General features: G+C 38.9%; 1 pseudogene; it reads left to right on the forward strand.

Moving 5' to 3' along the window:
- Nucleotides 1-1267: 1267 nt before the first annotated feature.
- On the forward strand, nt 1268-41450 carry LOC118658482 (annotated as a pseudogene).
- Nucleotides 41451-72089: the final 30639 nt, after the last annotated feature.

Genomic DNA, 72089 nt, shown 5'->3' on the forward strand with positions numbered 1-72089 from the left:
CATCCGGCCCCCACACGTGCACCAGGCCTCTATCCTATATAGTAAAAGGGTAATATGCCTCTCAGCACCAGGATCTGCGGAGCCGCGAGGCCTCCCGGCACCGGGATCAGTATGACAGGGGGCAGCGCCCAAACCCTCTGATCGCCCTGCGGCTCTGTGTGTGACAGGGGCCGGGGCCACAACCTCCCTATCCGCCCTGCTCTGTTCGTGACAGGGGAAGGCGCCCCAACCCCCTGATCGGCCCTGTTCTGTGTGTGACAGGGTCAGTGCCCCAACCCCCTGATCGGCCCTGCTCTGTGGGTGATAGAGGGCGGTGCCCCAACTCCCACCCCACGGGCCCTGCTCTGTGTGTGATGGGGTAGAGCCATAACCTCCCCATCGGCCCTGCCCTGAGTGTGACAGTGGCGGCGCCCCAACCCCCTGATCGGCCCTGCTCTGTGGGTGATAGAGGGCGGCGCCCCAACCCCCTGATCCGCCCTGCTCTGTGTATGACAGGGGCGGTGCCCCAACTCCCCTATCGGCCCTACTTTGTGAGTGACAGGGGGGAGCTCCCCAACCTTCTGATGGGCCCTGTTCTGTGCGTGACAGGGTACAGAGCCCCAACCCCCTGATTGGCCCTGCTCTGTGCGTGACAGGGGGTGGCGCCACAACCTCCCCATCGACCCTGCCTTGAGTGTGACAGGGGGCGGTGCCCCAACCCCCCAATCGGCCCTACCCTGAGCATGACTGAGGGTGGCATTGCAACCTCCCAATCCGCCCTGCTCTGTGCATGACAGGGGGCAGCGCCCCAACTCCCCAATCGGCCCTGCTCTGAGCCCGACCAGGGGCTGCACCTAGGGATTGGGCCTGCCCTCTGCCACCAGGGAGCAGGCCTAAGCCAGCAGGTTGTTATCTCTCAAGGGGTCCCAGACTTCGAGAGGGCACAGGCTGGGCTGAGGGACTCCCCCTTCCCCCCGAGTGCACAAATTTTTGTGCACCGGGCCTCTAGTAAAAATATATTTTTAAAAATTATACAATAAATCTATGTAACAAAAATCAAATATCTAAAATATTATACTATACAACTACTTAATAGGATAATACTGATTCTAACCCAAGTAGAAGGATACCTCACTTTAAATAGTCTCTTTTCCACTCAACCATTATCTTTGATGTGATAGAGAACAAAACCTGAATTTCAATATTCACAACTTGTCCCTGCTTATCTCCAAGCAAGGAAAAGAGCATTTGGTTTCAGTAATGGACTCTTGTCATTCCAATCCGGGTGATGGGTGAAGGTGCAGAATTGAAGATGAGAGAGTATTGGATCACTAAGTATAAGACAGGAAATACAGTTACTGGGGTTGTGAAGATAATTAGAGAAGAGGATATCCAAGAGGAAGGAGAGGTAAGCTAGCACAGGAACTTCCTACATATATAGTTCTGTGCCATGTGCTGCAAATACGCTTTCTAAGCAAAATCCTGGGGTCAATACAGATTGAGTCTAGTTTTCTATATATTCAAATTATTTACACGTGTTTTCTAATTCATGGGTTATTGGTGTGCACTGAGAAATGTATATAAAGCAGATGGTACTAGCTCATAGGAGGAGGTTTATAAACACCAAACATGGATTTCTCAAACTTCCCTGGGTTGGGGAGGGCCTCACTCTGAGGTTGTAGAAACTGTTTTTGTTTGGATTTACCAATTCTGTGACCTGGGGCTGGTCAATATTTCTTTATCATGCAATCATTAAAATGAGAAGTATCTATCTTGTCCAAAGACCAATGTGCTAGATCAGGAGAACTGTCCAGGTCCCTTTTAATTATAAGTTATTATAGCTTTAGAAATATTAGAACCAAGTCATGTTTTACTAGCATAGGCCTTTCAAAGACACAGACTTGGATTGAAATCTTTTTTGCAACACTTACTAGGGGGTGATGCCAGGTATGCTACTTAATATTTTTCTTTTCTGTTTCCTATTTTGTAAAGTGAGAATATCTCTCAGGGTTGTTATAGGTATAAAACCAGATAACACTTGTAAGGCATTTAGCACAGTTCATGGTCTGTGGAAAGTAATCAATAAAAGGTAGATATCAAAGCAACCACACCCAAAAAAGAACAAAAACAAAACAAAACAAAAAAACACGAAAAAAAACCACAACCCAACCACACCCATAACCACAATCAGAGGGCTTGAAATCAAAATTATATACATGCTTACAGTTTTATTCAGACAAAAATTAAATCTAACTAGAATACCCAACTCTAGGCATTTCACTTTAACAAGTTTGTCCTAATGTGTGAAATTATGCTTGTGAAACTGTTTAGTTCACAAATTGCCGGGAGCCGGTCCATGCTTGCTGTTTCAAGGGACCTGGCATATATGGCATACTGTCCAGTTCGGGCGCCAGATGCCGGGGTCCAACCCCAGCAGGTCCAGGGGTTCCCAAAGGCGTAGACGGAGTCGGCGAAGAAGGAAGGACACGGAGACAGTGTTCAGTTGATCAGCAGCCTAGCCAGGATCTCCAGCCAGGATCTCCAGCCAAGTTCTGGTCTGGATCTCCAGCGAGGTTCTGTGTCCATGTTCTCTTGCTAGGTTCTCCAGGTTCTCCAGCCAGGTTCTGTAGCCATGTTCCCTCACTAGGTTCTCCAGCCAGGTTCTGTGTCCATGTTCTCTTGCTAGGTTCTCCAGGTTCTCCAGCTAGGTTCTGTAGCCATGTTCCCTCACTAGGTTCTCCAGCCAGGTTCTGTCCAGGTTCTCCAGCAGGTTCAGTCACCAGGTTCTAGTCAGGTTCTAGTCAGGTTCTCTTGCCAATTTCTGTAGTCAGGTTCAGTCCAGGATATTTTGCCATGTTCTCTCCAGCGAAGTTCTTCTGTCTCTAGGTTCTGTGTAGGTTCTGTCTTCTTGGTTCTGTCTTCTAAGTTCTGTCTCTTGCTGTCTTGTTACATCTGTATTTATACCAGTTGATTCAATCCTATCAATCTCTATTACAAAGGTTAGGGCTTTTCTTATCTCCATTCCAGGGAGTAAAGATTATGTAGCTTAAGCATGATTGTTTGTAGTTAAAGTGATTAACTACCCACCTGGCACTTAGTTAAGGAGTTTTATCCCCTCCCTGACTTCAGGGAAAAATCCCTACCTGGGGAAACAACCTTTCTCAGAGACCTTGGTTAAAACACATAGTGCCAAGAAGGTGAGCAAACATATTAAGAACAGTATGCCATATATGCCAGGTCCCTTGAAACAGCAAGCATGGACCGGCTCCCGGCAACAAATGTGATAACTTGTTTTCCTTTATATGAATGATGATGACGAGGCACAGACTTGTTGATTTTCTATTTGAAACTTAAAAATTTGACACTATATTCATAGTAAGAATAATACAAAATTGTTAGCAACCTTTACAAATATGAGGTGAAATAGTAGATACTTCTGAAAAGTTTATTCTTCTGTGTTTTGGAGGTGGGCAAATACATCAGTATTCTACTTTTTCATGTATGAATGTTCTGTGTTCCAGTACTAGTGGACTGTTCTGGAAAGACTCTTCCCTCCCCTTTTTCATGGTTAAAGAAGAGAATTACTAGGAGACATGCCAGTGCCAGGACCCAAGGCAAAGACCAGATGGTCTTATAAGTATCCACTTGGAAATGAAAAACGAGGACCTTACCCAGTCCTTGGCCCAATATTAAAGTAGGTTCAGTTAATGTTTGAGCCCCTTTTATGTCCTGTTTCCTCACTTGTTCCTTTCCTATCCAAAGTATTCAGTAAAATGATTGCTTTTGCTGAATGATGCTGTTTAATAATGAGTAAAGTAATTGCTGATAAGGACTTGTGATATCACTTTCTGGGATTGCTTTTGAACTTTGAACTTTGCAGTATTATAGGCTCCTAAAAAGTTGCAAAAATAGTTCAGAGAGGTTCCTTAACCCTTCACCCAGCTTCTCCTAATGGTAAAATCTTACGCAACCTTGGTATATTTTCAAATCTGGAAATTAACATTGGCACAATACAGCTAACTAGGCTATAGAGGAATTTTTTAAGAATGAAAAATCCTCAAGGTTTAAAGGAAACCTTTTCTGAATCTTAATGTTGCTACTCTTGGTGTACGCTTGTCTCACTGTTTGGGAATCCTAGATTAATATTCTGTCTTCTCCACTCTCCCCCTTCAGTGATCACCCCTTGGTCCTACTGCTTATTAGAGTAACTGGCATCCAATAAGTAGTTTTGGTTAAAAGGGCTACGAATAATTGCTCAAGTCTATAAAGGGCTTTCTGTTTTTAAAGCCCTATTATACACATTATTTCTACTGAGAATGTTCATGGTCTCGGGGGAAAAACATGGACTTTGAAAGCATTCAAATCTTGACATTTATTGGCTTGAGCCAAATGTCCTTGGGCTTGTCTCCCTCCTGTGCTTAATTGTATCTATATAATCGAGTCATTTTGAAGATTCAGGGAGGTAATTTATGTAATAAAAAACTAAAGATAGGAGATCTAGGAGGTAGATAGGGTAAAAGATTTTACTGCCATTTTACAAAATAAGGCTCAGAGCGGGTAAGTCGTTGTCAAAGATCAGCACCTTAGGTCAGCTGTCTTCCATGACAACTGTTCCTAGGCAACAGGAAAGTGGATTAAAAAACAAATAAATAAACATAATTACAACAACAATCATGGGATTACAGGGATTTAAGACTTTCCTTTTGTCACTGTTGATTTCTTTTGCTATATGTGTAAGGAATCTTCTGTTAGGTAGTGTTGGGTGATGAGATAAATTAAATGGTGAATCATGGGTGTGGGTTGCTATTTTGTGGTTAAATGCCCCTCCACTCCACCTACCCAGTTGACACTAATATAGCCAGGAATCTTGCTTGCCAGACTGGGCATCAGATGTTTATGCCCTCATTCTCCATGGAAGGCAGAGAAGGATGAGAACATGGAGCTCTCAAGTACTCACATTGCATTACAAAAACATCATAAATCAAAAGTACTTAAATTTTAAAAGGGTTTTAACATTATCATCATCATTATTATTTTCTCTCCCCCCCCCCCCCCCTTATAGCAAAAGAACAAAAACCCTTTTATTTTTTTCCTGGTCCAGGATCGAATCAGATACATTTAATTCTTTAATTATGTTTGTTCCTTAGTATCCTTTTTTCTTTTTTAAAAAAAGTTAATTAAATTTATTGGGATGACATTGGTTTGCAAAACCATACAGGTTTCAAGTGTACAACTCAACAAAACATCATGTGCACACTGCATCATGCGTCCATTACCCCAAGCAAAATCTCTTCCGGTCCCCTTTCCCCCACCCCCCTTTGCCCACCTCTACTTAGCCCCCAACCTCCTAACAACCATTTTCTATTTCTGGTCATCAAAATAATTTTTTATTAACAAAAGACAACATGTAAGCATAGAACCTTTTTTACAACCTGAAATGATGGTAGCACATTAGCCAAAGTTGCTTCTCAACTTGCCCTGAGCATCTTTTGCATACATACCCTTGAATTCCTCATGCGTATTTTGGAAGTACTCCTTTGGCTTCTGTGATCTATTCATTTTATTGAAATGGAATAGGAGGTGGCAGAATACGTTATTGATTAATGAGGAAGTTGGTGGCAAATCTCAAAAACTCTGATAGCTTAAGCACTTGCATTATAATTAGAAACATTCAATTTCTGGTGGGGGTTTGCAATTTCACCCCTCCCCTCCACCCAGTTAAAAAAATGGGAATGTCAGTAATCAAGATAACATATGGAGACAGCGAGGAACTGGAACGCTTCTCCAGGATTCTGAGTAATTTTTTATTTTTACTTTGATGCTCTCACCTTTGACCATTACAGTGAGATATACCAGAGTTCAGAAGGCGAGAAGGAAAGACAGGAAAAACATCACTGTGGTGTGGCACATGGGAGAGTTTGGATTGAAATCTACTCTGAGCTATTCCTCAATAGAATATCTTTGTGTAAACAAACTTTTAAGAGATAGAGGAACAGAAACATGCTTGGGAATTCTCAATTTGTTAAAGCTTAATCATTTCCAGCATCATAAGGTATTAAAGGTACCCAGAAAGTTTTCTTTCTGATTCACTTTGACTTTGTCATAATTTATTACGCACGAAACAAAAACACTTGATTTCTACTTACATAATGTAATTTAACTAGGCTTTAATGCAGAACAACTCTTTCCCTTGATGAAAGAAAATTATTCTGAAAAATAAACTACAGTACACAGAGAGACAGCAAAAAACTGTCACTAAACCAAAAGTCAAATGTCCACTGGGAACCCTCGTGTGTCTGTGCCTTTCATGGCTTTGCTTTCCCTTATTTTTCTTTTAAAGGAACAGCGAGGAATCTTGCGAATTAAAAAAGGAGTTTTCTGAACGCATTTCCCTTTGAGGAGGCACATCTATGATATCAAATCACAAAGGACTAGGACAGGAAACGTTACAGCGACACAGAAACTGGAACACATGTAAAGACTTCCCAGGATGTTTCAATGGGCATATTCCTTGAACTCAAGCTCTTTAAGGACTACTCCTCTTGAAATATTACAAAATTACTTATACAATATTGTTAATACCAGTTAGACAAATTGGTTGCTATGAAGCATAGGTTTCTATGCTTGCTAGTCTTGCCTAACTACTGACTGACAATATGTTCCAGTTTTTAATAGAAATACCAGACATGTATTAAGAAGAATAATTCTGAGGTGAGATTACAATTTCGTCAGAAAAAGCATTGTCATCTTAAAAGCAGAAACATAAGCAACACACACTTGTACTTGTGATAATTTCATAAAACACTAAGGAATAGAAATTCAATCCTGAGCATACTTACAATATTTTCCAAAAATCAAGATGTAGAAGAAGACAGGACCAGATGTCATCTCTTCCTTTCTGAGCAACTGATTATGAAAAGTGAATACAATTTAATCTTGGTTTCTGAGTCGCATACAGCTCACGGTGGTGGTGTGCTATTTCTGTCTGCAATCTTAGCAGCTATAAAGCAGTCCTCTTTCCTTTCTCATTTCCTCTCCCTCTCTCTTTCCATTCCCTCTTCTTTTCTTCCCTCCTCCTCCCCCCGCAAGAATCTCTTCTTCTTACCGTCCTCTCTAAAAGTCTTAATATCCTTTTTACCCATACGCCCCACACACCCACACGAACACTGACAAAGCTGAGCAGCGAGGAAAAGTTTCAGACAGAACATACAGGCTCTTCTTGACACTAAACATCTTGTTTCCATGTCTGTGACATCTACAAATGAGGGTGTGCACAAACCCTGACAAATGTCCGAACTGATCAAAGTCACACCACAAGAAAGAAATTGAGCTGGTGATATATTACAAACAAACAAACAAAATCTACCGCGCCCCCCTCTGCCCCCTCATGAGTTGAAACTAGGAAAAAAACAGAACAACAAAAATCAGGGCAAAATGCCTTTGTGGAAGTAACAAACGGTAAGGTAAGAATTAAAGTGTAACTACGTCATTCTTCTATGATCTGCCTGAGTTTAGACATTTGAGTGGTAAGATATTGTTTGAATAAAGTACAAAGGAATAAAAAAGAAATCTTAAATTGCCTTGGGCTCGTGAGTTTTACTGCAAGTGGAGACCACGACCTGTCATGGGTTGTGGGGAAAGCGTTCCTGGGTTTGAATCACAGCCTGTTACACAGGCAGCTGAGCGCTGGCATTCTGGAGGGAAACGACAGGTAGCTGTGTGTATCAGCCCAGTGCATACTGAATGCCTGGCAAAGGTCCTCATATATAACAGGTGATTAGTAAAGGGCAGCCATGCAGAGGATGATAGTTTTTATTATTTTTAATCAGCAGGTAAAGGAGCATGGAATGCAAATAGGATTTCCATGGAATGCATTTTCTTTTAACTAAGGCACATCATTCTTATTTTGAGAGATTTGTTTGTGAGGTTAATGTCTCCTAACCACTCTTCAAGTAGAATCTATTCAAATGACATATCCTTATATCACTGACTTCAACCTCAGAAGCTTATTGGTGGCTTAACGGTTATATTGACTTTCCCACCCTGTAGAAGTAATTAATAGTAATGATACAGAAATGATATATAGGAATCTCCATAAGTTCTTATTCATCAATCAGTAGATTTATTTCATGATGACACTGTTGTTGTTTTTTGGCAGAAATGTTTATGGTTAGCTGAGTTTAAATGTTCATTTGATGTTTATAATAAGCGTTCATTAAGTGTTTCTTATTTATAATAATACTTGAAACATTTTAAGTGGTTCGTTACTTTTTATTTTAGAAACAGGGTTTCCTGGAAAGATACTTGGGACGTGTCAAGGGCAATATCTGGAGGGAGACACTTAAGAAGCTTCTCAACAGTAAAGCTGAGGAACTTGCTTTGGGAATTGTCTGGCATAAAGTAGGCTATTGAGAGAGAGTTTTCAAAGAAATACTTGCTAGTTTTGAACATGTTGCCTGAGCTGATATCACAGATATATACAATTAATGGTCCAGTAGCCAGGTAGGGCTCTTTAACAATATATACATGCAATGTATTTTTAAGATCAAATTATCAGTGTGAAACTTCAAAATAATTTCTCATTTCACTCAGATTGCATTAGATTTTGCTAAAATCTAAATATTTATTTAAAGGAACAACTTTAGATTTTAATTTTTTAAGGATACCACTTATTTTTGGCAAGTACAGTAAGCCTGGAATATAAGTTTCATTTAGTTATATTGGCGGAAGACACCCAGGAGTGAATGTACAGCACCACTGCTATAAATCACAGCAGGTACACTGGTTGGACAGGAGGATTTTTTTAAAATAATTTTTATTTTTCAATTACAGTTGACATATAATATTAGTTTCAGATGTACAACATAGTGATTAAACAGTTATATAACTTCTGAAGTGATAATCCTGATATACCCAGTACCCATCTGACATAAAAAATAGTTATAAGAGGATTTTTTTATTGTGAGGTGCTGTCCTTTGCATTAAAAGATATTTACCAGCACCTCTGGCCTCTATCCACTAGATGTCGACAGCACTCCCTACTTGTGGCAATTAAAAAAATGTCTACAGATTTTGATAAATGTCTCCTGGGGGCCAAACTTGCTCCCAATTGAGAATAACTGCTAATGAAAGACTTCTCTGAACAATGTTTAAGTATTGATTTTTAGCAGATAATTAAAATAGAATTCTTCTCACCTAAATTTGAGTTAAAGTGTTTTCTCATTTTTTTTTTGTTTTGTTCTGGAGTTTGAAGTGATACATACATTAGTTTTTAAAACAATCAGATGGTGCATGTTCCTAGCCTTCTCTTCCTGCCCACACTGTTCAATTGCAAACTTGCTCTCTGGGCCTGATAGAATCTGTGATGTCATTGCCTCTGTTTGGCTGAGCCCCTTGTGGCTCCCCTTTCTTATCTTGGAATCCCTTCTAAAACCTTGTTGAAGCTCTAAATAATAACAAAACCTTCTATTCGAAAATTATTTCTCAGAAAAATCTAGTGAGTCAAACCAGACAAATATTAACCTGTCTGTATTACCTAGATTCAAATTTCTAATCTTGTGTTTTTTTCCATCCAATTACCACTGAAAAATATTACTATGCTCTTCAGTATCATATTTTAAAATATGGGTGTTTGTTCATGCTTCTGAACCTACTTGCAACCATTATTTTCAATAGTAGAAACAGCCATTTTATTAAATGGTTGTTTGATTGGAGACCTGGGAAAACCTCAGTGAAAGAGGTTTTCATAATGTAGAGTCTCATAATGTAGAGATATTAATAAATTAAACCAATTCATAAATTAAGAATCAGAGCAATTTAAGAGCTAAAATGCATGCTGTCAAACTAGTCATCCTATAGACCCATTTCTAATTGACAGCTGTCAGTCAGGCAACACTCTAGAGATACCTATCATCTCTAAGTCACACCAAAAGATGATGCTTTGTTGTCTCAACTTAGCATTAATTAAACAATTCTGAAATGAATAAGTACAGGTATTTCAAAAGATATTTCATATAAAAATCTAAATAATTTTGCCCTAGGTAGAAGTGAACAAAGTTATTATATCATTTTAGCAGAAAATGTTGAACCAAGTCCCATGGGGATACATGTGTTGCCTTTGAGGGATATAATAGACATAACAGAATTGTGATCTTCTGCAAAATTCACTGTGTTAAATTAAGGACAGAGTTAATAAGTTCAATTCTCTCTCATCTATCTCCATCTAACTATTTATCATCTATCTAATCTATCTATCATCTATCTATCTATCTATCTATCTATCTATCTATCTATCTATCGATCGATCGATCTATCTATGTATCTATCTATCTATCTATGTATCTATCTATCTATCTATCTATCTATCTATCTATCTATCTATCTATCATGTTATGCAGTAAAGCCAGATGACTGCATTTGTTAGTGCAAACTGTGCAGAGCTTAGTACTATTAACATTGCTTTACTTGGTTTCCTCAAACCCTCTAATTAAAGACATTCAAGTTTCAGGCTCATTCTATCTAGATAGAATCTCACTAGTTCAAGGCCGACACTGTAAAAGGAGTAATATAGTCAGTGATTGAGCCATGGATGGGACCTGGAAACTAAACTTGCTGTTTCATATCACCAACCATGTGCTCTCTGAGGAGCCATCTTCCTTCTTTTCCCACAATCCACCGTGCATGCTCAGTCATTATAGTTAGGCTTCAGTTCCCTCAGACGTCTGGAGGACACTTTCGCTCCCCTGTTGTGCTAGGAGCCTTGCCTCGAACCCCAGGCCACTCGCCTATGATTTAGCTTGCTTTTCACTCCACGGGTTCAATCCTGCAGGAAATTTAGTGCTCGTAGCCCTAGCCCAATACTCCCAGTATTCTCCCCTTTAGGCACTATCAGACTGCTGCCTGTGCCTCTTCATGGCTCACTTGAGACTTCCTGACTTATGCAAGGGACATCTCCTACAGACTGGAAGGAAGAATAAATTAGAATGGTAAAGGTGGCTTTTGCCAGTCAAAGCAGTAGACAATGGAGAATTCCACTCCTAGTTTTGCCACTGATTATACATATTACCGCTGATAAGTCACTTACATGCTTTGGTTCTCAGATGCCTCACTTGTAAAACAGTTGATCTTCCAGGTGCAGTATAATGCTGTCATTTTATACAATATAATACTCTGTTTCAAAGTAATTTATAAATTAGTTTGGAGACAAAATGCATGCATATGAATTAATTAAAGTGTGTTTTAATGAAATCTCTCAATGAATGCAAATTCATTCCATGAACAAAATGTAATAAAGGAGATAGGAGAGCCATCAAGGAGACTGGTACAGAATACTGGGTGGGGTCAAACTATGGAAGATTTTTTCAGAGGAGAAAATCTATGTAGAGAGTGTGAAAGACAGAGAAGGTCATGGGTTGATAGAAAGTAATAGAAACAACACTGCACTTTAAAAACAAGCGAGTGCCAAAGATAAGCATGTCAAAATAGGAGGTCTGCATGAGTCCAGGTCAGAGAGTAAAAATAAATGTTAATGGAGATCTACGAGTAATCAGTTGTTGAAGAGTATCAAACATTAGGTTGGTTAACTTATAATAAAAGTAGATATTAATTTCTGAGAAAGGAGTTGATATAATCAGAAGGAGACTAATAGAAAAGACTAGTCTTGCTTGGCCAGTGGTTGAGCATCAACCTCTGAACCAGGAGGTCACAATTCAATTCCCAGTCAGGACACATGCCTGGGTTGCAGGCTCGATCGAGGCAGCCAATCAATGATTCTCTCTCATCATTGGTGTTTCTATCTTTCTCTCTCCCTTCTCTGAAATCAAGAAAAATATATTTTAAAAAAGATCAGTCTCATGATCATGTGGTGCAAAAGAGAAAGCAGAGGCTTAGGGAGATGAGGCTTTTGTGTAACAGAGGCAAGTCAGCTATTATGGTCTAGTATGACTAGAAAGGCATGCAAACACAAGCCATTCTCAGGAGAAACACTGTCTTAATCATGAACACACTTAGACTTAAGAACAGGGATGTCCAAAAGAAATACAATGTAAGCCACACATGCAATTTAAAATTTTCTAGCAGCCACATTATAAAAGTAAAACAAAAAAGAACAGGTAAAATTAATTTTAATAATATATCTTATTTAACTTAACATATTCCTAAATCTAAAAATTATTAATGCAGACATTTAATCCTTTTTTTTACTGTCTTTGAAATCTGGCATGTATTTTACACAGGCAGCACATCTCAGTTTGGGTGAGCCACTTTCAAGTGCACAGTAGACACGATTTTGAACAGTGCAGCTAGAGAATGGTGCAAAAGGTGTCTTTAAGATTCCACCAGGGTGCATTTTGTTATATTAAAATCAATAATAGGATATTAAACATATAAAGTTAGTTCTTCAGTAGTTTTTAGATCTGATGATCAAAAAAAAAAGAACTGTTTCATAATTAAGTAGAATTTTAATTAACAGCAGTGGGGCTAACATAGGGTTACCAAACTTAATTTTATCAAGTAAAGAAACCATACGGCAGGAAAAAGGTAATCTAGCAAATTGCACACTGGCTCTTAAAGATTCTACCAGAAGGGTTGCAGGTCATGTCTGCTCATATTTCATTGGCCTAACTTCAAAGTGGTAAGGGAAGGGCAATCTAACCCCATGGCTGGAAGGAGAAGAGCAGAAATATTTTGATGAACAGCTCAAATAACAACTTCAATCTCTCTTTCTGATCACATGTAGACATAATATATGAATCTCTTTTCTAAGGGAGATACTCCAGAAGTTACATCTCTTACTTAAGACAACCCACTTCCCATTTCTGTATTAGGACTCACTGGGATGTAAGTGGCAGAACTCCAGCTCAGCTGAGGTCAAGCCTCCTCATCTCATCTCTCTCACTCTCGCTCTCTCTGTCCTTGTTTCTCCTTCTTTGCTTTATTAGTTTAGACAGACTTTCTCTATCAGAAACTGGAGCATATGTAGGATTGGTGGACAGGTCCACAGTATCACAATCCAGAAGTTTACTATGCCAGTAAGTATAAAAGGAAATAATATCAAGGCTGAAAATGCTTAGGAATGATTAGAATTAGTGGGTATAGGTAAGAGAAGAATAGGGCAGGGAATAGAGGTGAGGACTGAGCAAAAGAAAGATTGGCAAAGGAAAAGACAGATGGTGAATAAATTGGTCATTAACTAATATAAGCTGAATGAGAATATTGTCAGGCTTTATAAATTGGTGTATGGGAATTTGTGAAGAATCTGAAAAGTAACTGCTATTATCACAATAGTCATAAATCAGTGCAAATATTAAAAAGCAACATACAATCATGCGGTTATCATTTTGCTATGTGAAGACAGATCAATTTTGTCATATTACTTTCCTTCTGGTGAGATAACACGCTTCAGGCTGTGTTACTGAAATGAGAAGGTGTTGAAATAAGAAATCCTAGTTGTGAAAACAAAAATGTGTTTCCTGTTTCTCATTTAATCTTTTGTTAGAATTACTAGAGTCCAAATCTGAGTTCCTGGGGTTTCTAAATTGTGTCTCAGGTTACTGCTTATTGCTCATGTTAGCATTTCATGAAAGAGCTACAGGAAATTCCTCAGCTATTATATCTTCCAGAGACTAATCAAACATAATTGAGTCAGAGGGTAAAAACTTAATGAAGACAGATTTAGACACATTCTCATTCCAATCATGTTTCTTGGTTGCTATTTCCCTTTTGAAAAGTGAAGTTGGGTTTTCTCCACAACTTGTCAATCTGTAAGCACATTAAATAGTTGTTATATTTTAAAGGGTCAAATATCTTACCAGAGCTGCTATAGGGGGATGAGATGTTTTCTGTGTGGAATACTGCAGGACGTGTGAAAGTGTTGGAACCAAGGGGAGGTAGAGAGGAAGTACTAGAGAAACTGCAGCTCAATCATGGCGCAATGGCAAATTAGGGAATAAAACTAAATTAGGGAATCACGAAAATTTAAGTTGGAAGCACCAATAATCAAACAGGCACTTAACAAAAGCTTAGCAGACTATTGGACACTAACAATAAAGAGAAAGAAAGAGTGGGTGGAGGAGGGTGAGACTTTGGAAATGGATCCTAGTGGAGCTAACCTAGTGGGCTGGACCTCTTGTCTCTGAGACCATCATTACCCAGGTGGTGGAACACCTTAGACTCAGGTTGCTCACACCTGGTGATTTCCTGGGAAAGGGAAGCCAGGAAAAATTAAAGGATTATGAGGAGTCATGTTGGAGAGAGAATGAATCTGGGTACATATGCCAAACTAGTCAATTAATAGCAAACTTTACTTGTGCATTCTTGATGGTCATTATTGGATTCAACTTCTTTTCCCTCTAGGTCCGGATAAGTAGAGATTAACTCCAGTGATATACTCATTTTTGTTAATTTTGTCCAAATTGACTTTATTAGTTAATTCAGAATTTGTAAGTCTCCACATCATGATAATAATTTGTATCGATTTGACAGGCTGGGAAAATTGGTGTTCTTAGTGTCATTGAAATGGGTTTCTGAGAGGATTGATAAGACCAAGCTCGATTATTTGAGAAGAATTCAAAGTCCTGAAAAGCAATCTTGTCTGATGTTATCCCTGTCATCACAAAATTATCTGTATCTGCACTAGTCAGTGTGCAGCAGAGAAATGAACAGTAAACAAATATATGCTGTTAATTTTTTAAAGTGCTTCAAATAAACATTAAAATATACAGGATTTTCAAATCCTGTATATTTAAAGTTTTAGGCTCACATATTTAATACTTGGAAGTTTCAAATCTCTTTTAAAAATATATTTTTATTGATTTCAGAGAGGAAGGGAGAGGGAGAGAGAGATAGAAACATCAATGATGAGAGAATCATTGATTGGCTGCCTCCTGGGGACGGAGCCCACAACCCGGACATGTGCCCTTTGACTGGAATCGAACCCTGGACTCTTCAGTCCACAGGCCAATGCTCTATCCACTGAGAAAAACTGGCTAGGGTTCAAATCTTTGATGAATGAAAATATTTTGCATGATAAGATTTAGAAAACTAATATGAGCACTGGTTTATTAAAAGAGCTAACCTTATATATTCTCTAAGATAGTATGTATATTTAGAACTCTAAAGTAAATTGATTTTTGATTAAATGATATTTCTTACATTATCACATAAATGATGATATAATAATATATAGTGTGAATTAGAAGCAAAAAAAATATGGCTTAGTTTTAATGAGAGGTCCAACTAATTGGTAGCAAACAACATATATATAATAATGTATGATTTTGAAAATATTAACTTTATATGTAATAAGAGTATGCTTTGCAACTTTCAGAAAATCTATAAACATATGTGAAGACAATTTTATCTTACTTGTTTTTTAAAGGTAATACAGTATCTTCAGTTTTGTGTTATTCTGAAATGAAAGACATGATCTTTGGAAAATCATCTATAAGCTAAAATAAAATAAACAGCTGTGCTTTAACTTCCAAATATGAAGGCAAGCATAGATATGGTGTAATAATGCTAAACATTATTACACCATATCTAAACATCATATTTTTGATGATTTGAAAAATGGATATTTATAATATTATTCTTACTAACTTTTAAGAAATACTGTGAGGTCATAAGATCATTTTAGAATCAGAAGCATGAGTGCTTTAATTTTCTTTAGTAGTAATTTAAAAGTTAATTTTTGTGGCAACTTTTGTTTCAGATAGGACAATCTGTAACAGTGGCTCTCATGGTGTGGGCCTGAGAACTGATTAGAAACACGGATTCTCAGGCCCCAGCCCCATCTACTGAAGCAGAAACCTGGGCGTGGAGCCCAGAAATCTATTGTTTAGCAAGCCTCCCAGGTTGTGATACCCACTCAAGTTTAGAGCCACAGGTCTAGAATAAGTAAGATTTTTCTTGTGTCATTTGACACCCCCTCTCCCCAAAATAATGAAGTATTTTTTGCCCTCAGTTTCAGGTCCTGGTTCTTTGTTTTGAGTGGGTAAAGCCAAGTGATAGAGAATACCCAGCAGGACTGATCATTAGACAAAAACCATGAGACTTCCTCTTAAGGTGGCTTTTCAAGTTGGCAGTTTGGAAAACAAACCATAGGAATAATACAAGAGGACTGCAGGAAAAAAGGATGTTTATTTAATTTCTAGAAAATTAATTTTTGGAAGTACTTAAAAAATTGTCACTGGACCATGTACCAGGTGCTTAAAAGAAATCAATGTGGTCTAAAAGAGGACCATCAGTGATCTAAAATAAAAGCTATTTCACTTTTTTAATAGTTTATTTTGGGGAAACATGTCTTAGGAATCTGTAAAGACATTTAAGAATGTTAAAGGTTCTCTTCAATTTGTCACATAGGGAACAATGGATGAAATATGCATGAATACAAGAGACTGGTTTTACATTATTTGTGTGTGTGAGTGTGTGTGTGGGAATAAGAAAATCTTGTGTTTTAAATGGAATATTTGAAGCCCAGTGATTTTAGAAAGTTTTGCCAGGAAGACTTAAAGCCAAGCTGTATTGTTGAAACCAAACCTGGGCCTGTTGTATTTTTAGTTCTAAGTTAAACACCTGTTCTTAGATCACAATGCCATTTTAGTACAGTGAAGCAAATGTAATTGGGAAGGTCTCTTATAGGATTTTCATAGTTAGGAACATTGAACATTAAGGAGTAAGAGATATGGACAAATATCATCTTGCATCCTGATGAAATATTTACTGAACTAATTTACATAAACTAATTTATTAAAAAAATACACACTGTTCTTTAAAGAACCTCTGAGTTAATGTATGGCTTCTCCCACTGAACTGCAGAGATTGAGTTTGATTGCCGAAATAGGCTGCATTTACCAGATGAGCAGATCTTAGCTTAGAAGCAAATGATATATGTAATACTTTAAATTATAAAGAATTTAAATTTAAAAAAAGAAGCAAATGACATAAGCATTAGTTACTGAGTGTCTTGTGAATAACGTTTATCCTTGTTGAGTTCTGAACTTTAAATACCTACCTATGCATTTAAGAGAGGTTTCAGAATTTTGAAGTTACCAGAAATTGCATGACTTCGGATTCACGTTGAAACTGCCTAACTTGAAAAGGCAAGAATAAATAGACAAAGACAAAGGAAGCGTGCCACATCTGTGACTGAGGATGTGCGGCAATGACAGTCTGAGAGGCTCCCTAACCTTTCGGACCAGAACTTGGCTCTAAAGTGGCAATGGCTTCAAAGAAACACCAAGGACCTCGGAGCCCTAGCATATCCTTTCTTACTCCCACTACTGCCATATACTTGCTCACCAGTGACCCTGAAAATCACGACATAGCAGGAAAGTGAAAAATAGGGCGACTCATATTCCTTTTCTTTTCAACCCTTCCTAATTTTCAGTAAGACCAGGTAGAAAATATTGATAGAATGTGCTGTATCAAGAAATCAAATTTAAAAAAACCCCACAGTTAACTTAGTTTTGAGCAATATTTTCACTGTTTTGCTAAGTATTAATGTATGAACTACAAAATACAAATCATGTAATTTGGTGATTTTGCATACAAGTTAAACGTTCGTATACCTGTATTTGCATTTAAAACCAGCATTGTGCAATAGAAAGATGGATGCCAAAATTCATGTTAATAATTTAAAATTATTATTATTTTTTTAGCTAGAACAATATTAAATAACAAATGAAAAACACTTTGACAGGGGAGAGGGAGAAAGAGAGAGAGAGAGATAGAGAGAGAGAGAGAGAGAGAGAGAGAGAGAGAGAGAGAGAGACTCTGAAAAAAGGAAAAGCCTTTATATTTTCACTAGAGGCTCAGTGCACAAAATTCGTGCACGGGTGAGGGGAGGGTCCCCCAGCCCAGCCTGCACCCTCTCTAATCTGGGACCCCTCGGGGGATGTCTGACTGCCGGTTTAGACCCGATCTCGGGGATCGGGCCTAAACCGACAGTCGGACATCCCTCTCACAATCTTGGACCTCTGGCTCCTAACTGCTCACCTGCCTGACTCCCTGATCACCCATAACTGCCCCCCTGCCAGCCTGATCACCCCTAACTGCCTCTGCCTCCTGGCCTGGTTGCCCCTTACTAACCCCCCTGCTGACCCGGTTGCACCATGCAGCCTGCTGTTCAGTCATTTGGTCACCCCTCACTGCTCCCCCTGCTGACCCGGTTGCACCACGCAGCCTGCTGCTCAGTCGTTTGGTCATCCCTTGCTAACGCCCCTGCCAGCCTGGTTGCCCCACAGCCTATTCGGTTGTCCATTCGGTTGCGACGGTAGCTTAGGCTTTTATATAGATAGCTACCTTTAATAGCTCCTTTCCCCTGCTTTCTAAAAAAGGAGTCTTGCATTTTCATTTTGTACCAAGCCTTCTAAATTATGTAACTGGCCCCATGCCTGTACCAACATTAAACTATGCACAGATGTCAAATTTTCTTTTTCTTTTCCTCTCTCTTACGTGTCTGTACATGAATGAAGACATGGAAGCCACTTTGAAAATACTGCTGTCCCCCACAGTGTACATCTAAGATGAATCTTTTAAAAATGCATCAGTTTACAAGCTGTTTGATTGGAGAAACCATCTTCTATCTGCACTGTCTAATATATACAAATATCTCTTCCTTATTGTCAGAGTGATGTAGTATTTGCTACATCTGCATCTCAAATGTCATTTTGCATGTCTGAGAGAGGAAGTGAAATATTTGGCCTAAGGTTGGATTCTTCTTGTCGTATAGTTTATCTACAGCAAGTATTAAGATGACTTAGATATTAAAACTAAGGAAACATGTCTGTAATTGAATAATGTAATTTTCTACAATTTTGAGAAATAATATATTTTTTTGGAGATGAGTGTCTAGCATCATATTAAAGTTGTTGAAATGATTGTTCATGTTATTTAATGATCTTAATGTTGTAACTCAAATTGGTTAGAAAGCAGACTTTATTTTTCCTCTGTAAACATTTATAGCCTAAGTGCCTTAGGACATTATGTACCACAACATTTGGCTTATAATAAACACCTTTAGAATTGTCCAATTTGGTTGGCTCTTAGCAGATTTTGACAATGGCTGTATTTATTCTTATCCTGTTTTGTAATGATAGAAAATGTATATATCACATAAATAAGAATTACTTTTATTAGTGAAAAAGAAAACTGATTAATGAGCATAAATTATAGTGACTAATCCTTTTAGTTACTTTCTTATTTACTTAACTGCTTTGTTTTTCTACTCTTCCTTTTTATCTGTATTCTACCATGGCACTCTACTTGTATTGTTATTTTTATTGTTAGAAAATAAAGGAAAAGATATTTTCTCATGTGTTTCATTATTGAGTCAATCAAAAATGTTTATGAACCACCTGAATGTAATCTAGTTTTAGAACAAGGGACGGTAAAAATGAAATTCAAAAAATTGCAGATGGTCTTCAGTACCACTCAGTCACAGAATCACTCAATAATTGCATTATGTTTCTTATTCCAGGCACTAGAGATTCAGAGGTCCTATTCACAGGGAACTTTCTTTTTTTTTGTAAATATTTTTATTGATTTCAGAGAGTAAGAGGGAGGGGGAGAGAGACAGAAACATCAATGATGAGAGAGAATCATTGATTGACTGACTCCTGCATGCCCCACACTGAGGATCCAGCCTACAACCTGGGCATGTGCCCTGACTGGGAATCAAGCCATGACCTCTTGGTTCATAGGTCAATGCTCAACTACTGAACCATGCTGGCCGGGTGGAACTTTCTTTTTAGTGGTGAAGACAAACAATACACGTGTTGAGTAAGTGGTCAGAGAAGACCTTGCTGAGAGTTGACATTAGAGCTGTACCTTGAAATGACGGGATGTGTCATTCTCATACTTAAAACCCTTCCTTCTCATGGAACCAGCCTGCATCTCTCTGCTTCTCCAACCCTCTTGCTGCCAGCTCCTTCTCAGGCTCCACCCTGGCTCCTGATTCTCTTTATGTGTATGCACATTATATTTTCCAGGGCATGCACCCTAGATACCATCATTACTCAGTCTAGACCTCTGGTTCAATACCATTTGGGGTAATACATTTTTGAGAATCTAAAGAAAGATATAGACCTTGCTCCCAGATAAAATGAACATGCTCACAAAATCTTACATTTTTAGGGGCTTAAAAGAACCTGCTGAAGACTACTCATGGGATTTATAGGGGTGCATGGACCCCAAGCTGAGGAATCCTCCTTTACCTGCTCTTCTTGGCCAATTTCAACCACACCTATGCACCTATGGCATTAGCCACACCAAGGACTCTGAAATCTGTGTCCTCGGCTTGTGTCCTCTGTATGTCTGCCTGCCTTCCAGACATTGCCATTGCATGTCCCAGAGTCACCTTGATTCAGTATGTTCAACAGGGAAGTAACACACATCCCCCATTCGCCACCATTTCTTCTTTACTTTTCCACCTTTTGCCTCCTCCTACATGCTCTGTCCTTGTGAACAGCACCACCATTCACTAGCCACCCTTCCCGTTTCTAAAGAGCTGCCACACTGCTCATTTTTTCCTCTTTCCCAATGCCACATCTGCTCTATAATACTACTCCCATTGCCTTTATTTATGCTTTTTCATTTGTTTCTTGCATATGTTCGGAGCGGAGTGGCATAGAAATCTTGACGCATGTGGCAAATGCTTAGAAAAGCCATTCAGAAAAATAGGTGAGTTTGCTGATTTGGGACTGCTGAGTAGCACTAGAGGTCCAGTCAGATCTCATTAAGAAGAAATTTCCTCCCTTTCCTGACTTAAATCCCTCATGAAAATGCAAGGGTTAAAACATTACTAATGAATATCATTTTTTGCCTAACCTGAAGACGGTTATTAATTTTCTCATTGCTTTTTCATTGACCAGGTAAGCAGGTTCACATCCTTCAATTTCCACATATTTTCATCTGTATTTCTATGTTTGAATCCCTTCAATATTTTCCTCATACATAGTAATGTTTAATTTGGAACTGGATGTTGGACCCTGGTCAACTCAACAATTATATATTCTTTGTCCACAAATAATTGGATAGCTTATGGTAGAAGGTGGTGAAGGAATGCTAATTAGGTTTACACATAATAGAATTAGGCAAAGCAATTTAAGGCCATACAATACAGAATGTAATAAAAAATGCTAAAAAATATGCCGAGACCGGTTTGGCTCAGTGGATAGAGCGTCGGCCTGCGGACTGGGGGTCCCGGGTTCGATTCCGGTCAAGGGCGTGTGCCTGGGTTGCGGGCACATCCCCAGTGGGAGGTGTGCAGGAGGCAGCTGATCGATGTTTCTCTCCCATCGATGTTTCTGACTGTCTCTCTCCCTTCCTCTCTGTGGAAAATCAATAAAATATATTTTTTAAAAAATGCTAAAAAAATAAATATGATGAAGCATCAACATTTCTGGCATTGGGATGGGTAGAGACCAACCATGAACTATTAAGTAAGGGTTCAGTATATGCAGATCAGTGGTTTTTGGCATCAGGGAAGTCTTAATGGGAAATGATTGTGGCAGTTGGAAGAATGGCTGTGTGAGGTGACTCCTTTCCTGTGAGCCTCTACCTGTGGTCTCATCCTCAGCTGTGTGCTGAGAAGGAGCTGAGCTCTGATTTTCCCCCACATGGAATGAAATCTGGGCTTCTCCTCTCACTTCCACATGAAGCAGTTCTGGTCTCATTTGTTTTACATATTTGTTTTCTCTGTATGATTACATTTGAATACAGAGCTCCAGGAAAGAAAAAGGAGGAAAATAATTGTTATGGATAATGAATAAAATTACTCGACATAAATTATTCCTTTTGATTGTTTGGATTTCCCATCAAAAGTCAGAATGTTAAAATTTTATTCTAAACAGCATTATTTATGTTTACTCTATGAATATATGATGAGTCTGTGTTGAGAGTTCTAAGGTTTACAAGATTTTACTGTTTGGGTCTCTAGTGAAAAACTTCTTTCATTTTTCCTAGTTGTAATTATGTAGAATTATAGACCTTAGCCATGAAAGAAACCCCAAGGCAATGTCTGGGCCACCTTTCTGACTTTGGTGGGTAAGTTGTAATTACTTACATTTTATAGGTATCATATTCAAAGCTCAAAAAAGTGACTTGTTAAGATGTGTTATGACAATGAGTGCCAATAAAAATTAGATTTTCATGTAAATTTGTATTGATTTTGCATTAAGTATACATGAGTGTCCACATCTTGAACACTTTGCTTTTTAATATCCAGCAAAATATAAATAAATCAGTGGATTAAATTTCCACACTTTCAACATGGTGGTAATATATTACTAATTGCTAGCTGTCATCAATTTTTTCTTTATTTATTTTTAAAAAGTCTTTATTGTTGAAAGTATTACATAAGTCTCCCATCCCCCCATTGACTTCTTCTGGCTCACCCCTTACCCCAGGGAATTTTTTATTTCTTTAATGAATATTTTTCTTTTCTCTTTTTGGTAATAGAAACTGGCTCCCTTGCAGCCACCCAGAAGAAAGCCTATATACTCTCTTACTTCAGGGAGATTTTGGAAGGCAATATTGCATTTTCTTACTTTTTATTTCATTTTTTTTAGTATCACTTGCTGCTCATAATACCTTCCGATTAAATCTTATATTTGCCCTTCTGAGACTTTTCCTATCAGCTACCCCTCTCTCTGCCTGTCTATGTTGCTATCATTTACCACTCTCCCAGTTACTTCCTCTCCTTCATAAAATACTAATCAACTAGCTAATTGTCTTCCTCTCTACCCTAAACTGCATTCTCCAGATACACATGAACAGCCCATACAATTTTCTAGAAGTTTCTTGACTTTTTCACCTCATTTACCTTCTTTTCTACTTCATTTTAGCAGGCCTTCTGTGGATATATTAGGAACATCACCAAGAACTGTTCCACCTCTGACTAAAAACAAATGTCCCTCTTTGTACCAATCCACTAATCCTTCTAAATATCTATAGACATGGTCCCAATCTATACTTGTCAACCTTACAGGAAATTTGTGTCTGAGACAGCTATGTACCAAAGATTCATGTTCTTCTTCATTAATGCAGAGCTTTTTCTAGGAAGTGGCTACTCAGCCAAGTTACCGTATTATATTTCTTAGCTTGTCTTGCATTTAGGTGGGGTCACTAATTCTTGCCAAGAATATGAGTGTAAGTAGTGTGTGGTAATCCCAAGTCTAGGAGGTTAAGAAGAAAATGTATTTTCTCTAGTCTGCTGGCTGAATATCATGCCCAGTAGTGACCTTGGAAAGCATATATTGAAGATACTAGGCTATCTGTTTACCAATGTCCCTGAATGTTGGAGCAGAACCTCTCATCTCTCCTAAACAGGAATACGCAAGTGAGTAAGTTATTGTAGTAAGCCACTGGGATATTCGTATTTGTTACAGCAGCTAGTATTGCTCTGATTATTCTGAATAACTAAATATCTATATCCTTGATATTCCCCTGCTAACTTTCTTGACTTTTTTCTCTACTCAATTTAGATCCCTTGGTTAACACTTGCTTGATAATGGTTAACCAGGTGAACCTTTGTCCTAATCTCCCTCCTGCTGGGAAAAACCACAAACTTGGATGAATCTTACTATGAGCCGTTTTGTTTATGTCTCTGTTATTCTGTGCCTCTAGAGGATATTGTATAATCTTGTAGAGTTGGACCATTACGAATTCATGGTTTCCAACCACACATGGATACTCAGAGCATCTCAGTTATTATTATTATTTCTTTACTTTTCCAAGTTAACTTGATCTCAAATTCTCCTTAGTGGTTATTTTAAACATCCATCCTCAACCCATTCCTCAGCCCACTGCAGTTTTTATTCGCCTACATAACCCCCTAAACTCTTGAGCAGCATTAGCTGTGCTGACCCCCTCCCTCTTTCTTGTTGCACCTTGCCCTTATATTCTGTGACAGCCTTGACCGTGGTCTCTCTGTTTTTCTAGATTCTTATTTAAAGTCCCTTTGAAAATTTCTCTTTTTCCACTTACTCCTTGAAGGTTGGTGTTCCCTAAGGTTCTACACAAGGCTCTTCTTTTTTTAAAAAAGAGACAAATCTTTTTTTAAAATATATTTTTAAATTGATTTTTTTCCAGAGAGGAAGGGGGAGGGATAGAGAGTTAGAAACATCAATGAGAGAGAAACATCATCAGCTGCCTCCTGCACACCCTCTACTGGGGATGTGCCTGCAACCAAGGTACATGCCCTTGACCAGAATCGAACCTGGGATCCTTCAGTCCGCAGGCCGACACTCTATCCACTGAGCCAGACCAAGCAGAGCAAGGCTCTTCTTTATTTGATATAATCCTCATCTCTTCCATGGCTAAAAGCTTGTTCCACATGCAGATGACTCCCAAAATTATATCTTCAAGTCCTGTCTTTCTCCTAAGCTTCAGAGACTTATTTCCAACAGCCAGCTAAATATTTGCATTTCTATACCCACAGCACTTAAAAGTCTTCATGTCCTGAAATAAGAACATCATTCCTGTGCCATCCTTACTCTTCTGTAAAACACTAGAAATGGCACCACTGCCCACCTACTACCTATGCTGGAAATTGGTTATTTGATTCCTCTTTCCTTTTTCCAAGTTGTCAGTTTTATGTCCTAACAATACATTGAGCCTATCGACTTCTCTTTACCTCATTGCCCCTTCTTTATTAAATGTACCTTCATCCATTGTGTGGATTATTGTGACAGCCTCCAAGTTGGTCCCTGCCTTCAGTATTGATTCCTACAATTTATTCTTTACATTGCAGCCTAAGCTGCTGTTCTTAAATATTAATTTTTTCATATCAATTTCTTGCTTAAAAGTCTTTGAAGAGTTATGATTCTAAATAGTCAAAGAAATCTTGAAAAAGAACAAAGCTAGAGTCATCATGCTTCCTGATTTTAAATTATGTTACAAAGCGACAGTAATTAAAACAGTATGATATTGGCACTGAAGATTAATGGAACAGAATAGAGAGCCCAGAAATAAGCCAATGCATATGTGATCAATTAATTTATGACAAAGGAACCTAGAATGTGCAATGGAGAAAGGACAGTCTCTTCAATAAGTAATATTGAGAAAACTGAACAGCCACATGCAAAAGAATGAAACTGGACCACTATCTTACACCACACACAAAATGAGTTTTCAAATTAAATAAAGACTTGAACTTAAGACCTGAAACTATAAAACTTCTAGAAGAAAAAATAAACAGTAAACTCCTTGACATTGGTCTTGGTAATAATTTTATTTTATTTGACAACAAAAGTAAAAGCAACAGAAGTAAAAGTAAATAAGCGGGACTATCTAAAACTAAAAACTTTTGCACAACAATGGAAACCATCAACCACATAAAAAGGCAACCTACCGAATGGTAGAAAATATTTGCAAATTATATATCTAATAAGGTGTTAAGATCCAAACAATCCAACTCAAAAATGGGCAAAATATCTGAATAGACATTTTTTTTCCAAAGGAGACATATCCATGGCCAACAGCTACCTAAAAAGGTGCTCAACCTCACAAATTATCAAGGAAAAGCAAATCAAAGCCACTATGAGATATTTTACACCTGTTAGAATGGCCATCAAGAAGACAAAAGGTAAATGTTGGCAAGGATGTGGAGAAAAGGAAGCCCCTGTGTACTGTGGTGGGAACGTAAATTGGTGCATCCACCATGGAAAAGAATATGGAGGTTCTTAAAAAAAATTAGAAATATGCTACCACATGATCCATAATTCTGGGTGTTTATCTGAAGAAAATGAAAATACTAACTTGAAAAGACATATGCATCCCCATGCTCATTGCAGCATTCTTTATAATAACCAAGATATGGAAGCAATGTAAGTGTCCATTAATGAGTGAATGGATAAATAAAATATGGTATATTTCTACAATGGAATATTATTCAGCCATTATGTTACAAAGGAAATCTTGTCATTAGCACAGCATGTATAAAATTTTCGTGCATATGCAAAATTAAATAAATCAGACAGAGAAAGACAGATACTGTATGATCTCACTTATATGTGGAATCTAAAACAACACACACACACACACACACACACACACACACACACACACAGTCCAAGCTCATGGATAAAGAGAACAGACTGGTGGTTGCCAAAGTTGGGGGTGGGGATTGGGGGGGGTGAAATTGGTCAAGGGGGCAAAAAGTTATAAAATTCCAATGATAAAATAAACAAGTCATGGGGAAGATTTAAGTGACCTTCTTTCACTTGCCCTATGCCCCACCCTGAAGGAATACACTCTGTAGTTGACTGTGGCTGGATTAGACTTCCTGGAACGTGCTGCTCTCAAAAGAACTGATGATGCTCTGTGTAGGGCTGTGATTTATAATTTAAACTTTGAGTTGTATTCTGAGGTAACCACAGACTCAACAAAACTTGGGTCCACCAAGTGGGAAGGGCGTGTGGGAGGGAATGATCTTATTTATTATGGTATTTTTTTATTTGGGTAGTGCTTTGCCTATGTTCCACAGGAAGGCCTTTTTGTTGTTGTTGTTTCTTTGACTTGGAAGAAGTTCTTTGACAGAGCATATTGCTTGGTTGAGTAAATGACCTCAAAATGCATTAGAATTGTGAAATGTCTCCTGAAATTGCCCGTTCCTAGAGAGGAACCAAATAGACTTTGATGTAAGGACAGTAGATGCAGGGGGCTCTAGTACAGGTGCTGCTAAAGCCTCCTCCAATCAGGTCTAGAATTCCTGTAAAGTTAACTGCAGTGAAAACAATACGGTTTCTGCTCAGGCCAAGGGATTCACTGACCCATTCTTATAAGTTCAAAGCAATGTGAATAGAACCTCAATCTAAAATCCACTTAGGTTTCATGGATCTTGCATGATCTTTGAGAATTCCAGATGTGCTTGTGCCAAAATTTTTAAGTTATTGGACATTCTATAGATGCAGTGATTGTCCCAGGGTAGTTCTGTTATCAACCTTCTGGCGTGCCTTTATGTTATTCACTGGGAAAGTCAGGGGTGAAAGAGAGGTGATGTAGCATTTCTGTTTTTGATAACTACAACTTAAACTACCCAGTAATTTTTAGTCCTTAAAAGGGACTTCAGGAAGATACCCAGGATTACTGAAAAGTTTCTTCCCATTTAATGAGGTAGTCTTGGAATTTCCTAGTTGTGTATCTTTGGTTCAATGGAAATATTTCAGTGTTCCGTGACCACTTGATGCAGAGCCTGCATTTCTCTATAATAAACCCCTCTGCCAAATGGGACTTGCAGACTTGCTACTGGAAAGAGTGAAGAAAATGGGTGAGTAAGACTATCCTCATGTGGGAGCATATTTCTATGGGAGTTTAGTCTTGATAAAAGTGTCAATGCAGGAATCAGACTCCTGGGGGTGACAGGATCTCCTGACCATTTCTAGGCAATAGCATTGGTGTTATTTGAGGTGGCAGGCAGGATGCCTGTCTTCTGATGTGTTTGGGTGAGTTGCTAAGCAAGCCAAGGAGAGGTTGGGTGATTAAGCAAGAAGCAAGGGATTCCTGGTTAAACTGAAGACTTCATTTGGGAACCAAAAATCTAAACAAATCTCTTGGACCCCGAGTCACATATATTCCCTGAAAAGCATGCCTTCTTTTTCTCTAATGAAATTTTTGTTGAGGGTTATGTTATTAAGGAATGAACTGGGAGGGGTGTGTGGAACTTCTTTAAGGGCATACTGTACTAGAAATCTGAAGACCTGCAGGAGATTTAAAACCAACTATTGTTATAACTTTTAAAAATTATCAAAATGCACATAAATCAAGTTTTAATATACTGTATGATGGGTGGGTAGGCTGCCCATTATACCATTTCTTTCTTTGAATTCTCAGGCATGGTTTAGCAGTACAAGAACTCTGTAACATTAACAAATTCAATAAGAATATATGGGAAAAAAGTGACATGGTGGTTTATATCTGAAGTTAGCAGAATCTGCGGATTGGGGTTGCACTTATGAGCAAGAAGACCAGACAAATTCTACTGGCATCATAAATGGTAGTCCAGCTGGATTTGATTGTCTCCAGCACGACACAGTGCGTCTCCATAGTACACCTAAGGGAACAGAGTCTGAGGAGTTTCTGTTGGGGAGTGAATTTTGATTGCAGCTAAGGTTTTGAAGGAGAGAGAGAGAGAGAAGGGGGGGTGGGGGGTGGAGAGGGAGAGGGAGAGAGAGAGAGAGAGGAGAAAGATGAGAAATAAAGTTTAAAAAAACAGTAGGTTGGAAGTAGAATTTTACAAATCTCAATACATTTAAAAATACTTCTATCAAAAGTAAAACATGTACCCCAGTAATTTTCAACCGGAGTGCTGCAAGAATTTCTAAAAACATGCAACACCTGACTATTTAGTCAGGCACACTGACCTCTTTTCCCTTAGGCTGTCAAATAATAAAAAAAAAAATGACAACAGCCAACACAACAGTAGTCATCCAGTGGGAATGAATCAAAATCATACTTTTTTTTTTGTCATATCGGCAAAAAATATAGTGTAATTTTGGTGTGCCGCAGAATTTTCATAGTTTCTGTGTGCCATGAGATGAAAAAGGCTGAAAATCGCTTATGTATGTGGTTGAGTTGATAATCAGAGCAGTTAAGGATTTATAATGAAAAGCTCTTAGTCACACCTCTTTGCGTTCTCTATTTCTTCCGCCCCAGAAAAAGCTGCTTTGAAACTGTTTCTGCTTGCAATTTCAGCTTATTGCATATAGTATACACATTATTATTACCTGACTTATTACTTTTAGACATTACTTATTGACTTTCTGCTATAATAGGCAAAATTTAGTTACTTCTATAATTTACTCATTTTTTTTAGCTTGTGCCAATATAGTTATTATTCTACATTTGTTCCTCATGGTACACTTAAATAATATACTTATTTTTAATTCTTGTCCATACTATAAGCAATAAATTTTGATCTCCCACATTGTAATGTAACTTTCCTTCACCTTTTCTTTCTTCCTTTCACCAAATTTCTGGTATTTCACTTTCACTTAAAATTTTTAAGTTTCACAAGATATAAATTCTATTTAGTAATCATAATTTATTATTCCAGGTTTTATTTAGTGATTGATTAGAAATCTGAAAATTAGCAAATACTGTTTACTTTGTTATAGATATGTAACTGCTTGTGCTCTGGCTAACAGTATGCTAAGATTATATTCCTTCCTTTGGCATCTTTTTGTTGTTTTTCCTAAAGGTATTACTAAAGTTTCTAATTTATTACATTGACTGCTTTTTTTGCATTCCCAAATTCCTAGTCACTTCTCAAGAATATTATCAAGTCTACAAATATTGTGCACAGATAGTTTTTTCCTGGAGCCTTGTATCTTCCTGCTAAAAGGTTTATAGTGAGTTTACACCTATTTTATTTTTTATAACAATTTAAAGGTGTCCGGTAAAGAGCAAAGATACATACTTATGGTTACTTCTCCATTTTAACCTTTGTTACTCCTTGACATGTGCTGAAGCAGGAAGATGCTTGTTAGAACCTAATTCTAAGCTACTTTCTTTTTTGGATTGTTCAGTCTCCTCCAACTTTATATGTATGAAACAGAACTCATTTTCTACCCCATCCCTATCCCAGCCTGCACCTCTTTAAAATGAAAATGTTCTGAATAGGTTAAATTGCCCTCACTCTCCAGGTGCTCTTCAAGACTTTATTCATTTATTTTTAGAGTTTTGGGGAAATGTCATCATATTTTGGTTTCAATTACCATTCATTTGTGGGTAAGTCCTAAATCAGTATCTACTGCTGAGATATCTCTTTTGAGAACCTCTCTTGCCTAGTAGATATGTTCTATGGCAGACTCATGGTCATCTCAACGTTAGCATGGACAAAACCACATCACCATCTTTCCTCCTGAATCTGTTCATCCTCATGTGGTCCCAGCCTCATTGAGTGAAAAAACATCATCAATTTTGCTCAAGCCAGGGATTTAGGAGTCACTCTTGACTCCTTTCATTTCTTCACGCTCTCACATCTCAACAATCATTAATTGCCGTCAAACTGACCTCATAAATTTTTCTCAAATTCATTCTATTTCTTTTCTTTTAACTTCTTCATTGTTTAAATTATTACATATATCTCCTTTCCCCCCAATTGACCTCTCCCTGGCTGTTCCCACCCCCCAGCATATACCCTTACCTCCCTAATGTCTGTGTCCATGGGTTATGCTTATATGCATGAACACAAGTCCTTTGGTTGATCTCTTACCCACTTCTACCCCTCCCCGAGCCCCTCCCCGTGCCCCTCCCCTCCCCTGCCTTCCCTCTGAGGTTTGACGGTCTGTTTGATGCTTCTATGACTCTGGTTCTATTTTTGTTCATCAGTTTATGTTGTTCATTATTCATTCTATTTCTTAATCCCTACTGCCACTATTTTAGCTGAGGCCATCATTCTGAATTATTCTAACGGTTTCCCAACTAGTCTCTTCGACCCTCTTTACTTCGTCCTGGAACACATTTCCCTCTCCATTTGCTCTGACTAGACCCCACTTATCTTTTAGGCAGTTTTCCTTTAGGAAGGTAGGGAAGAATGCTGTACATGAGGTTAGATGCTCTTGCTAACAGTATTTCCACATGACCTCAAGCTTCTCCTACCTATAACAATATCTCACTTTGTAGTATAACTTCCCTTTGTTAGCCTGTTCTGTTGAATAATTAAAATTGTGTCTATCTTACACAATATCATGTTTTTGGTACTTAGCGCAATATCTGGAGCACAGCAGAGGCTTAATACTTATTTTTTAAATGTTGAACAAATGAATGAATATTGTGTTTATTCCTTTGGAAGCTCTTTTCCAATTTTGATCTTCTTAGTATTGATCATCAAATTAGGTTAATCATGTCCTAAGAGACAGCTCTTGACTGAAAATACATGTCTTACTCAGTTATTAAACACCCATTTTCTTGAATTTCACTCATGAATTGAATTTTTTCTTTCATTGCCTGCAAAAGCAGTTTATTTTATTTTCTGCTTATCAGGGTAATGATTGTGTATCATTTGCTATTTTCTGGGGCTTCCAAGTTTTTCAGTACTCTTTTGTAATAATTAAGTCCTTTTTTAAAATTCATGAAAATAAGCTTTCAATTAGAAGTATAGTAAAGGGTTTTATCTACAAAGGCAAAAAGAAAATTGAATAGAGATAAAAACCTCAGAAATACACCTGATAATTAGGATATGTACTATAGTAAAACTTTAAATCTTTGAGTTATTATCTTATACATATTCTAAATACCCACTATTTAAATTCTAAAATTAGAAAATGCCTCAGCCATGAATTTACTTTAGCATGTCATATATGTGATGGCATGATGACCACATCACTTAATGACACTTTACATAGGTGAGGAAAGTTATATCCTGGTACACACTGAAAAGTACTTCATTCAGAGAGAGAAATATGGGAAAACCATATTTATATAGAGTCTCTTTTTACAAAATGAAATAGGTGGAAACGGAAGAGGATCAGGATATGCCACCTCAAAATATGCTGCTTTTGGCATAAGGGCTGTTTGAACTGAAGGCAAATAAGAATCAACAGATGCCTGGCTGGTGTGTCTCAGTGGCTGACGACCTATGAACCAAGTCACGGTTGGATTTCAGGTCAGGGCACATGCTCAGATTGCAGGCTGGATCCCCAGTGTGGGGGTGTGCAGCAGAATGATGATTCTCTCTCATCATTGATATTTCTCTCTCTCTCCCTCCCTAAAAAACTAGGGAAAAGATGGTCATCCATAAGCAAAAGACAGGTGCCTAGAACAGATCCTTCTTCCAGAGCCCTTATAAGGAGTCAACGCTGCTGACACCTGGATTTTGGACTTCTAGCCTTCACAACCAAGAGATAATAAATTTCTGTTTTATAAACTACTCAGTCTGTGGTACATTATCATGGTACTCTACCAAGCAAATATACTTGTCATGATAGTAGGAAGTCAATAGATGGTAAACGGAATAGATAACTGAATAAATAAATGCATAAGAGGAGAGATGACTCTTATGTTGAGGAGAGCAAGAGAAATTTCCATTGGATGTTAGGTTATCCTGAGGATCAAAATAGTTCTCAGAGTTCAGTTGATGACTTGGAGAAAATAGTAAATATGAAATTCAAATGAAGACAACTGGAAGGAAAGTGATAAATTAATGGTTTATAAATAATGAGTTGGAGCAAGGTAAGGATACCCCTTTTTTCCTATGCCACTGAATTGAAGGGCATAGGAAACTTTACTACAGCGAGGGGCTGGGAATGTGGTATAAAAACATTCATTATCTTTGCTGTACTAGATCTCATGTTCATTGATATGTCACTGAAGTACTCTAGAGATCTCACATATTCTTTGTCCTTCTATCCTTATCTAAAGGATATGCCCTCCTATGTCCTAGATCTAGATGATGGGTATCAAGATATATGTGCATGCTAATATTTCCTACTTTGATAATTGATAATTTTGGTATTCTTTTTGAATAAGTCCTTTGGATATTTTCTTATTATCTACTTGATAAAATTGTGAATGTTTTCAGATGTCCTTCTTCACATCTTTTTAGGTACTTTGAACACACAGTGATGTGCTATGGAAACCAAGAGGAAAATACAAATGCTTTCTAGGTAATAAATGTCAAAATTTAGCCATTATGTTTCAAAGATGTGTTTTATAGGCAACATCTATAAAAGTGAATAACACGTAGCCTGCCTTGTTATTGAAAACAGCAGAATATGAAGAAATGATGCAAGGCTATAAATGTGGTTTATATTATATTTACATTTTGGGCTTCATAGGAAATATTTACAAGATGAAGTTGGACTGATGGAAGCGTGGATGCCATGGTTATGAAGTTGTAAAAAGGATCCTTTGTTCACTGTCACAGTCTCAGGGAGGTCAGTGGACTTGTAGCATGTTGCTTGTTGAGCTTTGGGGAGACCCCAGGCTAGATTCTTCCTGATCTGGAGGTGCTTTCCTTTACTGGGCTTGGGTCCTTCTCATTGGAAAGGCTTTCTAGTTCTCATTTCTATTTTTCTATTGCAGTTGTTATGCTTCTAGTGTTATAGATCTAACTTAAACAAAATCTCTTGGAGTCACACAATTGACTCCTATCCAGACGGATCATACAGAAAACATGTGTGAGTGGCCACTTCCATGGTGGACTCATTAGTCTGGGAGGTAGATAAACTATAAGAGAATTTTAGAGTTAATATCCCATTTTCTCATGCTGGTGCAGGTAATTAAATGGTTTTCCTGCTTTGGAAGTTATCTAAACCTATTTCTTCTTCTGTAGAACTTGGAGAGATACTAACCTGTATCTTTTAACATAGGGTATAAGGTAAAATATGCTACACTTAGAGTGTTAGTCAGGGTTCTTAAGAGAAACAGAAAAACTAGGAGATTGAGAAAGAGAGTGAGAAAGCGAGAGCGAGAGAGCGAGAGCGAGAGAGAGGGAGGTATTGGCTCAAGTGATTTTGGAAGCTGAGAAGTCACATGACTTGCCATCTGCAAGGTGGAGACCCTGGAATGCTGGTGTAGTTCAAAGACCTGAGAGCTGGGAGGCTGATGGTGTGGATTACAATCTGTTAGAGGTCTGAGAACTAGGCATGCCGATGTTCCAAATCAGTCAGTCAGGCAGAGAGTAATTTCAAGATTCCTCTACCTTTTTGTTCACTTCATGCCCTCAAAAAATTGGACAATGCCCACTCACACTGGGGAAAGCCATATGCTTTATTCAATTTGCCAATTCAAATGTTAGTCTTTTCTGGAATCACCTTCACAGACACACCAGAAATAATGTTTAACCAGCTACCAGGCATCCCTTGGTGCGGTCAAGTTTACACACAAAATTAACCATCACAGCTACCCAACCCATGAAGCTGCCTTCTTTCTAGAACTTGATTTCAGTTCAATGTTGCTATTCAACCAGTCACTAAATCATGCTACAGAGTTAATTTTTTATAGCTTTCCTAACTGAACCATATCTTGCTTCGTAGCCTCTTGTCCTTGAGATTTATGCCTATTTTTTACTTTATCTCCCTTTTTAGGTAGGATTATAACACTTGTTTTGGCCTGTCCCGTGAACTCAGCCAACAATCTCTCAGGCAAGTTTTTTTGTCACACCCCAAAACCCACCAAATTGCTAGACACACAGAAGACATTGCAGAAATATAGAGTGATGTTTGCATAATTAATTGCCTGAACTCAGATTGCATTCAAACAGTTTGACAACCATACTGAAGTTGGCCAGGGAGCTTACGGTTCAGTGGGTCCCTTCCAGCCCTCTTACAAATGCCTGGGTTGGTCAGCTCACTTGAAAACCAAAGGAAACCTGGGGAGAAGCAAATAAAATGCTTTTAAATATCAGGTTATTATTCATATTTATTCTTTTAGCTAAGATTTGTTAAACACTTACTATGTGCCAAACACCAGAGCCAAGGTCTTATGTTAAATGGTAATTCTGGGGAAAGTATTATTATCTCCATTTTTCAGATAAGGAAATGAAGGCTTAGAGTATTAAGCAACTTGCTCAAAGTCACAGAGCTTACATGGCCTTGGAGTGAGCTGAGTTTGAATCTAGGGCTATCTAAATTTACAGCACAGGGTCATGACCTGGAAGATAACCTTTGCTATTAAGTTACGTTTGAGAAATGATGGACTCAACCACTGTCCGAAAGCGAATATCTCAGCAGCATTGCTCAGACGGTTGCCAGTAGCTGCCTCTAACAACTCAGCTGGCTCTTAAACTCTGCCTCACATTCTGAGGCACATTTCCGATAAATACGTCCAGTGTTAGATTGGCTGCCCTTGTACTATGTTCACTTCAAAGGTATAACACCAATTTGATTGGAAGAAGTGATTTTTGCCTTAACACTCCTGCTGCATAAGAATAAAGGAACAGCTGAAGTTTCCCTGTGTAATTCCTGTATAACCTGCCATGACTCCTGGCCCCACCAAGGATGTAAACTTTCATGACCCTGGTTATTATTCCCAGGGTGATTTTAAAGTTTATATATTCGTGTGTGTGTGTGTGTGTGTGTGTGTGTGTGTGTGTGTGTGTGTGTGTGTGGTGTATGTATACACGTTGGGAGAACAAAGATAAAACATGATAAATCATTCTGAACCTTAAGATCTTTTCGTTTTCTTTAGTAATTGCACAAGAGTCCCATGTGAAACGAATTACAGAGGGTCACACTGAGTACTGCACCCATTAAAACGCTTTGGGTTTACATCATTCATTAAAAGTGAGTGTGGGAGGGGGGGTGGGGATCGATTTTTGTAAAAGTTATTTCCAAAAGGAGTCAAATAAATATTTTAAATCACTATAGGTCGGTATCTTTCTAGTTCAATGAAATGGTTCTTGCTCTAAAAAAATGCACATCTTGTTTTGTTTATAAGGATCTCTAGTGTATTTTGTTTGGGCCTTTTCTACAACACTCAGCAAATTGGTTTTTACCCAAATGTTTCATATGTGCTGTATTATTTGACCATCTGTTGTTTTTGACACATTGTTTTTCTCTCTAGGTTTTATTTATTTGTTATTTTTAAAGTTGTCCATCAATGAGTTGCCCATTTAATAATTATAGAGATATTCTTGCTTGCACGTGAAGTAATGTCAATCTTTTTGTTGCCACATACTGGCTAAATTGTCTATGATCAGGAGTTTCAGCTACATACATTTGCCCATCTTTCATATAAGTATTATTGGGTTTTACTTTTCAATAGTCTCAAAATATATCTTTGTACTAAACAAAGTGGGAACCATGAAATTACTACAGAAATTCCAGTTTGAGGCTTGTATTCTCATGAAAATAAGCAGTCCACTTACTCTACAGAACCTATTCCTTATATATGAATTTAATAAAGTAGCAGCATATAAAATAAGTATCCAGAAATCAGTTGCATTTTATACAGCAATAAAGCACTATCAGAAAGGGAAACTAAGAAAACAACCCCATTTACAATAGCATAAAAGCAACAATAACCTGGCAATAAATGTAACTAGTAATGTAAAAGACCCATACTTGGAAAATTATAAGACACTGAAGAAAGAAATTGAAGAAGATGCATAGTCTTGCTAGTGTGGCTCAGTGACCGAGCGTTGACACAGGAACCAAGACTTCATGGTTTGACTCCTGGTCAGGGCACATGCCATGGTTGCGGGCTCGATCCCCAGTAGGGGGCGTGCAGGAGGCAGCCAATTGTTTTCTCTCTCACACATTGATGTTTCTATCTCTCTATCCCTCTCCCTTCCTATCTCTCTAAAAAAATCAATAAAAACAAAAGAAGATACAAATAAGTGGAAGCATATAATGTGTTCATGGATAGGAAGAATTAATGTCATTAAAATGTCCATACTACCCAAAGCAATCTATAGATTCAACACAATTCCTATCAAGATACCAATGACATATTTCACAGAACTAGAACAAATATTTGAAAATTTTATGTGAAACCACAAAGACCCCAAATGGCCACAGCAAGCTTGAGAAAAAACAACAAAGTTGGAGGAATCACACCACCTGATATCAAGCTATGCTACAAGGCAATAGTAATCAAAACAGCATGGTACTCACATAAAAACAGACATATAGATCAATGGAACAGAATAGAGAACCTAGAAATAAACCCACGCCTTTAATGGTCAATTACTATTTGACAAGGGAGGAAAGAACATACAATGGGGTAAAGATAGTCTTATTCAATAAAAAGTGTTGGAAAAATTGGATATTTGGATGCAATAATTCAAAATGGATTAAATACTTAAATGTTAGACTTAAACTCATAAAAATCGTAGAAGAAAAAAAGGCAGTAGAATCTCAGACATTTCTCATAGCACTATTTTTTTCTGATATATCTCTTCAGGCAAGGGAAACAAAAGAAAAAAAAACAGATGGGACTATATCAAACTAAAAAGTTTTTTCACAGCAAAGGAAACCATCAACAAAATGAAAAGAAATCCACTGAATGGAAGAACATATTTGCCAATGATAAAGGGTTAATTCCAAAAATTTATAAAGAACTTATAAAACTCAACATCTAGAATAATAAAAGCATACTATGCTAATTAGACTGGATAGCTGAATGACCTTCCAGATGTCCTTCCAGATGACCTTCTGGACGAAGCCGGGCTGTGAGGACCACAGCTGTGAGGGCCAGGCCCCTTGCATGAATTTCGTGCATTGGGTCTCTAGTCTATATATATAAAAGGCTAAGTGACAGACCGTACATCTGTCTGACTGTCTGACTGACCAACAGACAAGCTGGGACATATGACACACACTAGCAATTTAAAAATAAATATTGACTCATGCATGCGCCATGCATATAAAGCTCCCATTGAATTTCTTAATAGTATTACTCCTTCAGGAATGCTGTATCATAAATTAAAATTGAAAGTAGGTGCAATCATCATGCTACTGAGAAATCTCAATAGTAAATAAGGTCTTTGTAATGGTACTAGATTTATTATCAAAATTGTGACCTAACATAATTGAATCTGAAGTATTAACAGGATCTGCAGAAGGAGAGGTTGTTCTGATTCCAGTAATTGATTTGTCCCTGTCTGACACTGGCCTCCCATTTAATCTAATTCAAAGACAGTTTCCCATGATGCCAGCATTTGTGATGACTATTAATAAATCACAAGGACAAACTCTAGACAGAGTAGGAATATTCCTACCTGAACCTGTTTTCAGACATGGTCAGTTATATGTTGCTTTCTCTCAAGTTCGAAGAGTGTGTGATGTTAAAGTTGTAAATACTTCATCAAACGGGAAATTAGTCAAGCACTCTGAAAGTGTTTTTACTCTTAATGTGGTATACAGGGAGATATTAGAATAAGTTTGATCAATTTATTAGCCATTGTTTTTATCAATGTTGTTTATATATCATGTTTTTGTTGTTTTTATATTGTCTTTGCTGTTGTTATGTCATGTTGTTATTGTTTATTAATCAATTTATATATTATTTTCATATACATTTTACTAATTTTCTTTTACCTCTGACACTTCTATTATAAAGGGCGAATAGCAATATTAAAATTTCTTCTAATTAATTTCCTTTCAATTTGCACGAATCGTGCGCCGAGCCATTTCTTTACAAATAATCCAATTAAAAAATTGTCAAAGAACCTAGACAATTCCCCATACAGGCTATACAGATGGTCAATAGACATTTGGAAAAATGTTCAACATCACTAATCATTATAGAAATGCAAATTAAAACCACAATAAGATACCATCTCACACCTCAGAATGGCTATCTATAAATCAACAAATAGCAAGTGTTGGCAAGGATGTGGACAAAAGGGAATCCTTGTGCACTGTTGGTGGGAATGCAGATTGGTGCAGCCACTGTATAAAAGCTGTATGGAGATACCTCAAAATATTAAAAATGGAACTGCCTTATGACCCAGCAATTCTTGGAATATATATGAAGAAACCCAAAACACTAATTCAAAAGAATACATGCAACCCTATGTTAATTGCAGTGTTATTTACAATAGCCAAGCTTTGGAAGCAGCCCAAGTGTCCATTAGTAGACGAGTGGATAAAAAAGCAGTGGTACATTTATACAACGAAGTACACTATAAAAAAAAAAAGAAAGAAAATCATACCTTTCGCAACAGCATGAATGGAGCTGGAGAATATTATGCTAAGTAAAATAAGCCAGTCAGAAAAAAACAAGTACCATTTTACTTTGCTTTTACTAATTTGTGGAATCTAATGAACAAAATAAACTAACAAACAAATTAGAAAGAAACTCATCGAGACAGAGAACAGACAGACAGTTGTTGGAGGGTAGGGGTGTTGGGGAGCTGGGTGAAAAAGGTGAAGGAATTAAGCAAAAACCAAACAAACTCAGAGTCACAGACAACAGTACGATGATTACCATAGGAAAAGGGGGTGGGGAGTGGTAGAAGAGGGAAAAGTGGGGAGAAATGGTGATGAAGGAGACTTGACTTGAGGTGGTGAACACAATACAGCATACAGATGATACATTATAGAGTTATACAGCTGAAACCTAAATAATTTTATTAACCAATGTCACCACAATAAATTCAATTAAAAAAAGGAAAGAACTCCCAACCTGGAAGAGATAGAGGCAAAGGGAGAGATAAAGGGCTATCTATGGAAGAGCTGTGAACTGGAGAAAGTGGGGGGAAGGGGGGCAAAGACAGGGAGACAGACAGGGGAAGACGTGTAAGAAAAAAAAAGAAAATAAGTAGTCCATTTTCCTTGCAAAACCCATTCCTAATCAGTATTCCTCTCCCTTGTTGTGTCAGAAAACTCCAATTTTGATGGGGAGATCAGCATTCCCAACCCTTGAGATCAGCAATGTGACTCATGGATGCAAAACAGGCAATTTTTGGAAAGGCCAGGTGCTGGTTTATGCAACTGTCTGATGACAGACAGAGCAGATGGCTCAACAAGGCAGACTTTGGAACACTGCCTGTTGATCTTGCCATAAACATGAAAATTTTGTTCTGTCTACTGGATGTGGCAGTCTTCCTCTCCATCAGGGATGAATATTTCCATCACCAATGTCCAAAGACTAAATCTCACCGTTAACTTTTGGAAATCTCAAAGAACAAAGCTATAAAAGAAGTTTTCTCTTTTTAAGAGCTATTTAAAACTCTGGCTGGGGTCTTGACCTATAATTTGTGGAAATTGATAAACATTCATGGAAAAAGAGGTCATTGTGTAACCTACTGGGATTCTAGGATACTGACACATGTCAGTATTATAATACTAAATTAGTAAACTCAGACTTTATTTCTACCTCTCCTACTAATTGAATTGACTGGGTTACCTTAAATGAGTTACTTAATGTTTTTGTACCTCAATTTTTCTTTTTGAAAATCTAAATTAAGTTGACACACAGGTATAAATAAGAGTTTTTTCTAATTCCCGGATCTTCAGGTATTTTGTATATACTTATGCCATTGTTGATCTATCAAATGAATTCATAACTCAATTAGGTTTCCGACGAGTCGGACGTGGAAAAACTAATCCTGTTTACTTCTTCTTTGACACTGATCCATGGCAGACAAAGTTTGTTCTTCATTGCCTTCCCCCCTAAAATGCCAGTATTCTTAAACAAAACAAAATTATTGTTTCTTCAAGTTATTTTTCAAGAATCATTTGAATTTGCTCATTGTGTTATTTTGAACAAATCATGTGTTTTTAGGCCTTCCCCCTAAATATTTTATAAACAAATCTTGTCTTTTAGGTTGAGTCTGTGGTCCTCCATTTATTTTAGAATAATGATTGGTCTCTGAACCTCTCTCTAAAATTTAAACTAAGAGTATAACATTTCTTAAAAAGTATCCAGAATAAAATTAATAATAAAACATTTTATAGAATTTGCCTCCATTTTTATCATTAAAACACTACTGGTAATTTAGGTTCTTGTGTTAATTTCAGGACAAGCAGATATTAGTAGAAAAAGGACTCATTATCAAAGAATGATATCCAAATTAAAACATCAATTGATTGGCTTATTTTACTAATTCTATAATGAGATGCTTGATTCTAATTATATATAACTTTAAAATTGTTTATTCAATTGGTTTTATGTGAAGTTGGACATCAAATTTGATTGCTTAATGGAATCACTTGAGAGCTTAAAATTTGATGTATAGGTCTTTCCTCCAGATATTATGTTCCAAGTAATTTGGCTTTGGTATTAGTTGTTAAATTAATTAAAACAAGGAGGCCATTAGATTGATGTGGCTCTGATGCCAAGAGGGCCTACATAAACAACCCAAAATCTAAGCCTGTAAATGCCACAAGTTTATGAAATTAAAACCTAAAGGCAACCAATCACAAGCAGCCAACTGGGCTTTAAGCTATAGTCTATCAATAATTTCATGTTTGGGGGTGAGTGGGTGGGACAAGGTACAACAATGTTAGTGGCCTTGCTGTGGTGAGTCCTGCCTGGAGCCGCTGGGGGCACCTGAGGTCCCCCAGGTTGTGCCAGGTCAGGCCAGGCCAGGCCAGGCCAAGCTGGGCTCCAGTAAAGCCGCCCTGAAGGCCAAGGCAACCCAGGCTGGGAAACGGCAGAACTCAGCCAAGGGAAAAGTGCCCAAGTCAGCGCTGGCCAGGTTCCAGAAGTCAAGGCTACCTTGGAGTGACCCTGAAGTTTATGACCAGTGCAAGAAGGACCATGCCTGAGCCCGTCACCCAGCAGATTGTGAGTCCCAGCCAAGGCTACAAGGCCTGTGACTGGCCTGTGGACAAGAAGAAGAAAACAAAGGCACCATGTTCACCGAGAAACACTTGCAGAAGTTCCAGCAGGAATACTTCAGCAGCTGGGCTCCTGGGAGAGTACAGCGGGAGAGACACTCGGTCCAGTTTCCTCCTCTGACCTCACAGCCACTGCTGGCCCCAGGATCCTGCCATGCACAGGGGGCTGGCCAGGCTGCAGCTAAAGCCAGGGGCAGGCTGAGTGGAGCTGATGAGCTGGAAGCCTGTGGGAGGATTTAAACTTAGAAGGGAGCTGAAACTGGAAGGTTTGGGAGGAGCTATTTACCTGCCCAAGAGGAATAGTTCTGGGCCTCTTGGCTGTTTGCTGTCCAGAGGGAGAGGCCAGTTACTAGGCCCTCGGGGCCACACCTCTAGGACTAGGAGGAGGGCTGCTGGGTATGCTTTCAGAATCCAATAAATGTGGGTGGGCTCAAGGGAAGGGGGGGGGAGGGGAATGTCATTATTTTACCTCCACCTTTTTTGTATAAAGGTCCTTCCCCTGGCTCCTGTCAGTGGAGCTCTCTGAACGAATTGTGTTTTCGCACTGCCCAATTAGAATCATATTTTGCTCAAATAAATTCTTAAAATAATAATAAAAAAGATATCAGCTCAAACAATAACCTTCACTAAATAGGATAAGGTACCCAAAGATAAAGTAAGTACAAGACAGAGAGTAAACATTGCATTTACAACACTACCTGTAGCTACCATGGAGTTTCAGTATGTCAGGTTACATTTCATGTGTCTCATCTCGCAGATTTGACCTTGTAGAATATAGTCTTGCATTGGCAGTGATGAAATCTTCCTAGGCCAGGGGTTATCGGACTAATCTTCTCCTGGGTACATTTTCTCTGTTACTGTAATAATGAGCAGAAATAAGCCTTGGGCCTTTTCTAATCAGTCTTTTGGCAACAGTATCGCTCTATTATAGGAGAATAAAAGCGTTTTTTAAAAAGACTCCAATATGATTTCTTTTTAGAAATCATTTTTAGAATTAATTTTTCTTTTAAGTGTAACGAAAAACTTTGCATTTTAACATATATATTGAATGTTAAAAGGGTCTGAGAGATCTTTGTTCTGGACAGATTTTGAAAAAATTCTGGAGAAAGCTGAATTGGCTCTCATATACCAGTGAACACAATTATTTAGAAAACACACCAAGTTCCTTCTTAGCCAATGATTAGTCAAAACATTACATCTCTTAATAAAAGCAATAGCTGCTACTCTAGGAAATGAAAATAGGAAAGCTGGCATCAGTCAGTGTTTCTATGATTATAAATGTCATCTGGGTGCTTTGTCCTGTGTCGTATACCCAGGGGACGAGTGCCATCTCATCTTCTAGCCTCCCGCAGGTTAACCAAGCAAGATAATCATGACTGGCTCCCAATTTGGAGAAATTTGAGTTTAGAGTGAACACCTAAGGTTACCTCTGGAGGTGATGCTGACCCCTTCTGATTACAGAATTTACTCTAAGTCGCTTTAGTTTTGAAGAGGCTCAGGAAGGCTCAACATGATAACCTTTCAATATTTCTTTGAGAATAAAAGATATTTTGCTAATCATGCAACATTTTTAGAAATAATTCCAATATCGTCAAAGACTTTCCATATTAAGTCAGCTTCATGGATAATTAAACTAATCCATGCAATAAAATGGAAAATCTTTAAATAAAACCTGAAAAAGGAAAAATAGAAAATAATGCAAGACATGGCAGAAAGAGTGCAAGTAAACAGGTCACAGTGTTCCATATGGTTATTAAAGTTGAGCAGCCAATTTTGTTTTAGGCTTCCTGGTTTTCAAAGAAAATGGGGAATAAGAAAAGATGATATATGTCATCTACAGAGAGGAAACACAAATTCTCAGGGAAATATCCACATTATTCTCAGAAAAGAGAAACGCGTACAATTCAAATTTCATTGTCTGAGGGAGGAGAGCTTAATTGCATTCTTCATGTCCTTCATGTCAGTAAATTCCTTAAATCTTTAGAGGATGCCACTTTTGTGAAGACCTTTGGGAAGGTTGTTGGTCAATCTATCCTGGCTCAGTGAATACAAAGTGTGTTATCAAATTTTTTCATTGACATCTCATCATCAACCAGGTGTGAGGAATTGTGAGAACTCAGAGTTATATTAATATACCAATTCTCAAATTATGTCACTACTATGTTACATACATCTCAGTTGGAGTCATCCCTGGAATAAAATGATATCCACATAAACCATGTGGATGCAGGTTGCTTTTGATTTATGTAGTTTCTATAGATTGTTTGGGGAGAAAATTAAGAAAAGAGTGTTCATCCCTAGCAGTGCCTCAGAATCTCCTGTGGAAAAATGTATAAATATTTCCACAGAATCGGAATATCTAGGAATAAAGGCCTAGCATCAATATTTTAAAAACGTTTTGCAGGTAACTTTGATGCAAATCCAGGGTTGAAAACAATAGCAATAGTGATTGCTACAGTTTTCCAAAGAGAAGAGATATAGTGAGGAAGAGGAGGAGAAGGAGGAGGGAGAGGTGGAGGAGGATGATCAAGATCTTTGAACAACTACTGTAAAAGATTGGTACCAACTTTTATATTTTTTTAATTGCCTCAGATATAGCTAATTCTTCATAAAATGTCTCCATGTGCTGTTTAGAAAGACCATGGTATTTAAAAATTTAATAGCAATTATTTCTGTAAAACATTGAATTTAAAAGACTTTTTAATATATTGAAACTTTTGTAATAATTTGATCCAGAATAGAAGTAAGCCCTGGCCACCTCTGTTTCATGCACTGACATAATATATTTTCATCTTTTACCTTCTACTTACATTCAGTTTACTCAAGAGGCCCTGAACAATGTGTAATGGAGGTTACATGGGGCTGAGTTAAGTGGAAATGACTTGCAGAAGTTTCCTATTCATCATGCCTTATTTCTGTAGTACCTATGACCAAGAACAGATGGTCTCTGAAACACAAAGGCTGTACAAAATGCTACCTCAAACAAAGACCTCTGGTGACTCCGTGGTACAGATAGATTATTGATAATGAAATACCATTTTCAAAATTTGACATCTAGCTTATTTATGAAGTTAGATTTCAATGATTTGTCATGAACTTTATGAGTGCTTCTTGTTTATCCAAGCTGTGAAGCAGCAAGTGTTTTTCCTCTTCATCATATATGTACACATATATCTAAATAAATACCTATATGCATATTTATTTAGAAAATAAACTGAAAAGGAAAATTTTTAAGTATTTGTTGTAATTGTTGATGCATGAAAGGAACCATTGAAATCCAAAATTTTGTAGGTGTACTGGATTCTAAGAAAATAGAGCGGGGGGGGGGGGGGGGACACATTGGTTTATATATGTATATTTGTAATAAAAAATTTAGAATTATTTTTAATGACTAAAGTGATTTTTAAAACTTGGAAACAAAATCTCCTAGAAGAACAATCAAATCCCAAAAGAGTTAACTGAACACATGGCTATGGCCTTTTGGATTTTTGCACATTAAATCTGAAAAGTAACTTTTTGCTGTAAGGCCAAGGTTAGAAACTAATCAGACAAATAAACTGATGGACTATTTGAAAATATAGCATACATTTTCTTAAGGAAACAAAATAAAGTAACATGTGGGCTGTAATGAAAGACCATTTATACTGCCTCTCTTTCTCTTTATAAATTTATGCCATGTGTAAATGAGAGAGAGGGAGAGAGGGAGAGAGAGAGAGAGAGGGAGAGGGAGAGGGAGAGGGAGGGAGGGAGGGAGGGAGAGAGAGAGAGAGAGAGAGAGAGAGAGAGAGAGAGAGAGAGAGACTGAAGGAGGTGAAGGATGGAGGGCACAAACTATTGTAATACATTTTGCCTTTAGATCAGCAGGATACTTTGGGTGTGTGGTAAGCAGCTGTGAGAAAGATAAGTGATTTCCCACCTCCCAGGGGGCATGCCCTTGGGATAAAGAATGAACAGCAACTCCTGCTGTTGGCAGTAAAGTGGGCACTTGATTTCAAAGAATGCCCGAGATTATATGAAACCTACTAAAATTGGGCCAGAATCCACTTCTCACATAAGCATGTGGACTAAATTGGAGTATCAATTTATAGAAGAATTATTAAGCTCTATATCAGATGTTCTGTAATAATTAAATTTTGCTCTGTAAAATAAATTGAATTATGTTCTACAATAATTAAAGTCATGTACCACTTAACGAAGTTTCCTTGGTCACTGATGTTTCTTAGAACACCACTGCTTTCTTTCTGTGTTTGAAACAAGTTCTGGTTGAAATGAAAGGCGTGGCCCCTGAGTCCCACTGAACTCTCACTCATCATTGGTTCTCTGGAATTTTGCCTCATGGGATATTTCAAAAGCCGTGTATGAAAGGTGCAACAAGGAACAGCACACAGGCATATTGCTCCATTGTCCAAAAAGACTCAATTTACAAAATCCAAGTTCAAAGATAAAATTATTAAGAATTTCAAGACAGTAAATAATAGCAGAGCACTAAACTAAACATGGGACTCTTTGAGCATAGTTATATGTGTAAACATTTCAGTTATATGGATATGTACATTTTCAAAACTCAATGAACTTAAAATAGGTGCAATTCATTATATGCACATTATAACCAAATAAGAAAGCAACAAAAAAACTACACCCTCAGTCTTCAACTAAATCCAAAATTGCAAAAACTCTTTATACTTTATTAATTTAATTTTTCTGGTGACTAATCATATACCAAACAAAATGGATTAGATATATCAGTTACCAGCCTCCTCCTCCATTTCCTCCCAGCACTATGACCTACTTCAATAGTTACTTAAAAGTAGCAAAACTATTACACAGTTACAGAGGGTAATTTTCTGTCTTGTTCTATATATATATATATATATATATATATATATATATATATATATATTTTTTTTTTTTTTACAAAGAAAGCATAGTAACCCCTTTGAATAGTGCATGAAAAGGGGGATTGTAATGATCAGTCTACAATTTCCTAGACAACGCATAATTGTTTGCTTCTGTTATGTCTCATGGAGTATGTAATGTATCTGCAATTCCTGAGAAATTTACATTATTGTGTTTTTTTTTCTATGACAGTATAAACTCACAGAAAGAGAAGGCTTTGACAGGGATCATGAAACTTTGCCTCGATGTATTCATTTGTCCTGGTCAAGGATGCATATGGAAAGACATTTCCCGCAGTGCCAACTGAGTCGCCTCACTGAGAAGGAATGAAGTTCAGCGTGGCTGAGCCTCCTGTTCATACTAAGTTTTCACATCTGTAACATGGCCAAGAGCTTTAACATACTTTCTTATGATTTTATTTTACCGTTTTCCCAACCACTGAGCTTTAGCAGGATGGTGAATTATTTTCACATTTGTAATACAGGAGCTATACTATTTAATTACTAGTACTTCTCAGTTCATGGAGGCAATGCTTGCTAGAGGTACTTTGTAAAGAAATGTATGAATACATTTTTTTCTACCTTAGTGCTGTTTTATTTGTTCAGAGCGAATGATATCATCACTTTGAGTATTTGCTATATTTAAAAGTAAAAATCCTTTAAAGAAAATACTATAAATGAAAGAGATTTCAGGCATTAAATAATTTCTTTAAAGCTAATTGCAGTCCAACAAATTTCTCAGGGCCTTTCTTTAAAAAAATATTTGTATTGATTTCAGAGATGAAGGGAGAGGGCCAGGGAGAGGGAGAAAGAAACATCAGTGATGAGAGAGAATCACTGATCAGCTGCCTCCTGCATGCTCCCTACTGGGGATCGAGCCCACAACTTGGTGCATGTGCTCTGACCAGGAATTGAACCAGGACCTCCTGGTTCATAGGTCAACGCTCAACCAATGGGCCACACGGGCCAGGCTCAATGCCTTTCTGTGTAGCCTACATGAGGTAATTCTCAAGCTTAGGCTAAGGGGTACAGCCTGGGAAATCAAAAGTATTTCTAAGCCTGTTGTACAGAAGAAGAGCACAAAACATAGAACACACTTTCTAAATCTCAAAAACCATTATTCAAAATATTATTTTCTGAATTACTATTATAGTTGACCTTTAGGGGTGCAGATCCCCAGCGCAGTTGAAAATCCATGTTTAACTTCAGACTCTCCAAAAACTTCAATCATCCTTGGTATCCATGGGTGGATTGGGACATAGAGAATTAGAGCTACAAGATTCCTTTGTGTCTCTCTGACCCCGAAGAAATATGCATTACTAATCTTTACTCTCAAAATTAGTCCTTCATGACCATTTTTATTTTTAACATTATGGAACACATAGAGAACTATCAAATTATAATGTACAACACACTGGAATAAACTGGGATAATCTATACAATGTTTAGTGAAAAGATGATTACATTTATTTTATGTGGTATAAATATATACTTTGTAGATATTAAATATTGAATGTGCTTAAAATGTCCAAATAAAATTTTTCAGGGCTCTCAATGAAAAACTTGTACTTGCTTCCATGAGCATAACATTTTAATATTAGGTTTTATGTTTTCAATGGCTATATTTAATTCTTGATTAATACTTTCAAATGATCACCACCAATGATAAATTTTGTTTAAATGGGTATGTGATTAAAAAAAATTAAAATCATTTTATCAACCATTCAAGTAAAGAATTTTTAACAGTTGAAATTATATTTAAAGCCGCTCTTCATTTTCTTTCCTCAGAGATAAAACATTGAAATTAGATTTAATGTTAATGGGTTTTGAATGTACTTGAACTTTCCCATATCAGAATCTCAAAATAATGATGAAGTTCTAATAATGTGGGTGCAATTTTAGAGCCATCACCTGAGGTTAGTTTGAATCAGAAAAAGGGCAAATTTGCTACAAATCCATAAAAGTATTACAAATAGGTGGAGGCAGAGATTCAGAGCCGCTGCACTGGTGGTGCCTGTTAAAGAAATTTGTCTGTTTCCCTGCCCCCCACTCCCATTCTAATCCCCTGCTAGCACATTTAGGGCTGCCTGCAGAGCTACCTTGGGCATCTGGGAGGAGAGAACTCCAGTAGCTCTGTAGCCTTTTGTCCATGACAGGCAGAAATGCTTGCTGCAGCTGGCTGTTCAAAGAGACACCAGGTGGTGGAGCACCCCACACTGGTTAAACACCTGGCTGGAAAGCAGGACTAACCATAGCTCATCTTGCTCACTGCCTATAGCTGAGGGCTGCCAGGTCAGTCCTCACTCTGCTAGGGCCACCTCCTAAGATCCCTGGACAGAGATGCTTGTTGTCTGAGGCAACTGATCTAGGAGCTCTCTGACTGTTAGTTGCAGTCCTAGGCTTGGAGGATTAATATCTTAGGGCACCTGAACCCCTTTCCAGGAAATAGACTTGCCAGGAGTTGAAAGGCACTGCTATAGAGCTTTCTCTTAAACAAGGTCATTTCAAGGTCAAATGGGTTAGGACATCCTGTCTAGGGATATTTTCCTCGGCTGGACTGGGTAATTTTAGATCTGTCTCAGGCTTTTCAACCTGAACCTGTGAAATTAGACTTCCAACATCACTCTCCCTTGCTAGTGACGATGATCCCCTTTGTAACTAAGACTAAATTTCACACCATGGATATCATGGCCTTTATGATGTTCCCTGATACCCTTAACCAAATCGATCTTCTGCACATTCACAAATACATTTCATCTCTGCTTAAACAGGATACCTGTGTGGTGGCTTGGCTGTGTCAATTCAGTTCAGCTGTGAACTGTATTTCCCACAACGAGCCTGACTGTGTGCCTCTCGAGGAACAGGTATGAGAACTGGAAAGACCTGAAGCTGTGGCCATTTTTCTTTGAAGGTGGTCTTATTGGATGCTGAGATGCACAAAATGTGCCTGCAACTTTCAATCAGTCCTAACTCTTCTCTGCCCCGTGTCCAGCTCCTCTTCCAAGTACTCACTCTGTTGACCAATATTAACCCCTGGCCAACCGTCAGACGCTTGGCTATGGACTTCCAGATGTGCTAACCACACAAAAGCAACAGTTTCCTGTGGACCTCCCATGAGCGTCCCTTCCCGGGCCCCTTTGTTCTTCTGGATGAACCTGGTGTCCAGATTGGTAGGTGGGTGTCTCCTCTGATCCCCCAACTCCGCCTTCTGGATTCTCTTCCTCAGCTCCTCTCACAGCTGAGACCGTGTTCCTATGACAAATCCCTCTTCTAAAACATTCACAATGACTCTGCTGCCCTGTTTGAATCCTGTCTCATACATTTTGTTTTCCACATACTGCTCTTTCTCTAACTTTCTGGGCTCCGTTCCTTTCCGCAGCCCATGTCTTTCAGCAGAAATTCTTCTGCACTCCACTCATGATAGAAGAAATCTTACCCATCCTTTGAAAATTCATTTCCAATACCAATTCTTTCCTGAAGTTCTCCTGGTCATTCCAATTGCAGACACTTTCTCTCTTGAACTCCTGCACATTTGCACTTTCTATGGTTCTCCTCACTCATTTTTTTAAAAATCCTCACCCAAGGATATTTTCCCATTGATTTTTAGAGAAAGTGGGAAGGAGAAAGAGAGAGGCGGGGGGAGAGAGACATAGATGTGAGAGAGACCTATTGACTGGCTGCCTCCCATATGGCTCTGACCAGGGCCAGGGATTGAGCCTACAACCAAGGTATGTGCCCTTGACCGGAATTGAACCCAGGACCCTTCAGTCTGCTGACACTCTCTATCCACTGAGCCAAAGTGGCCAGGGCTGCTCTCTCATTTTTAAAGGAAGTCATTTTATTCTTCCTAATAGAAGATAGAACAGTGACTTAATCCCCTTGTATCCCAAGGCATTGTTTCTGTAACATACTTAACACTCAATAAATATTTGTGACTTGAATTGAATATAGATACAGAAATAAAATCCCTAAGAAGTTTAGTGATTAGTCCATGGTTATCATGGGAAGACAGTAAATCTGTTAAAAATATTTTAGGAAAATTTGGTATTACCCAACAGGCAAAGATCACTAATAAATTATAAACAACCACATTCTCTCATGTCTTATTTCAGGACTGTTTTTATAATGTAGTACAGATAATACATAGTGTAGCATTTATTTTCCCTCTTCAAAAAGGATGCCAAAATAATTTTGCAACTAGGTTCTTGACCACTCAAATGAAAATGATTTAAAAGCTTTGTTGTTAAACCAGGAATTTATGTATTTTTTCTGCAAATGAAATTTTACACAAAATTCCAATATATAAACCTATCAATTGAGCAGCCTAAGATAATGCATCAGCCAAATCTACTCTTTACCCACCTGCTTGTGGCTTCTGGGGGAGTTTAGGGCTCAAAGGAACTCAGTGTAAAAACTGCCACCACAGCATTTTCACTTGTGAGGGTTAAATCTCATTGTGTAAAGACATGGCATGTTAGACATGCAGAAACCCAGGCCCCATCCTGGACCTACTGAATTCAAATGTGCCTTTAGGCAAGATTCCCAGGTGATTCTTATAGACTCTTGGGGGATGTTAGTATAGGAAGGGACAAAACAAGAAATTGCATACAAAAGACAGCTTGAATAAATTGTATACAGAAGGGAAAATTGAGCTGGAATCTCTTCTCCTGTATGATTCTGGGCTAGGGTTGGCCACAAGAGAAACGTGCCCAATATTTGGAAGGTAGAGGAAGCAGCTTTGATGACACTCAGAAGGTTCAGTGCGGTGTTGCAGGTGTCGATGCAGCTCATGCATAGGGCCGCCGATCTGGGTGTCAACCCTTTGGGTGGGGCAGCAGCGAGGCCTGCATTGCAACTTCAGCTGCATTAGCTCACGCTGCCACTCCCCTTCAGCTTCTCCAAGTCCTGGGCCAGGCATGGGGATGGCCCCAAAGGGAGGTACCTCTGCAGGTCTCTGGAGTTGCCATGTGGACAGAAGCATATTCCTGCTTCTCTCAGGTTCCTTTTGTCTTTGTGAGTGCTGGTTAGTCTTCACAGGTTCTGGTTTTTCCTTGATTTCTCCAGCTTCACAGCCGGATTTCCCCCTCCCTCTGATCTACAACTTTAGACTCACCACCAGTTACCCGCTTCTGGAGTTTCCTTTGCCCAGCTTCTTGCACAGTTAAATATAGCTCCTAAAGTGACTCCTTTATTTCCTATTAGTCACTGCAGTCCTGCTTCCCGGATCAACCCTGGCTGACACTGATTCCACTGAGGATCGCCTGTGTCTTGGTTTTAGGTGTGGCTCATTTCATATGTTACTTTATAGATCAGTGGTTCTCAACCTTGGCTGCACATTAGAATCACCTTGGAATCTTTTTAGAATCCTGATTTCTGGGCCTCCTCCTCCGGAAATTCTGTTTCTTTGTTACTAATGTTGTGGCTCCCCCCCCATAACAAAGAAACAGAATTTCCGGAGGAGGAGGCCCAGAAATCAGGATTCTAAAAAGGTTCCCAGGTGATTCTAATGTGCAGCCAAGGTTGAGAACCACTGTTATAGATCTTCTCTGTCATCTCAGCTAAAGGTTTCCTTGCCATATAAAGCAACATTTACAAATCCCAGGAATTGTAAAAAGGAGAATTACTTTTTCTAGGAAAACTTTTAAAATTTGATATGGTTAGAATAGTTTTTCTTTTTTTTTCCCGGTTTCTTGGTGATGCACAGAGGATAGCTAAATGTTACTTAATGCCTCTCTTTATCCTTTCATACAGATGAGTAAAAGAAAAATAAATCCCTAACCAAGGACTACTAAATCAGAGGGGACAGCTCAGCAGAAATAGGCTATTAGGAGAAAGGGGGAAGGGGCTTTGAAAAATGTAATAGGATGATAATAAATGAAAATTGTTTTGTACCAAGAAGCTAATCATCTCGTTGAGTCAGCCTCAGCTTTGCCTTTTACCACTTTTTTTTCAGTTAACTTTTCAAATTAACCAAATGTAAGTTTAAAGTAAGCAGAAGAATGAGGCCATTTTTACTCCTTAACATAAAATATTCTGTTTTGTATCTTAGGAGTCTTCATGTACCTTAAACTGAGCAATAAGACTGAAACAAAAGCAGGTAATAGTTTTCCTGCTTTATAATTTAATCCAATTAATCAACTATTAATTGCCTCTGGAATTCATTCAAATTTCCAAATTTTCTTTCTACCCTGATCAGGGTGTTAAAAATCCCACCTGTTCAGATATATTTGCTTTATTTTATTTTTAAATATATTTTTACTGTTTTCAGAGAAGAAGGAAGAATGAGAGATAGAAACATCAATGATGAGAGACAACCATTGATTGGCTGCCTCCTGCACACCCTTCACTGGGGATTGAGCCCGCAGCCCAGGCATGTGCTCTGACCAGGAGTCAAACCATGATCTCCGGGTTCATAGGTTGATACTCAATTACTGAGCCATGCCGGCTTGGCGCTTTATTTTATTTTTTTACAATAAGTCCTAATATGTTTGAGCTACCCTTGTCTATTACAATTGCCTTGGAAGTCATACATTTTAATATTTTCAAGATCTTTATATTGCAGTAATGCGATATGTGTGAACCTTATTTCTTGTCCATCAAGGCATACATTGCTGGTGGCACTGAAGGAGTTTCTGCTAGAACAGGGGTGGGCAACCTTTTTGTGAGTGCGTGCCAAAACCAGCAAAATCTCTGACTCAAAATTCTTCTGCGTGCCAACCCTAATTTTTTGAGAACATGTTACGCCTACTTGATATCTCTTAAGGTGTACGTATGTGAAGAACCTTGAAGAAATAATAAAATTTATTCGAGTGACAAAAACACAGTATATGATGATGAAAAATACATTTATTTTTTAATGTATACATGTACACTGATAGTCCGACAGAAAACTTTATGACTCTCTTTGATATTATCAGTGGGACTTTTGCTGCTGCATCACTGATGACAGAGATTTTAGATCAGGTTTATATTTCGTGACCTTTGGAGATATGCACGAGCTACTACTTTCATCCGTCAGGCTACTCCTATTACAAGACTTAACAAAATTCATCACTGAGAACAAAGATTCATAATTGTAAATGGAAGATTATAAGAGAGGGTTTCGCGTGCCAGCAAAAGTTACGGGCATGCCATGTTTGGCACGCGTGCCAGGGGTTGCCCACCCCTGTGCTAGAATCAGGAAGAGATTTTGATTTGTGTACTGATGCATCCCAGTGCCCAAACACCTCTCGGAGCACAGTACGTACTCAATCAAGATTTCCTTTGTTGTTTGCCAGACTTGCTTTATACACGTAGTCAGCCTTAAACACAAATATTCACAGCTTATCAAAGGGAATCAGGGCAAGCTTTAATCTGTTGTTTCCTAATCTGATTTGTATGATGCAATGTGGTGTTCTGTATCTGAATTATAAATGTGTTTGCATATTCACTGGGCAGGGCTGAATAACTGCCCCTCTTCTCCCATATCTGTGTCTTATTCCCTGGAATTTGTGAATGTTACCTTATGTGGCAAAAGGACTCTGCAGATGTGATCGACTGAAGATCTTGAGATGATTTTGAATTATTTTGAGACAATAGCTTTTAAAAGAAGGATAAACATATAGAGCATAATTTTTAACCTGAGTTTATTGGCAACATTTCTTAAGTGACAAAACTACACTTCATTTTGCAGATTTTTACTCTTGCCCGGTTGCCTGGGTGGCCTTCTCTGGGGTGGAACTTTAATCTATTTGTGAAAGGGACACATTCTAGGGTGTCATTTGGGTGGGGGTGGCGTGGGCAGTGGCGATCCTTCCTTGGTATGATTCACCTTCTAAGTGAGCAGTTTTGGATAAGAGCCAAGGTGCTGACATTGTGTGAAGGTGCTGATCCCGGGTTCAGTTCTATCATTTTTAAGGCCATTTTGCATTTTTCTCATTTCAGCATAACCATTGATACCTAAGACCCTTTAAACAAATCCTAGCCCCTTCGGGTGTACACTTGGTCCTTCTCCTAAGGTGTTTGACAATCATTTTCCTTCAGTACTAACTGCTTTGCATAGTCTTATCTCTATATAAATAGAGCTAGTCACCAACTCTTAGTACTTATCACATATCTTTTTGAATCTCAGAACAAGCCCAAATTCCTGGACAAGTCCAACACAATATTTTATATACTTTATTCTCATGCCTTCACTTTGCTAATTTTCTGGCAAGATTCACTTAACATTCAGCTAGAATTAATGTCAGACACAAGCAATATCCAACTGACATTCAAAGATAATTTTCCATCATTTTTCTCTTTGAAAGTTCCTGCCTTCTCTCTATTTCTTCCCCTGAAGGTAGAAAGTAAGTTTTCTGTGTAAAATATTAGTTTGTCTTGTTATTGTGTGACTTTAAACCAAGCCTAGTTTCTGTCTTTTACTGTCTCTAACACATTGCACAAATTATATTACATTTTTAAAGTTTTCCAAGTTCTTTTCAGATATGATACATTTTTCTCTGTCATGGACTAATGAAGCCAAGCTTCCCATTTGGTTTGTGAATTTTATTTAAGATTGTCTTAAGAGAAACATGTAAACAAATTTCTTAGTTCTGTTACTGACCCAGAAAGTAAAAAGACCTTGTAAATTTATAAAAACCCTTTTGGGATTGTTTCTCCAAAATAATAATAAAAAAAACAATAAACTGCCTTCCAGTAAGCAGCAAATGTGCATAAATAAACAAATTGAGTGTGGAATTCTCTTGGCAGGGTTTGGTCAGATTTTTATCTGGATGATTTTCTTTAATTTCCACATGACAAACACATTCTAGTGGAAGCTGAACAAATGCTCAAGGTGAATTGAATGGAAGGAAACCCTGGGTAGACAGCATTTCTTCACCTTCCTATGACACCTCGCAGTTGCACAAAAATCTCCCTTAATAGTTCCCTTGTGATGTGAGAACATCCATTGGATGTCCAAGCCCAATTACTGGAATCAAACTTCTCAGAACTGATTCACTGCAGGCAAATACAACTGTATCTCTTATAAACAAGTGCTAGTTAGGATGGATTTCCAACTTTGTTTTTGAAGAAGCATACTTTATTTCACTCTAGTTCCTGCAATCTGCTCCCCAGACATTTCCTTGTTATTTTAGAGACTGCCTGCCAAAAAGCCACTTGACCAGTGAGCGGAAAATTTTTCTGCTGAAGTCTTCAGATGTTTTCAGATAAAAATTATTTGTTGTCATGAAATTTATGAGTCTGATTTCTCCAAGTAATGTATCTTAGGTACAGAAAACCAGGTATGTAAGTAGTAACATACATTTAGATATGGTTCCTTAATAAGAGCTTTACCATGAGGCAGCACTAACCAGCGCCAGCTCCAACTGGACCTCCTGTCATGGGTGCTCTGTCCTCCAGCTTCCCCCTCCTCATTGGGCCCGGGCACCTGCATGCCAGGAGTCTCAGTTCTTCTCCCTCTTCTATACCTCCTCCGGTGCCCCAGGACCACACAATTCCCTGTGCAAATTCATGAGCATCTTTTAAAGTCCCAAGTCTGCTTTTGACAAATGCTCAGACATCTTCCCCAAATGGATCACCTAAGGCCCAACTGAACTCCATTTGTTCACCCCTCTGGCTTCAGAGCTGAGAGGCACTGCTGGTGGGATTGGTCGGGGCATGGAGAGATGAACTGACTTCCCCTAGATGGGCACTGAAGCCCCTTGTGATATACAGTGGATCTGGATGGTGGTGGGTGAGGGCTGTAGGGGTGTATGGAGCTTGGACTGTGTTCTTCCTGGTAAATGATAGGGGAGGGCCTTGGGTAGGGAAGGAAGAATTCATAAAAATCTGAAGATTATATAATTTTTCTTTAAGACAGTTTATATACAGTATGTAAAGGATATAAATAGCATTGAGTTTAAATAGAAGTGCAGTGAGAAGATGACAAATCAGCTGTCAAGGGCAAGGGATCTTTAAAAAATTACAAACACTAAGTTTGCCCTGGTACCTCCTCCTTTCCCCTGTGGTCCTTTCTCCTAAGACTTGGAGGCTCTACCCAGAGTGTGTTCCCAATCAGGGTCAGGAAGAGCAGGAGGCATGCTGAAGGGCTATTTTTAGGTGAAAGTCAGCATCCAGTGAAGCAGAAGTGAGACTGGCCATTACCAGTATTGGGAAGCATCACGGAATTAGCGGAAGGCAATCAATAATCACTGTCAATGGGAAGAGTCTAAATACATCAATTAAAAGACAGAGACCGGCCCAGCTAGCATGGCTCAGTGGTTGAGCATCGACCTATGAACCAGGAGGTCACAGTTCAATTCCCCATCAGGGCATATGATAATTATGGGATGCGATAGAGGTGTTAGCTAAATACTATATGGTAATCATATTGCAATTATATAAATGTATTAAATTAACATGTTGTACAGGTTACATTTATACAATTTTATGTGACAATTATATCACAATAAAAAAATGTTTCTAGGGCATAGTACTTAAGAGGAGGGAGCTTTAGAGAACTTCAGAGATCTACAGAGGATGCCCTGGAATTTCCTTCTGATGATGGATCAATGCTCATATGTGAGGATTACCTGAGGCCAAGGAAGAAAGGGACACTCAAGACCTACAGAAGGAACAATCCCCAAACAGTCTGAATCCTGCTTGAAAAAGGCAGAAATTTGCCCTGGCTGAGTGACTCAGCCAGTTGGAGCGTTGTCCTGTACACCCAAAGGTTGTGGGTTCGATTTCCAGTCAGGGCACATACCTAGGTTGTGGGTTGGATACTTGATCAGGGTACAAATGGGAGGCAACTGATGGATGTTTCTCACATCGATGTTTTTTTTCTTGCTCTCTTCTTCCTTCTCTCTCTAAAATCAATAAATATATCTTCAAGCAAGGATTAATTTTAAAAAAGGCAGAAATTCTCAGATTGAGTAAAAACGCAACGTGGTTGGAATGTAAAATGGTGCCTTGACAGGGCAGTTAAACACTTTAATGATAAATCAAAGCTCATTTGCCTGAATTTTTAAAAATTACTTTATGTCTCTAACGAAAACTGATTCATGACCTCTGGGAAGATTTCTACTTGCATTAAAACGTGTATCAAAATTATATTTGTTTTAATTCTGACAAAATTAGTCACATATGAGAATTAAGCTTTCTTTTTTTTGAAATTTCTTCAATTCCCATCCAAAATTGTGGATGACTACAGGCTACAAAAATATTCTTCACATCATATGATGCCATGGAACTTACTGTTTTCATGGTGTGCAGGTAATTTTTACTGGTAAAATGCTTAGTGAATTTTTAGTAGGACCTAAATAAAAAATAATTTGATAATTTTTTTGGAATCTATGCTTAGTCTTCTGGATGAATGTTAGTTCATACACTGAATTTAATATTCAGATAGGCTAGTACAATAAACAGTAGTTGAAAGCTTGCCCTAAGCCAGGCACTTTTGTAAAATTTTCCCAACAATTCAGTGATGCAGGTACTATTATTATCATGCTCCTCTTTACATATGAGGACACTAAAGTCCAGGGAGGGTAAGGAATTCATGTAAGATACTCAGCAAGAGGCTCAACATGAACTCTCATGTATTCTGATTAAAGAGGCCATTGTTCTGACTACTCAGTTGTATCATGTTGGTGTGGTATTTTCATTTTAATCTTTCATGAAAATGGGGAAGTAGAAAGTTCTTATATTTGAATTGAAATTCTTTGCCAACAAGCATGGCAACTGAATTCAGAATTAATCTCTTTAGATTAGGCTAGTACATGAAACAGTAGTTGAAAGGTTGCCCTAAGCCAGGCACTTTTGTAAAATTCTCCAACAATTCAGTGATGCAGGTACTATTATTATCATGCTCCTCTTTACATATGAGGACACTAAAGTCCAGGGAGGGTCAGTGTGCTGTCCTCTTAGCTGTGTGCTCAGCTTGAGAAAGTTTCTCCAGGTCAGCACTACACCCATGTGCCTCAGCAAAGGAGCCAGGAGAACACGGCCAGTTCTTTTTCTTTAGATCTACATAAATTATCCAAGAATCGTTTTTTCCATCTTATGACATGTTTTTAAATGTCTATAGGTTCCATTCAAAGTAATACACCTTTATTTCTGTAACAATGCGCACATTTGCTTCCATATACTCACAAACTTTTGCTGATAATAAAAGTATGAAGAATACTGTTTTAGTCGGCTGGGTGGCCATGACAAATACCATATACTGTGTGGCTTGAACAGCAGAAATGTGTTCCTCACAGTTCTGGAGGCTAGAGATCAATTTGCCAGCATTGTCAGTTTCTGGTAAGGACTCTTTTCTTGGTTTGTAGGTGGCTGCCTTCTGTCTGTGTTCTCACATGCGGTGGTGGGGGGGGGGGGGGCGGGGGGGGGAGTGCAAACTTTCCAGTGTTTCTTCTTATAAGGGCACTATTCCTATCATGAGGGCCCCATTCTCATGAACTCAACTAAACCCAATTGTCTCCCTTGGGTCTTGTCTCTAAATTACATCACTTTGGGGATTAAGGCTTCAACATATACATTTTGGGAAATGCAATTCAGTCCATAGAAAATGCCTACATTATTTTCTTAGAGTTGCCTTCTCATAGAAAATAACCTCAAAGATTTTTACTATCTTAACCAACATTGAAAATTAAATACATTTCTTTTTTACTTAAAGTTTTCAAAAGATGATTTTGCTCTCCCATTGTTATTTCAATGGGAGAAACAATTTCCCTTTATTCCAGTGCTATTACCAATAGTGGGGTGGAGGTAGAAAACATTTAAAGGAGGCCTTTCCTAGTATTAAATTTGTTTTCATGTAAAGTTTTATGAGTTGAGCCTTTTTTATTTTATCATTTACAGCACACCACACAAAGAGATGTGCATTTCAAAGAGCAATTGGTCTCAGTAGTTCCGTTGGACAAAGCAATCTGGATAAATGTCATATGGTAATGTGACTTTACAAAAAGAAATATTACACCAAAAATGATGTGGGCCCCGAAGATAAAAATCACACTGGGAAAGACAATCTAGGAGTGGAGAAAGGTGCCAATTAAAGGGTGGGTGGTGGGTGCAATAAATGGTAAAATTAGTGACCACAAGTTAGCATGTCAAATATTTCCTTAAAAGTCTCCTCTCTCTTCTTCCCTATGCCCTCTCTTCCTTCTAAAGACTTTAATAAAATTCATTCTAATTCTGTTAGAATGTAATGTCAAATTAAAAAAATAACAAAATAACAGTTTAGGTACAATGCAAACCTTGCCTTTGAATCATTGTACATTACCTTCATAGCTATCCAGGAGATACCATTTTAGGGATGATTACAAGAAGTTCAGCAACTGGTTTAAATTCACAGAGTTAATACAGGTTTGAGATGGACTACGGCTCATGTGTTTGACTTTGAAGCCCAGGCTTTTAACCACTATGCTGGAGTTGATTCATTCAAATATAAATACTTACTAGAGGCCCGGTGCACAAAAATTTGTGCACTCGGGGAGCAGGGGGGAGGGGGGGGCATCCCTCAGCCTGGCCTGTTCCCTCTCGCAGTCTGGGACCTCTCAGGGGATGACCACCTGCTGGCTTAGGCCCGCTCCCCAGGGGATTGGGCCTAAGATGGCAATCAGACATTCCTCTGGCAGCCCAGCAGCCCTTGGGGGATGTCCACTTGCCAGCAGGGAGCAGGCCTAAACTGCAGTCGGACATCCTTAGTGCTGCTGAGGAGGCAGGAGAGGCTCCCACCACCACCGCTGCACTGGCAGCCATCAACCTGGCTTGTGGCTGAGCAGAGCTCCTCCCATGTGAGAGTGCCCTGACCACCAGAGGGCAGCTCCTGCATTGAGCATCTGCCCCCTGGTGGTCACTGTGTGTCATAGTTACCAATCATTCCCAGTCCTTCTGCTGTTAGGGTCAGTTTGCATATTACCCTTTTACTAAATAGGATAGAGGCCTGGTGCACGGGTGGGGGCCGGCTGGTTTGCCCCGAAGGGTGTCCCGGATCAGGGTGGGGGTCCTGCGTGGGTGCCTGGCCAGCCTGGATGAGGGGATGATGGCTGTTTTCATGCTGGCGGGTGACTGAAGCTCCCAACCTCTCCTTTTTTTCTTTTTTTTTTTTAATTCTGGGATTTATTTGTCTTCTATAGCTGTCACTGGAGCTGAGGGTGGGCAATTAAAATAAGGGTGAGTAAAGAGACAAGAGGAGAATGGATGTTGGACAGGCCACCAACTGAACCCACCTTAACCCTGCCTACTGTCTTGAAGATGCTTCCTTGTTCTATTCTTTGCAGTCACAGGGCCAGTCCTATCCTTCCCTCCCTGTTTTCACATCTAGCATCTGGAGTCACGACACAGATATTTCATCTCACTTTTTAACACACCCAGACAAAATCATTGGGAATGAAATTAATATGAAACTCTCAGAGGATGTGAGACTTGAACTGGGTATTGAAGCGTATCAAAGATTTAGACGGGCAGTCTTTCTTTTCAATGCGACAAATTATAAAGCAAGATGATTAGAAAGAGGAGAGCTGGGTTTTTAAAGAATTACAGTATAGTATCTAAAAACCTTTTAGGAAAAAAAGATTTTTTAAAATTTTCTCTCATAAACCAGTGCAACAGATTTATTGTAAAAATAACCTAATTTTAAAAATAGTTGTATTAAATTCAGTCAATTTTGTGAAGAACATTTTAAGGTAATATATCCTGTTTTACAATTAATTATGTGACCCAAATACAATCCCCATTGAGCCTGTCTCAAAAAGAACTCACACTTCTAAGAGTAGAAGTCTGACAAGGTGCCCAGAAAGTAGGAAAAAAAGCTGTATTTTAAAAACAGTCTTTTCTCCAGTTGTTGATTTTCATTTCACTAATGAAAATATACTTTCCATTTGACTTTTGCTTCTAGAGGCTAATCTTTTTAAAGAATATAAATGGTATACAATGATATATTCCTTAAATATGATGATTTATGCCAGATTGCTGTAATCTACTTTGAACTTTTGAAAGGTGATAGACAAACTACATTACCAGGTAAAATGTTTAATTTTATCACTTTCTTTGCACTAGACAGACCATAGTTAATTTCCTGAGTATAGATAATAAACACATCTCACTCCCAATTCTGCAAATAATTTCTTATTTGTTATTATTAGGTTAACCATAGCTTTAGTCTTTCATGTGTTCATATGCATTTTTATATATTATATGAAACATAAATCCACTGATAATGCAAAAAACAGCAGCACTTTTCTACACCATTCTCCTTTCTTTAAAAAAAAATATATATATTTTTATTGAGGAAGGGAGAGGGAGAGAGAGGTAGAAACATCAATGATGAGAGCAAATCATTGATTGGCTGCTTCCTGCACACCCCACACTGGGGGTCCTGGGCACATGCCCTGACCAGGAATAGAACCATGACCTCCTGGTTCATAGGTCAACACTCAACCACTGAACCATGCCAGCCTGGCTGCATCATTATTCTTTATTTTACCGTTTATTATTACCTTCATCAGAAAGTGGGAAAAATAAAGACAAAGGGTTAAACTAAAATGAATCTATTTATCTCTTTCTTATTGTTTTGCTAAATTATATATATTTTCTGATATGAGATATCTTTATTTGTGAAAAATGAAATTTTGGGATTCACTTTCTATTTAGATCTTAGTTTTTTCATTGCAACAACATATGAGTTTTAGAATTTGAAAAGTAGATATTGAACTGCCATAACTATATAACTACATTTATGGCTACAGTCACTGAAATTATTTGACGAAAATTTTTATAAGAAAAGTGAAATGTAAACATCTACCTTAATTTTTATTTTTGTAATAGTCAAATGATTATAAAAAAATGTATATATAATAAACACCAGGTAGGGACATGATATATTTTATACACACACACACGTGTGTGTGTGTGTGTGTATATATATATATATATATATATATATATATATATATATATATATAAAATTTAGTTTTCAGGAAACTAAGTGTTATGAATTGTGGTTTTTCTTAGAATACCATAAAACTTAACTTTAAGAGTAAAATTTACTGAACAAACTAGAAGTCATTGTACTTTTGGCACAAGCATTCCTGCTTCTGAGGAGACAAAATCAAGGAAACTTCTTTAAAAACAACAACAACAAAACCTCACGTAGCTTCTGGGACACTAGCTGAAATGAAGCCTTATTTCATGAATAAAGTCAGGTCTCTTCTCTGCTACCAAAATAAATTCAATAACTGAGGCACTTTTTACAAGTTCCAATGAAAGAGATTTTTTTTTAATCTGCATAAATCCAGTGTACATTTTTATTATCCTCAATCATTTAGGTATTTCTCTCTACTCTGTTTTACTGGGGTCAGCAAAACATTGGATACACTGAAAACAAAAGCAAAGAAATAGCAACAGAAACCCTTGTCCTAAGAGAGATATAAAGATAGAATTTCTATTGGAGTAGGCACCGCCTTAATCTGTTTGTACTGTTGTAACAAAATACCGTACAATGAGTGACTCAATCAACAACCATGTATTTGCCATAGTTCTGGAAGGTGGAAATTCCAAGCTCAAGACTCCCTTTCTGGTTCTTAAATGGCCATATTCTCCCTGTATGCTTACATGGTGGGAGAAGCAAGCAAGCTCTCTTGGGCCTCTTTTATAAAGGGCACTAATCCCATTCATGAGGGCTCCATTCTCGTGACCCAAATATCATCACATTGGGTTACAACATAGGAAATGTGAAGGGACACAAGCATCCAGTTGAGAGCAGCATGTTTTAAGGGAAAGGCTAGGCAGGGAGAAAAATATTTCCCCAGGCTCTCTCTGCCTTTGTATCATGACTTAATCACCAAACTACATTTCAGACAACAGAGCTGCAACAGAAACAAGTACCTACAACAATGGTTAGTAAACCTTGTTGCTACTAGAATCATCTGGGAAACTTTTTTTTAATAGAAATAAATTAATTGCAAAAAGGTTCATCCTCAGCTTCAGCCAGAAACTGAATGGAAATGGGACCTTGTATTATTAGGTTTCTTCAGAGAAATAGAACCAATAGAGTGTATATGTGGAGAGAGGAGAGAGAGAGAGAGAGAGAGAGAGAGAGAGAGAGAGAGAGAGAGAGAGAGAGGGATTTTAAGCCATTGACTCACAAATTTGTAGAGGTTAGCAAGTCCAAAATAGATGGGCAGGGCAGGGCAGGGCAGAGGCTGGAGACCCAGGGAAGAGTTGATATTGCTGGTTGACCCAAAGGCAGTCTGCTGGGAACATTGTCTTCCTCAGGGGAGGTCAGTCTTTTTATATAAAAGCCTTCAATTGACCGAGGCCCACCTCATTTTACCTTAATTACCTATTTAAGGATGTATTTCCAAATAGAGTCACATTCCTGCGTGCTGGGCTTAGGGCTTCAACATATGAATTGGGAGGGCACAGTTCACCCATTACATCCTGAGTGGGTATTATGATGATTGTGCCCTTTGAGGATCTGTCCTGAGCATCAGGAGCAAAATGATTGAACTCCCCTGTGAGTTATTTCCAAGCCTTGGTGGATGGTCAGATCTTGCTTTCTCATTCTCCTTCCACTTGCACCCTGTCTCCACGAAGCCATCAGTCATAGTGTTGAGCTCACAGCATCCGGTAGGAAGTCAGGTGGGAGTCTGATTGACTGGCAGGTCAGGTGGGGTCACACTGGTTAGATCTATCGTTTGGTACACAACCACCACCTTTACCAGAGGCCTCTGTGCCCAGGTCAGCAGACAGGGCAGGGCTCCCAGTTGAGACTCTGGCTTCAGGGCCAGCTCCACAGCCTGGGGTAACCATGATGTGAGGTGTTTTGAAAGCCCCTCCCTTGCCCTGGGTCCAAATTTTCTTCCCCTGGTCTGCAAAATAGAGCCTGAAATTCTCAGCATTTCTGTCACCTGGGAAACTTAAAATGCTTGGGCCCGTCACCCAGCTATTTGAATACCATTTATCTGGGGTGGGGTCTGGGTATGCATATTTTTTTAAAATCACCCTAAGTGATCTGTTCAGTCGTATCAGATCCATTTGTTTATAGCTATGGAGATAATGAGATGAAGTCAAAGCCAAGAATGACAGCTGCATAGACCTAAACCAGGAAGCAGAGAGAAAACACGGATCAAGCCAGGGAGATGTCCTGAGAGGCAGACACTCAATGAACCCTGAGCAGCGATCGCCCCTGAGCAGCTAGCCCCCAATGCTTCATCGGGTCATAAAGGTCTGTGACAGTGATGGCGAACCTTTTGAGCTCGGCATGTCAGCATTTTGAAAAACCCTAACTTAACTCTGGTGCCGTGTCCCATATAGAAATTTTTTGATATTTGCAACCATAGTAAAACAAAGACTTATGTTTTTGACATTTATTTTATATATTTAAATGCCATTTAACAAAGACAAATCAACCAAAAAAATGAGTTCGCGTGTCACCTCTGACACGCGTATCATAGGTTCGCCATCACTGGTCTATGATTTCTTATCTGGTAGTGAGGAGCTATACAAATGTATAAAATTACTGGATTTTTAAAAAAGGGATAAAAGCACATTGATTTATTTAAAATGTATCTCATCATTACAAAACAAAACGTCAGTTCTGGATTTTAAAAAGATAAGACTGTTATTTTCTTAAGTTTAAACATTTTAAAAAGAAATGCATGTGCATTATCCTATCTAATAAAAGAGAAACATGGTAATTAGCGTACAACCGCTATCCTTCCCATTGGCTAATCAGGGCAATATGCAAATTAACTGCCAGCCAAGATGGCGGCCGGCAGCCAGGCAGCTTGAAACTAACATGAGGCTTGCTTGCTTCAGTGATGGAGAAAACCAACGTTCCCCGCCTGCCTTGCCGGCCTCTGAGCTTGCAGTTTAAGAAACATTGTAACAAATATAGAAGTTAAACAAAACCCCAGAAACCTGCTTTCAGCGAGCCCGGGATCTCAGAGCTGGAGTTGATACAGAGTTTCGAGAACTGAAACAAACCAGATACCTGCTTTCAGGAGCAGAGGCCTAAGAGCTGGAGCCTCAGAGCTAAAGCTGGCCCAGAATAAAAAAAGAAAAAAGAAAAAAAGGAGCAGTTGGGAGCTTCAGTCCCAGCCTGAAAACAGCCCTCAGCCCCTCACTCAGACTGGCCAGGCACCCCAGTGGGGACCCCCACCCTGAAGGGTGTGTGACCAGCTGCAAACAGCCATCATCCCCTCACCCAGGCTGGCCAGGCACCCCAGTGGGGACCCCCACCCTGATCCAGGACACCCTTCAGGGCAAACCAGCCGGCCCCCACCCGTGCACCAGGCCTCTACCCTATATAGTAAAAGGGTAATATGCCTCCCAGCACTGGGATCAGCGTGACAGGGGGCAGCGCCCCAACCCCCTGATCGCCCTGCTCTGTGCCTGATAGGAGGGGAGCTCCCCAACCCCCTGATCGCCCTGCGGCTGTGTGTGTGACAGGGTCGCCCCAACCCCCCTCCCCCCACAGGCCCTGCTCTGTGTGTGACGGGGTAGAGCCATAACCTCCCTATCGGCCTTGCCCTGAGTGTGACAGTGGCGGCGCCCCAACCCCAATATCGGCCCTGCTCTGTGGGTGATAGAGGGCAATGCCCCAACCGCCCCTCACGGGCCCTGCTCTGTGTGTGACGGGGTAGAGCCATAACCTCCCCATTGGCCCTGCCCTGAGTGTGACAGGGTGCGGCACCCCAACCCCCTGATCCGCCCTGCCCTGTGTGTGACAGGGGGCGGTGCCCCAACTCCCCTATCGGTCCTACTCTGTGAGTGATGGGGGGAGCTCCCCAACCCCCTGATCGGCCCTGCTCTGTGCGTGACAGGGGGAGCTCCCCAACCCCCTGATGGGCCCTGCTCTGCGCGTGACAGGGGGGAGCTCCTCAACCCCCTGATCGACCCTGCTCTGTGCATGACGGTACGGAGCCCCAACCCCCCTGATGGGCCCTGCTCTGTGAGTGACAGGGGGCAGCGCCCCAACCCCCTGACTGGCCCTGCTCTGTGCGTGACAGGGGGTGGTGCCGCAACCTCCCCATCGACCCTGCTTTGAGTGTGACAGGGGGCGGTGCCCCAACCCCCCAATCAGCCCTACCCTGAGCGTGACTGAGGGTGGCATCACAACCTCCTGATCCGCCCTGCTCTGTGCATGACAGGGGCGGCGCCCCAACTCCCCTATCGGCCCTGCTCTGAGCCCGACCAGGGGCTGCACTTAGGGACTGGGCCTGCCCTCTGCCACCCGGGAGCAGGCCTAAGCCAGCAGGTCGTTATCTCCTGAGGGGTCCCAGACTGGGAAAGGGCACAGGCCAGGCTAAGGGACCCCCCCTTCCTCCCGAGTGCACAAATTTTTGTGCACTGGGCCTCTAGTTTATAATAAAAGCTTATATTAAAAATATGGATGTCTCTTGGCCTAACCTGTTCTGTTCTTCACTCCAGGTGCCCAAAGGCAACCATTTTTAATTCTGTTAGCAGTTTCTTCTGGTGTTTACTTCCATATTTCTCAGTGACATGTGCCTATAGTTATTTTTATTGATCAGTTTTGCAACTTCTCTTCGACGTCCTGCTTTGGTGAATGAGGATTCGGCTGTGTGCGCGCACCCTCCCTACCCATCCTGATGTAGTAACCTCAATGCAGTTTACTTCCCCTTCTCAGCGCTCGGTTCTTTTTCATTTTTAATCCTCACCTGAGGATATGCTTTTTTAAAAAATTGGTTTTAGAGAGAGAGGAACAGAGAGAGAGAGAAAGAAACATCGATCAGTACATACCCAGCTGGGGATCAAACCGGCCACCTTTTGGTGTACAGAACGATGCTCCAATCAGCTGAGCCACACTGGCCAGGGCAGTCTCGGTTCTTTAACTGACACAACCTTAGGATCCCAGACACTCAGTGCACTGGTCAGGGTTGACTTAAGCACCTGCCTCTCGGAAATCAAACCCACCCCCCGCCCCCTTCCTACACCCTCAGGGATCATTAAGAGACAGGTACCTTTTCCTCATAACACTTCAAACCAAAAAAAAGTTTAAATAAACCCCATTTGACTAGGATGGAACTATTAAATGCTTTTGTAAAAGAGACTTTCCTCAAGCCTTTCATTTTTTTAATATACCCCACCCCTCATTCTGAAGGGGGCTCCCTTTTATGCCTCCAAACGAATTACTGTTCTTGGCATCAGCCTCCAACCATTCCAAGATGCCCACCTACCTTCAGGCTGGCTCACCTCCAGTGATTCCTAGGAGAATATCTGACACACCGCAGGAGAGAAAAGTATAAACCCAAGTTTCATTTGGAGTTGAACATCTTACCATAATAGTCTATAGCTTTCCTGGGTGATTATTAAAAGGGAACCCTTTATTTAAAGCAGTGGGTCCAGGCAGGTTTGTTTAAAAACTAGTCTCATTGCTTTGTAGAAATGCCTCTCTATGCTCTCCACACAAGCATACGTAAGTGCAGAGCAGAGCAACAGCCAACTAAGGTGATCAAACAATCAGCGATCCATGTGTTGAGCATTAAGAAATGTGAATGTTTTATTTTAGGATCTCTTTAGTGAGGAGCTTGATTTTTTTCTCTGTTTTTTCTCCTCTTCTCTTCCAGAACATTTTCTTCTGCAGGAATATAGAGCTATGTGTCATATTCTGGGTATGAGGCCTTAGGAATAGAGCCAACAACTCAGATACTACAGTGTGGCCATCTGGACCAAAGGGAAGAGTAAAAAGACAGAAACAACAAGAAGCATGTAAGACCATAAACTTTTTTTTAAATTGATTTTTTTACAGAGAGGAAGGGAGAGGGATAGAGAGTTAGAAACATTGATGAGAAACATCAATCAGCTGCCTCTTGCACACCCCCTACTGGGGATGTGCCTGCAACCAAGGTACATGCCCTTGACCGGAATCAAACCTGGGACCTTTCAGTCCACAGGCTGACGCTCTAGCCACTGAGCCAAACCGGTTAGGGCAAAGACCATAAACGTTTAAAATGAGCTAAATCAGTAAATACTATGTAGCTCATCAACAAAGAAAAAAATCATGAAGACAAAGGGAGTGCTGGTGGCTTGAGGTCTGGCCAGCTGATTCCTATTATCCCAGGGTAGAATCACTGTGGGTCCGTTCTGCAAAGATTCAGCTCACTTCTTATTGGGAAAGTATATAAAATCAGATTGGAACCAAAGGAAATAAAGCAATCTTGGGAGAACCAAAACTGATCAGAGCAACGAAGATACAGGAAGCTGGATACTGTAATCACCGCGAGTCTTTTGATAAATCAATCTATTGTCTTCTATTTGGAGAAAAGGAAGTGTGTGTGTGTGTGTGTGTGTGTGTGTGTGTGTGTGTGTGTGTGTGTCCATGTCCTCTGTGAGCTTTATAATAGGTTTGGGACACAAGAGTGTCTGGAAACATTGCGGGAGGATATTTTCTTTTACCTGCTTGCTTGGTGCTGGCAGTTAGGTTAGAGGTGTGGATGCTGCAAAGTCAAGGTTTCCTTGTGAGACTGCAGGTTCCTAAGATTTAGTGAGCTCCCACCAGAAGGAGGTGTCTGTCTGTACATGGGTGTGTGTGTGTGGGGGGGGTGTAACACTTGTCCAGTGCTGTTATACAGAACTTTCTCTGATGATGGAAATTTACCATAGCTGCACTGTCCAGTGCAGTAGCTACTGACCATAGGTAGCTCCTGAACACTTGAAAGGTGGCTAGTATAAGCAAAGAACAAATCTTTCATTTTTTAAATAGCCACCTATGGAAAGTGCTACTGTACTAGATATGGTGACTCTCATCAATTGGAGCACAAATTCTGGGCATCAGACCTTCCCATGGTTCGTACTTGAGAAATGGCCCCTCGGGGTTAAATCACCAGGGATGTGCTTTAGCTTGGGATACACATGTGTTATACCTGGATGGGGAGAGCAAAGACCCCTGGCAAAGTTATGTTCATCATTCTTTGGTGCCAATTGTGAAAGAAGCAGTAATAATTAAGGTGTCCCACCAGCCACATGATGATTAGGGAGGGAAGTGGTGACAAACACCATTCTGGGATATATTAGTTACTTTCGTTGAGGATAACTAGTTGGCAACATAATCAAACCTAAGAAATCTCAGAGGTGAGGGAAAACTACGTATGATTCAAGGACCCAACAATAAACCTTAGTTTGTGGAACTCAGACTTTCTCCAACGTAACTGACTCCAGAGCTCGTGTCTGGGTGTACATGTGTGATGGCTACTAGCAGCCACAAAGATGCTGCTCTATGGCGCTTGCTTTGGGAAAGAGTGCTCTATGAGATGGTTGGTTCCTGCCGTGAGTCATGTTCCCAATCATTCCATTAATTCATTTTTCTGCTACTTTCTCTTTTTGCCTCTTCCTTGCTATGTAGTTGGAACTATGTCAAGAGCACCCTGGGGCCTTGATGAGAGGTTTTGTGCCACAGGAACTGGGGTATTGCTCATACCATCTACTTGTCATTTTATCTGTTTGAGCCCCATCTAATATGTATGCAGTTTCCATTGGTGATGGACGGCTGCTTGGAACACCCAGATGTACCAGGTTTGGCTCAGTGAGTCCTACAGCCTCTGGTCCATGATAAGCTTCTCAAGTGACTTGGTATCTTAGTAGTGGTTGGTTTTTAAAGTTCAAGGATTTCTAATGTTAATTCATTTCACTTAAAAACAAAATGGGAAAAGAGCAAGTGATGCTTTTCAAGTACACATCCCAAAGATGCCTGTGGAGTCAATTTCCCTACTTTGTACTCATTTATAATTTCACAGCATATTTAACTAAATGGAGCACAGTTTTTTTTATATTCAGCTTTTCTATTACTATCCACCACACCTTCCTATTAGTTTATGCACTTAGTTTATCTTCACACACGCAGAGCAGTTTCTTTTTCACACTTTGCTCAGCCAAGCAAGATAAGGAACTAGGATTACAGAAAAATGTATCCTTCTTAGAGTAAACACATTCCCTGCATAAAATTTTTGTTTTTTTGTTCAGGAAAATAGATAGCAACTACAAAGTGAGCCAAATTTACTTTTGCCAAATTATTTATCAAAATGTCCCAGGCCATGCCGGGCTAAAGAATTGTGAAAATGAATTCATTTTTTTTGCTAACATAATATAGTTTATATCTAAAATAAATATAAAATTTATTGAATTGGAGGAAATGTTAGTACAGGAAAAATATGTGGTGTTTTTTTTGTTTGTTTGTTTAGTTAAAGTTAAGATTATAGTAGAATCCTCATGTATTTTTCTATCCCGTTATGCTTATTGCCAGGACTCCCTGAACAGGGTAGGCCAGTGGTCGGCAAACTCATTAGTCAACAGAGCCAAATATCAACAGTACAACGATTGAAATTTCTTTTGAGAGCCAAATTTTTTAAACTTAAACTATATAGGTAGGTACATTGTTATTAACTTAATTAGGGTACTCCTAAGGCTTAGGAAGAGCCACACTCAAGGGGCCAAAGAGCCTCATGTGGCTCGCGAGTCGCAGTTTGCCGACCACGGGGTTAGGCGATTGTTTTTCCTTTTTCATTCCTTCTTGGTTCCAACTCTACCAATGGTCAGATTATCCAGATATCCTTTTTTTGTTTTGTTTTTTCATTAATCCTCACCTGAAGATTTTTTTCCCCACTGACTTTTTTTTTTTTGAGAGAGAGTAGAAGGGAAGGAAGAAAGAGAGATAGAGAAAAAGAGAGAGATGGAAACATCCATGTGAGGGAGACACAGAGATTGGTTGTCTCCCGCCTGTGCCCTGACCAGGATCCAGAAGATAGAACCTACAACCCAGGTACCTGCCATTGACTGGAATTAAACCTCTGACCCTTCAGTGTGCAAGCCAATGCTCTAACCACTTGTCACCACTGGCCAGGGCTCTTTTTTAAATGTTAATTGTCTTTATTTACTTTGTTTCTTACATGTTCTTAATATGTTAATACAACAGATAATAATTTATGCTTGTCATAACAATCATAAAATATTTTTATCGTCTTATTACTAGAGACCATATCTTTTATTTACTACCAGTCTGGAACCTAGACACATTGTGATTTACTAGTAGAATTTTTCTGAAAAGTTAATCTAAATATATTATGTTTAGTCTTATTTTATGGAAATTTGAATCATGTAAATTGGCCAACCAAGTAACATAAAATACTAAAATATTTCTTTATGAAAAAAGTGAAATAATGTTATCTACAGCATCTAAAAAAAACAAAGAATAATTTCAAGGCTGGTCTGGCCGGTAACTGGCCAATTGTGTTTACACTTTTGCCACATGGTGGCGCCACTTCAGTTGATACAAATGTCAGCATCCTGGGAACCCAACTACTGTTTACGGGAATTGAGACTTTGTTCTGGGGACTGTGGTGACTGCAGAACACAAGTTCTAAAATCAGTTAACTTTGGAATGGAAGTTAGAGGTGATGATAAAATGCTGTGAAGAATTTCTCATAATTGCCATTATACACTATGCATGCCTTTGGAGAACTCTGCAAAATAGCAGAGGTAATATTGCTGAGAGAAAGGGGAATCATCTGATAATATTGAGTAAACAAAAAATGTTAAAACCTTAACGACCAGTGGCGTTAGTTCACATACACATTACTAGAAATAGTCTCATCCACTTTGCCTGCAGAGATTTCCTTTTAGACTGAGTACTCCTCCTCTTAGCTTGGCTTCAAGTGCATGTAATGATTTCCCAAGGCACTCATCTCAATGTTTTCCAAGTGATTTAGTCTTAGAATTCCCCTTCAAGATAAGAGTTTCCAAAGTATCTGCAACATCAGGTCCTAAAGATATGAAATAGCAAGAGTTATTACTACAATGACAACAGGGTGAATTTGTAAAGAATCTTTAAAAGTAAAGATGGGTGACAAAGCCAATTTTATGAATCCAACAGCTCCTTTAGACATGCAAGTAATATACAAACTCAAATCTTTCAGGATGTTTATTTTTAACATATAGATTATTAAAGATTTACTGAATCTTTAGTTGATGTGTTATGTGCCAATTTAACTAAATCAAAGTGTGC

The sequence above is a fragment of the Myotis myotis genome, unplaced genomic scaffold (genome assembly GCF_014108235.1).
Source record: "Myotis myotis isolate mMyoMyo1 unplaced genomic scaffold, mMyoMyo1.p scaffold_m19_p_6, whole genome shotgun sequence".
Classification (NCBI taxonomy): Eukaryota; Metazoa; Chordata; class Mammalia; order Chiroptera; family Vespertilionidae; genus Myotis; species Myotis myotis.